Source organism: Peromyscus maniculatus, chromosome 22 (genome assembly GCF_049852395.1).
Source record: "Peromyscus maniculatus bairdii isolate BWxNUB_F1_BW_parent chromosome 22, HU_Pman_BW_mat_3.1, whole genome shotgun sequence".
NCBI classification, from domain to species: Eukaryota; Metazoa; Chordata; class Mammalia; order Rodentia; family Cricetidae; genus Peromyscus; species Peromyscus maniculatus.
Window position 1 is genome coordinate 48850752 of NC_134873.1, and position 69522 is coordinate 48920273.

At 45.1% G+C, this 69522-nt stretch overlaps 3 protein-coding genes and 2 pseudogenes across 16 annotated transcripts in view; 2 read left to right on the forward strand and 3 right to left on the reverse strand.

Moving 5' to 3' along the window:
* Window positions 1-9551: 9551 nt before the first annotated feature.
* On the reverse strand, window positions 9552-16075 carry Srsf7 (serine and arginine rich splicing factor 7). 8 transcript variants are annotated; one of them, XM_006988349.4, is made up of 8 exons: window positions 15937-16075; window positions 14446-14626; window positions 13919-14095; window positions 12972-13046; window positions 12629-12730; window positions 11290-11343; window positions 10749-10784; window positions 9552-9846 (listed from the first exon to the last, which is right to left on the reverse strand). In XM_006988349.4, exons 1-8 carry the CDS (start codon window positions 15962-15964, stop codon window positions 9792-9794), a joined length of 708 nt encoding a protein of 235 aa, XP_006988411.1. In that variant the 5' UTR covers window positions 15965-16075; the 3' UTR covers window positions 9552-9791. The 8 variants fall into 8 exon arrangements, with proteins under 8 accessions (XP_006988411.1, XP_006988410.1, XP_042123271.1 ...); XM_006988348.4 differs by having other exon boundaries at window positions 12620-12730; XM_042267337.2 differs by lacking the exon at window positions 15937-16075 and adding an exon at window positions 15374-15761.
* Window positions 16076-16471: 396 nt separating this feature from the next.
* On the forward strand, window positions 16472-24268 carry LOC102902931 (tetratricopeptide repeat protein 39B pseudogene; annotated as a pseudogene). 2 transcript variants are annotated; one of them, XR_013046948.1, is made up of 2 exons: window positions 16472-16612; window positions 22115-24268. The product of XR_013046948.1 is annotated as a tetratricopeptide repeat protein 39B pseudogene, transcript variant X1 (transcript). The 2 variants fall into 2 exon arrangements; XR_013046949.1 differs by lacking the exon at window positions 16472-16612 and adding an exon at window positions 17037-17250.
* Window positions 16473-36353, forward strand: Gemin6 (gem nuclear organelle associated protein 6). Of its 4 annotated transcripts, XR_013046950.1 has the most exons (4): window positions 30370-30480; window positions 31383-31529; window positions 34222-34667; window positions 36213-36353. XR_013046950.1 is itself a non-coding variant. In XM_042267339.2 (3 exons), exons 2-3 carry the CDS (start codon window positions 31402-31404, stop codon window positions 34595-34597), a joined length of 504 nt encoding a protein of 167 aa, XP_042123273.1. In that variant the 5' UTR covers window positions 16473-16612; window positions 31383-31401; the 3' UTR covers window positions 34598-34937. The 4 variants fall into 4 exon arrangements, 3 of the variants coding, with proteins under 3 accessions (XP_042123273.1, XP_042123272.1, XP_006988414.1); XM_042267339.2 differs by lacking the exons at window positions 30370-30480; window positions 36213-36353 and adding an exon at window positions 16473-16612 and having other exon boundaries at window positions 34222-34937; XM_042267338.2 differs by lacking the exon at window positions 36213-36353 and having other exon boundaries at window positions 34222-34937.
* Window positions 36354-47486: 11133 nt separating this feature from the next.
* Window positions 47487-48210, reverse strand: LOC102903235 (large ribosomal subunit protein uL6 pseudogene; annotated as a pseudogene).
* Window positions 48211-48734: 524 nt separating this feature from the next.
* The window catches only part of Dhx57 (DExH-box helicase 57), a 51984-nt gene continuing 31196 nt past the window's right edge, over window positions 48735-69522 (reverse strand). For both annotated transcript variants that reach the window (XM_006988358.3, XM_016006813.3), the window contains exons 14-24: window positions 65604-65700; window positions 64749-64922; window positions 63853-64053; window positions 61307-61583; window positions 59702-59797; window positions 59533-59616; window positions 58184-58318; window positions 57212-57286; window positions 56186-56320; window positions 51670-51870; window positions 48735-49400 (exon numbers count right to left, since the gene is read on the reverse strand). In XM_006988358.3, the coding sequence (XP_006988420.1) occupies window positions 49257-49400; window positions 51670-51870; window positions 56186-56320; window positions 57212-57286; window positions 58184-58318; window positions 59533-59616; window positions 59702-59797; window positions 61307-61583; window positions 63853-64053; window positions 64749-64922; window positions 65604-65700 (1619 nt within the window). In that variant the 3' untranslated portion in view covers window positions 48735-49256. The remainder of the gene's footprint in view (window positions 49401-51669; window positions 51871-56185; window positions 56321-57211; window positions 57287-58183; window positions 58319-59532; window positions 59617-59701; window positions 59798-61306; window positions 61584-63852; window positions 64054-64748; window positions 64923-65603; window positions 65701-69522) is intronic.

A 69522-nucleotide genomic window follows, 5' to 3' on the forward strand; every position in this document is an offset into this window, starting at 1 on the left:
AGAGGATACCTAACGTCGGCCCCTGAGCTTCTCTGTGCAGCCAGGCGAATGTTAGTTCCCAGTTAGGAAACAGAGGCCCAAAGCAGTGGTTTTCAATCCAGTTGTGTTATTAGGAGCACCAAGAGGCTTTTGCACTTCTAACATGACTAATCCATTTGTTTTTAAGGTAGAATCTTTTGTTGTTGTTGTTTTTCAACACGGGGTTTCTCTGTGTAGTTTTGCACCTTTCCTGGAACTCACTGTGTAGCCCAGGCTGGCCTGGAACTCACAGAGATCCGCCTGGCTCTGCCTCCCGAGTAAGGTAGAATCTTTTTAAGGTCCCTAAATGATCCTATTACAAACAGGGATGAGAGCAATTACCCTACCGGTTTTCCCTAAGTGTCTCACTATGATCTCCAATATTGTAGATACCAAGTCCGCAAATGTGTTTATTCCCTAATTCACAGCACTTTCTTCATTAGTAAGCCACAGAGAATAGTCTTCAAGACCAGAAGCAGTATCTTGGTGTCTTAGTCAGGGTTACTATTGCTGCGATGAAACACCATGACCAAAAGCAACTCCAAGAGGAAAGAGTTTATTTGGCTCAGGCTTCATCATCACTGCTCATCACAGAAGTCAGGACAGGGACTCCAGCAGGGCAGGATCCTGGGTCCGGAGCTGGCGTAGAGGCCATGGAGGAGTGCCGCTTACAGCTTGCTCTCCATAGTTAGTTCGTGGTTTTTTTCTTTCTTTCTGACCCAAGTTTCCCCTCCCCTCTCTTCCCATTCCTTCCCCCCAGCTTGTACAATCCTTCCTCCCTCTCCTCAACACAACTCCATGGGCTCAGCCCAGTGCTTGGTTGTGGATCTCTGCATCTGTTTCCATCAGTTACTGGACGAAGGTTCTTTGATAACTAGGGGACCCAAGCAAGAGCTTGGCTACACTTGCCATGACAGGCTCCACTAAAAACCAGCTAAAAGGTAGGCCTGAGCTTTGGTTTACTGGCAGGCAGCACCTGGATCCAGGAAAAACCATAAACTGACACCACCCCGGGAGGAATAGCATCTAAGGGAAGTACCTGACATTCCAAACATTAAGTAAGATCGCCAGATGTCCCAGTCCAACATACACCTAATCCCCTTTTGCCAAGACACCCCTAGACAAATGTCAGCCCATCTAGGGTCCTGAACCCTAGAAATCCCCTCATCCCCAACCTCCACTATGATAAAAACCCTACCCCGCACTCTCTGTTCTCACCCCTTCGTTGGACAGTCTGAGACCAAGCTCGAGCTTGAAATAAAGGCTCTTTGCTTTTACATACGGATTTGGATCTGGTCTCTGTGGTGGTCTTTTGGGAGTCCTGAGATCTGAGTATAACAATGACAATTGGGATAGTTAGTTACCAGTCTGAGTACAGGAGATGGCCAGTTCACAGCCTGCTTTCTTATAGAACCCGGAACCACCGGCCCTGGGATGGCACCACCCACAATGGACGGGGCCCTCCCACATCAGTCACTCACTAAGAAAATGGCCTACAGGCTTGCCTGCAGCCAGATCTTGAGGTATTTTCTCAGTGGAGGCTCCCTTCTCTCTTATGACCCTAGCTTGTGTCAAATTGACATAAAAATGACGAGGACATAGGAAAACTGGCCGTGGCAACTCCACCAATAAACAGTCCTCTACATTTTCACAGGTATTTGTTTTAAAAATCTGGAAAGTTACAGAGAAATGTCTAAACTGAGGGTTGACAATTACTTTATTAAATCATAATGAGTAAACATTTGAGGCTTTAATGATCCAGCTCTGCAGACACGATAATGACCTCGTGTAAATGTATAATTTTTTTTTAAAGTCACAGACAGTTGGTAAATGAAGCAGTGAGTATATTCCAATAAGTCTTTAAGGATTTTACAATTTGAATTTCACTTAATTTGTCACAGATTTGGGACTTCTGAGTGTTCAACCACTTCAAACTGTTAAACTTTCTACAAAATGGAACCAGGTCAAAATTGGCTCCTTTTTTTTTCACAATTTACTGGATGTGTGGATGCGAATGCCGTGGTGCACTTGGGGAGATGAGGAGACAAGTGGAGGGGATTGGTTCTCTCCTCCCAGCACTTGGATTCTGGGGGACTGAACTGCGGTCGCCCAGTGTAGCGGCGAGTACCTTACTGTGGAGCCTTCTCGGCGGCTGGGAAAACTGCTCACCCGCACCAATCCTATTAGCTACTTTCCTCAGCACACCAAACAGCCGACAGAGCAACTCAAAGGCGGAAGGCCTGACTCTGGTTTAGTGTGAGGGTACAGTCCTTCACACGGGGGAAGGACATGGCGACTGGTCACATTCTGCCTAAAGACAGGACACAGATTAATGCTCGGGCTTCATTTACTTTTCCTTTGTATTCAGCCTGGGCCCCAACCCATAGAATGGTTGCCCAGTCAATGTGAGTCTTCTCAACTCAAACCCGTTCTAGAAAGTCCCTCAGATATGCCAGGTCTGTCACCCATAGCGTCCTGGGATCAAACTCGGGTTGTCAATCCTTCGTGCAAGCCATCTCTACACAAGGAGCCATATTGCTGGCCTCATAGGCCATGATTGGCCACTGGTGATCAATACAATCTTCTGCTCCTCCTCCCTCCCTGGACTGTGGGAGAATGCAAGCAAGTCCTAACTCTGTAATTATTTATTTGTCTTGTGGGTGACCAACATCCATCCTGAAGCTTATCCAGGGGTCTCCAGCCATAAGTCAATTTATCATGCATTAAAAGGATACAGAACAAAGCCGGGCGGTGGTGGCACACGCCTTTAATCCCAGCACTCGGGAGGCAGAGCCAGGCTGATCTCTGTGAGTTCGAGGCCAGCCTGGTCTCCAAAGCGAATCCCAGGAAAGGCGCAAAGCTACACAGAGAAACCCTGTCTTGAAAAACCAAAAAAAAAAAAAAAAAAAAAAGGATACAGAACAAAAACATCATTTCAGAGATTTTAAGGAGTTTGGAAAGGTTTTAGATTTAGATTTGTGCCGAGATGTGGAAGGAAACTGTTTCAGAATGACAGTGATCCAAATCAAACTATAAACATTAGAGTAGACGTATCTTAGTTAATGGTGCTCTGGGACTATGCTGACGTCCTCCCCACACAGGATGAGCCAACTGACCATTTACCTTTCTCTCAGCTGTATTATTCCTGAAGACTGATTGATTGATACAGGGTCTCACTGTGTAGCCCTGGCTGGCCTGGAATTTTCTATGTAGATCAAGCTGGCCTTGAACTCAGAGACCTACCTGCTTTTGCCTCCCAAGTGCTAGGATGTGCAGATTTTATTTTTTTAATGTCTTGAAACCTTACTGTTGTCTAGAATGGATTTCTTTTCTTTCTTTCTTTTTTTTTTTTAATATTTATTATGTACAGTGTTCTCTCTGCATGTCTGCCTGCATGCCTGAAGAGGGCACCAGATCTCTCCAGCCCCCTAGGACAGATTTCTTAAAAGATAGGTTATTGGGGCAGGAGAGATGGCTCAGAGGTTAAGAGCACTGGCTGCCCTTCCAGAGGTCCTGAGTTCAATTCTCAGCACCCACATGGTGGCTCACAACCATCTGTAATGATAAGATCTGGTGCCTCTTTGTGGCCTGCAGGCACATGTGCAGACAGAACACTGCATACGTAATAAATACATAATAAATCTTTTTTTTTTTAAAGATACCTTGTTAACAGAGTCCTTGAATAGTACTTGACCCAGACACTTTTAAACCTTAGTTATTGTGAAGCACAACCAAGGGCCTCCTGCGGGATATGAGGCAGCTGACAGTCATGACACGGAGCTCTTAGGCTGGCCACTTAACCAGGCTCTCGCCTGGCTCACCAGCTCTGTAGACTTCCTGCACATACCTTTTGCATGACAATTTCCCAGACCCTTTCTGAGCAGTGCTTTCAAGACCAGAATTCAGGGCTGGTCCAGACGAGAATCTTTTGTGTGGGGGTGTTTTGTCTGCGTGTATGTATGTGTCCTATGTGCACGTGGTGCCCACAGAGACCATCAGATCCCCTGAGACTGGAGTTACAGATGGTTATGAGGTACTGTGTGAGTGCTGGGAGTCAATCCTGGGCCCTCCGAAGAGCACTGTTCTCAATTGCTGAGCCATCTCTCCCAGCACCCCGGAGGAGAAGCATCTTGTGCTAGAGTTACAAAATAGAGACAAAGTCAGTCTCATAGGCACCTAAAACAAAACAAATGCTTTTAATTGATACAGTGATTAAGTTTCAATTTCATATGCTTAGCTTCTAAATATTAATTAGAATCCAAGTAATTAAATTTATGCATTTAACCATTAACATTTTCACTCAGGTATCTAAGTGTTAATCAGTATATACACAATGAAATAAAATATAAGCAGTGAACACTGGGGAGGCAGAGGCAGGCAGATCTCTGAGTTCCAGGCCAGCCTGGTCTACAGAGTGAGTTCCAGGACAGCCAGGGCTACACAGAGAAACCCTGTCTTGAAAAACAACAACAACAAAATATAACACATATATGTATATGTACACACACACACACACACACACACACACACACACACACACACACCAAAATGCTGCCTGTTGTCACAATGTGTCTTGTGGTGACTTACATGCAAATAAACTGATAATACTTAACATAAGAGTCCCACTGACAAAGTTCAATTATATTGAAACTAAGCTAATTAAAGCACTTTGTTAAATGTATGAAAATGTCCTAAGCCTATTATTTTGTATAACTAAAATGTGATAATTTAAAAGAAAAAAAAAACTACATTGTGATACCAGTTTAAGACAAAATTTGTAAAAAATCTTAAGTTTGAAAGCCCACCAGAGTCAATATGGAGACTCAGGCATGCCTACACATTGCCAACAGGAAATAACATCCACCAAAAATAACAATGTACACATATCCTTTGACCCAGAAACTGGAGATTATTTTGGATATACATGCTCATCCAAGCAAAGCTGGGTAACTACATTCACTTAAACATATAACAATAGTAATTAGAAATAATAATTGAAAATTCATCAGTAGGGAACCAGATTCCCATTACGACTCTCCTCAAAAAACCTCTAGGAATGCCAGGTGTGGTGCACAAACCTTTAATCCCAGCACAGGAGGCAGAGGCAGGCGGATCTCTGAATTTGAGGCCAGCCTAGACTACACAGTGAGTTTCAGGACAGGGCTGTGTAGGGAGACAAACAAACAAACAACATAAAAACCAATTCCATTTAAAAAAAAAAATTGGCCACCACAGCCAGGCTTGGTGGTACACACCTTTAATCCCAGCAGAGGCAGGTGGATCAATCTAAATTTAAGGCCAGCCTGGTCTACTAACAAATTCCAGGCCAGTGAGGGTTACATTGTGAGACTTGTTTCAATCACAAACAAAAAAGGGGTGCTGGAGAGATGGCTTACTGGTTAAGAGCACAGTTTACTCTTACTGCGGACACCCACATTGTGGCTTACAAACATCTGCAACTCCAGTTCACCAATGCCGTCTTCTGACCTCGCTATGGGCATTAGGCACACATGGTACATACATACATACATGCAGACAAACATTCATACACATTAGAAAAAAAAAAGGCTAAAGCCCCTTAATATATCTTTCACCAAAGAAAATGTTGAAGCCACAAGATGCTCCACAGCACATGCTGGTCAGAGAAATGAAAGCTCTAACCAGCTACCACGACACATACTGGCCGAAATCCAGAACCCTGACAAAGAATGAGCAGCAACAGCAGCAACTATGACCGTTTACTGCTGGGGATGTCTCTTGAAAGGCTGGCAGTTTCTTCTAACATATTGAGCGCTGTAGTTAAGATCTAGGAAGGGAGCATGTCTACTTGTCTTCTCTTGACTGAAAATTGTCTTCCTCTACTGGGGAAAGGCATCCTCTGACAGAGCACGCAGCTTTGAAAGAGACATACAGGGTGAGGAGGAAGAGGTCATCCATTCAGCCAGATGAGATCAGCCATATTAACGCTGGAGTTCAACTGGGTGACATTTCACCTTCACATCCCAAAGTAAACACAATCATGCTCCTTGCTATTTACCCAAGGGGGTTAAATGTCTACACAAAGACACCACTTTCATGGTGGAGTAGCTTTATTCTCAATTACCTAAACTAGGAAGTAACAAGACCTCCTCCAGCAGGCACATGGGACTGGTGGAATATCCAACTCAGCACTAAGAAGGAATGAGCTATCAAGCCACAAAAAAAATAGGGAGGTTAGCCGGGTGGTGGCGCACACCTTTTATTATTCCAGGGAGGCAGCATCAGGCAGGTCTCTGTGAGTTCGAGGCCAGCCTGGTCTACAGATCGAGATCCAGGACAGGCACCAAAACAACACAGAGAAACCCTGTCTCGAAAAAACCAAACAATGGGGACATTAAAGGTAAAAATGCCTGATACTAGGTTACAAGGAGAAAAAATATTGCTAGGATTTGGTGCATCTGCAGTCCCAGCTACTCAAGTCGTAAGCAGCAAGCAGCTGGGTCAGTGGAGCCCAGTTTGCAACTTAACAGAGGGTTCAAAACCACAGAATTAACATGTTCCTTATCTCCTACCAGAATAAAGTACTAATTTCTGAACCCAGAGAGATGGGAGTAATAGCAGTTTTGTAGTGGAGACCAATTTCCTTCAATAATTTCATTACAGTAAACTGACCAAGTATAAAAACCTCCCATTTGCTGAGTTAAGGTAAATGCTGAGTTAAGGTTCAACCTGCCTACTGCTGCTTCTTTCCTCCATTTTAGAATTAAAAGCTCTTGCCAGGCCTGGTGGCCCCAAATCTTTAAACCCAGCACGCAGGAGGCAGAGCCAGGCTGATCTGAGTTCGAGGCCAGCCTGGTCTAGAGAGTAAGATCAAGGATAGGTACCAAAACTACATGGAGAAACCCTGTCTCGAGAAGAAAAAAATAAAATAAAAATTCCAGGACAGCCAAGGCTGTTACAGGGAAACTGTTTCCAAAAACCAATAAATAAAAAAATTGAAAGCTTTGAAGCCAACCAAGAATGGCTTGTAATCCCAGCACTCAGTGTGTTCAAAGTCAGCCTGTTACAAAAGAGTTGAGAACAGTTGAGATTATAAGACTGTCTCAAAAAAGTAAAATGGGGAAAAGCAGTGAGTGAGAGTTCCAGGTCCGCCTGGGCTACACCGTGAGACTGATGGGTATGGTGGCACACACCTTTAATTCTGGTACTCAGGCAGGTGGGTCTAAATCAGCCTGGGTTACACAATGAAGACTATCTCAAGCCCTCTCAACCCAATACAGACTAGAGTGAGATCCTACCCTCAAAACAGTTCTAGTCATTAGCCAGCCATTTTATCTTTGGATTTTCCCATCTTCACCCTCCTAATACTCCACAGCCAAGTCTGATATTTAACTTAATCAACTGTGCCAACTGCCAATTTGATACTTTTTGGGCCTTCTCAACTCGAAAAATCAAAGGGGCTCATTGTTGCTCAGAGGACTCAGGTTGGGTTCCCAGCATTATCAGGTGGCTCACAATCACCTGTTAGGTTTCAAGGAATCCAGTAAGATTGTCTTCTCCAAGCATCTATACTCTATCTTAAAAAATTAATCTTTAAGGAAAAGAAAAACTTAGTCACTTGATAGTCTGTTCAAAGCCTGATGGGGGAGCTCTGTGCATCCCTTATTCTATATCCAACGATAAGGTCTCAGGCTGAACCAGGTAGTAGTGACACACCCTTAACCCTAGCAGTCAGGAGACAGAGGCCAGCCTGGTAGGCAGACTTCCAGACAGTCAGAGCTACACAGAAAAAAAACCTGTCTTGGTGTTGGTGGTGTGGTGTGTATGCGGGGGAGGGGAGTTTCAGGTAGTCCAGGTTAGACTCCATCTCAAGATCAGCCTCAGCCTCCAGAACGCCAATACACATGTATCCTATGACGACCTTGGGGCTCCTGATCTTGGCTCCATTATTCCCCAAAGGCTAAAATTATAGTCACCACAAATTTTCAAAACAGGGCCTGAGCTACTAAACTATGGTCAGTGCTAACCTGAAAAGTCAATGAAGTAGGATCAGCACTTTTCTTGTCTGTCTAGTAGTGGTGGTTACAACCTAAAAATTAAATAAAATTAACTGCACTGAGCAGCAGATTGGAACAAGATTGGCCTACATAACCAATGCTCTTGTAAAGGCGGCAGAACTGTTTCCTGGCATAGACTTTTATCCCATCCCATGCCATCCCATCCCTGCAGGCTATCATACCTAGAATGCTACTCGTTTATCTTAAAAGCTACAGGGTTGATTGGAACTTTTGGCTCAGATACCATTCGTCCAAAAACCGAGTATCAGGATTATTTGTTCAATCTCTGCAGATTTATTGAACAAACTTAATTTTCATCGAATACAGAATTAAAGCTAACCCAGTGCAACAGATAAGTCTGCCCGTTACACATATAGCTTCATACCAACCATGTATTCAACCAACCAAATTCTAACAAAGAACCCAAAGGACTTCCAACACACTAGTGACCACTCAACCAAATCAATTTGAGGAAGACCAGCATTCAAGTCGCAACACCATCAGACAACTTTGTTGAAAAAGCCTAAAATGGACAAGTACAGAATCCTGTGCTACTTGTTCTTACACCAAGGCTAAGAAATACAGTAAAAAGTTTGTTCAAAAACTCAAAACGACTGTTCTGTTACTGCCCTTGGGTTTAGTATACTTCAAAGTTTTGAGTAAGAATCTACTGGCTATACCATTCTAAGGTCTACCAGAAACTATTAACAAAACAAAACAAAAAAAGAACAAAAGCTACATGAAATGCTGCTAAATATGTAAGGTTTACAAAACTGCTTCGTCTCATTAACATTTTTTTTTCTTAACATCTCTTTATACCAGCTTGGCAAAATAGAACAATGTTTGTTGTCAGGAACTGCAAAATCTAGCTCAGGTATTACCAGGTTTTTGCACAGGATAAGGCAATCCATTCAAAGGAACAGAGAGTATTGGGGCTTAATAATTTTGCAAAGCTGGTTTACAGGGTTTTGTTCCAAATTCAGACAATTCTTCAAACATGCATTTTTGGTATTAAATTGGCTGTTTGAAAGAGAAAAAAAAAAGTACATTGAGCAGAAATCACCTCAACTTAATAGTCTGAAAACACACAGCTACTAAAATCTCAGCCTCTAGAGATCAGTTTCTTTCTACTTGACATTTACGATAAATTCCTGTCATGCACCCATTTATAGGCTAAATCAGTGGTCCCTCTATAGCTTGACATTTTGAGATTGTTAGTTTGACTTCTAGTTAACACCAATTCTCAGTAAGGGATCTGCCATGATGCATTCACGCTATTAACAGGACTCAAAATCATTTAACCCAAAGGTATAAGGGTAAAATGGAATTTTCAAAGTCCTTTAAGATCTTGGCCAGTGTCATGTACAGAACAGTTAATGATGTTTCATACTTAACCATCATTAAACTTTGAGTATAAGCCAATACACATAATAACAATTGTCTTGATACCTGATGTTACCAAATTGTAAAGTATTAATATTGAACACAAATCAAAAATCTAGTTAGAAACATTTTATTTAAATGTGCCAAATAAAAACCCACATTTTCAGACCATAAGATGTTAATACATTCAACAAAAACAATATTTAACTGCTGTGAATTATACAGAGCAATAACCCAGATCCATTTGGATTAGATGGTTGATGATCCTTCCCAGGTTACATTTTACAGACATAACAAATCCCTTATAATAATGTAAACAAAATAACTTTTCCCTAAAGGGTGAACTTGAGAACTTCAGTCCATTCTTTCAGGACTTGCACTTCTTCGTGGACTTCCTGATGGGGAACGACTAAAAAGAAAATGAAGTTTGGAACCAATTAGTGTAACGAAGCTTCCTCTTGTGTACAAGTCAGCGATTCAGTATGTCAATACACTTATAGGGATCAAATTCCTATGGCCAAAGCCCTAACACAAATTGATACATTTCCTTTTACCTTGCTTGGTATAATTCTTAAAGATCCTTATTTTAATTTCCTGTGTGGGTTCTGTGCACACAAATGTAAGTGCCTGGAGAGGCCAGAGGTATGAGATCTCCACCTGACATGGGTGTCAGGAATTGTGTCTAGAGGTGTTCTGGAAACAACAGTAGGTGCTCTCAACCACTGGGCCATCTCTCCAGTCCCAGTATTAGGCTTTTAACAACAGTCAACAGAGCCAGGTGGATCTCTGTGAGTTCGAGGCCAGCCTGGTCTACAGAGCGAGATCCAGGACAGGCACCAAGAACACCACAGAGAAACCCTGTCTCAAAAAAACCAAAAGAACCAGTCAAAACTGCAAAGTTATATTAAATAGGACAACTATTTGAAGTTTAAGGGGTGGGTCATTAAGGGATATCAGACAGGAATGATTTAGTTGCAAGATTTCAATTTGCAACTATTTAGGATTTGTTTTTCATTATGTGGACACTTCCTTTTTAGCTATTATACACACAGGAGAAAAAAAAAACACGTTTCTTAAGCATAACAATTCTTACAACTAAGGACAAAAGACTAAACACCTTAAATTTCTCCAATATTTATGGTTATTTCCAACTAAAGTTAACTAATGCAAGATAAAAAGCCATTACTGAAAGTGTTAATAATACCCAGTCTATACAGCACCAATTCTTCAAAGAGTTCAAAGACCACTAAGTTAAGTTCTCCCAAGAGGCCACAATTTTGATAAGATTTGGCAACAAAACATTTTGCTTACCTTCTCTTAGGAGATGGAGATCTGGATTTTGATCGGCTGTCAAAACATGAAAAATTCTAGTAAGAAAAGGCACTAATGAATCTTTTCTCTATAGTCCTACTACAAAACAAACCCTAAAATTATCTTAACATTAAAATGTCATATTGCAGCTAAAATTTCAGTGTCTATGACATTTCCTTTAAAAAGGAAATCTTAAAATGGTCTACATTTTCACAAAATGAGTGAACTGCTGTATTATTACAGTTCTTTTTACATTAAGATACAAAGTACATTCCTCAGACTGCTATGCACCTACAATTTTTAAGGCCTCTTAACCTCCAAAGTCATGTGAAATCACATAATATTAACTTCTCCATGAATTCAGCCAAATAATAGGCCATGTATAAATGAAGTTCTCATTTGGGTTACAATAAGGTAGTTATTTCTACCTAACATTCAGGCTTTGGGCTAACACCCAATTTTTAATAATTTACAACACTTTGAACTCTTTGGATATTGGTGCTATATAATTAAGAGCACTAAATCAGATTGTTTACCCTACCTGCTTCTTGGTCGTGAAATAGACCTAGATCTTGATCTGGATCTTGAACGGGATCTTAATAAAAAGAAAAGAGAACACAATTATACAAGCATTCTTCTAGAAGGGAGCACCTTTCCAGGCAGTATAGACAGGGATAGGGGAGCTAAGACAACTGCCGCATGACTTGACACCTTACACCCACCCTATGCAGTACAAAAGATCAAACGGACATTTCAAATACAAAGAGAACCACTATTCAAACACCTGCTTCTGTCATACACAATCGGGCACTACACCTGTGCAATAGTCCCATTTTCATACACTAATAACCAAAATTACATACACAGGGTTCCATCTGAGAAAATTGCTGACTTTTTATTGTTACCACCGTTGAAGGTCCTGAATTTGTCAAACCAAGTTAGGTTGACTATATTTTTTAAAAACCTTGAGATCATATAATTAAACTGCAATGATTTTCTGAAATTGGTAACTCAATTATTGTACCTAAAGGTTTTGATATTCAACAGCAGTAAAGGCCAGTGACTTTTATATACAACTGCCTCTGCATCTGTAGTACAAATTCCTTATTTATGAAATGTATCCAAATGTAAGGTTTTCTGTTATCCAGCTGGTGTGGCGGCATACAATTTTAATCACAGCACTCAAGAGGCAGCAGACAGATCCAGCCTCAAATGTACTCATTCCAAAAATGTTTTAAATTTTACACTTCATTTACTGACTGTATGTTTGTGTACGTGAATGCCATTAACCTTCCAGAATTCAGAAAGCAACTTGTGGGAACTGTTTCTCTCCTCCCCCAATGCAGGGGTGGGTGGGGTGGGGTGTGGGGATGTTGTTCTAGGTTCAAGATGGCAACCTCTATAGCCTACCATTTTCCTTTTTTTAAAAAAATAGTATATTATTTATTTAACTATGTGCATTGGCATCAGAGCCCCTGGAACTGGAGTTACAGACAGATGTGAGCTGCCATGTTGGTGCTGGGAATTGAACCCAGGTCCTCTGGAAGAGCGACCAGTGCTCTTAACTGTTCCAGCCCTGCCAAATATTATCTTTTAGCCAGTTAGCATCAGGCCTACCCAAATTATTCATTGGAACTACTTATTTACTTTTTTATTCTGTTCTGAGGTGGGGTGTGAACCTCATTATGCTCCCCTTCTGTCTTCAAATCCCCAGTGCTAGGACTACAATAGTGCATTACCACATTTAGTAAATAAAATAACCTTTACATCTCAAACATTCCGAAGTATCTCGTTTAATTAAGATACTTCACTGTGTCATTAAGACATGACAAGCCACCATGACAAGTAAGCAGGAAAAATGTGTTACATACTGGAAATACCTCGATCCTTTTATGGAACCAGACCTAGATCTTCTGAGTGAAGCTGATCTTGATCTACGAAGAGACACAGACCTTGATCTTCGAGGAGATGCTGATCTTGACCTAAAAATTAAAAGAAATTCTAAGCCCATCTCTTCCTTTTGTTTTACTTGCTAAAACTTGAATTTTAGCTGTGTGGTGTTGGCACATAATTGTAATCCCAGTAATTGAGAGGCAAAGGCGGGTGGATCTCTGTAAGTTCGAGGCCAGCCTGGTCTACAGAACAGTTCCAAGACAGAGCTCTTAAGAGAAACCCTGTCTCAAAAACCCAAAACAAACCCTTGAATTTTACAAGATTTCTCACCTCCTTCCCCGGCTCCTGCTGCGTGAGCGTGAGTATCGCCTTCCCCTGGATCGGGAATGTGATCTAGATCTTGACCTATTTTTCAAGTTAGAAAATTACAAAATATTAGACCATAACTCGGTTTTAGTGTTTGTTTACCTCTGCTGAAATCAAATCTCAAACTATTTAAAATTTAGTATCTCATTTGGAAAAGCTCTGGGCCTATAATTTTTTTTTTTTACTACCTAAAAAAAGATTTGTTAAAAGCTGAATTACAACTTAGAATTACAAAATATAAAGCACCATAATGTGTATTTAAAATAAACCTTGCAAGTTTGCAGGTCGACCCTCTTTGGCCCATGGTCTAGTAGTAGGTCTAGTAGATCTAGACGATCTAGAAGTATCTATAGCCGATCGCTGCATCTAGATGTTTTCTTCAATCTAACGACGATCAAACTGACAGCCAAAAGAGCCAGGTGAGGCTTGATTGACGCAAGAAGATTTTTCTAGTTGGGAATGTGGTCAATCTGGTGTTCCTCTTTCTAAAGCGGAGGGGGCCCCAATTGTAAGCCAAATTTACTGTTACGGCGATCACCGACTCAAATTTTCTGCCCTTTAAAGAATAAGGTGAAGCTAGGTGTAGATGACTCGAGGGGATCTGGCCTCTTATGCTGATCACCTCAAGGTCTAGGAGGATCTTAATTGTCGGATTTGCAAGGCGCCTCAGCATGATATCATAAGGCTCGTGACATTCTGAATCAAGGCGACTGACTCAAACGAAGAAACCTGAAAGGTTTTGACCAGGTTGATTATTAATATATTAACATTTTTAATTAAACAAAAAAATTGTAAAATACACCTGTACAATTAACATTCAAGTTTATAGAAAAACACTAGTTTCTGCCTTGCTAATAAAAAAATTACTTTGATTAACTAGAATACCAACCATTCCTTTATTAATTAAATACCTGCTTCTCCTTCGCCGGCTATAGCGATGACAGTCATAAGCATAATGTCCCTTTTCACCACACTCATAGCATCTATCATTAGGATCAAAGGGACGTCGGGCAGGTGGCCTATCAAAACGAGATCTCCGAGGCATGCCTGTCGATAATTCAACCCTCACTCGAGAACCACAAATCACCCTACAAAAGAATGAGAAAACACTAAAGTTAAAACATTCATCTGATTCTTCTAAATTCAAAAGAACCGTCAACAAACTACACTTTCCTCCTTACAAGCTTTGTCTTTGTTTGCAAAGCTCTTCCAATTGCACTTTTGGTCTTGAATCTTAAAATTATCAGGCACCTGTAATGCCAGCACTAGAGGCTGGCTCCAACCACTACCTGAGCTTTATGGTGAGCTCCAGGCCAGCACAGGTTGGAGAGACAGCCAAAATACAAAGCCCCCTCCACCGAGAAATCTAAGATTAGCACCAGGATTATGATCTAGCCCACAGGAATATTTTAATGAAGTTCTAGAACAACCCACTTACTTCCCATCCAATCCTCGAACTGCATCTTCTGCATCTCTAGGATCTTCAAATTCCACAAAGGCAAATCCTGGAGGATTTCTGGCGATCCACACAGTTCTTAAGGGCCCATAGTAACTGAATGCCCTTTCTAACTCTCCTTTGCCAGCACCAGTTCCCAGGTTACCGACATATACCTTGGTTTCTGTTTAAAAAATGCAAACAGAACAAACGTTGTTCCAAGTGTATCTTACGTTTGATTCATTTCCTTACAACAGACTATCCTTAAAGCTGTGCAAGGTACAATGTTTTTGTTTCGGGGGTGTTCAAGGAGACCGAGCCAGGAAGCGATCTACTACGGAGCCACACTCCCAAATATTTATCTCTCCGTCGCTCAAGTGACTTGCAGGCCTCCAGCCTCCCTGAGGCAGTTGGGACTTTTTAAAAAGGCATGCGCCACCAAGCCCTGGCTCCTTTTATTTGGAGCTCCCCACCAACGGTTCAATGGTAGCCTTAATAACCCCGTGAAATGATGAAAGCCCGACTCGTGACCGAGTTCTGGCGTTCTTCAAGGGTGGAAACCTTGGTGGAAACGCTGCAAAAAGGAGCGTGGTGGGGAAGAGGCGTGGGGTGGGCCCCGCCTCCCACCCCCCACCCCTCGGTCCCGGCACAGCCCCGGGGCGAGCTCGAGCGCGCGGGCTCCCGTGGCCCGGCCCGGGGAGAAGGGGGGGGGGGAGGGAGAGGTCTCCCCCTTAGCAGGGCCGGCCCCGGGGTCCCTTGTCCTACCCCAGCAGGCGCAGGCTCACCCCAACCCCCAGAGCCCAGAAGCCACGCTTGGAAAGGCTTAAAAAAAAAAAAAAAAAAGGCGGAAAAAGAAGAAAAAAAAAAAAGCAGCCATCGCCGGTCGCAACAACCATCTTTCCCCCCCTCCCGCTCCATTCCTCCACTCAACCCGTTGCTGGGGCGACGCCGCGCCGCCCGCCCGCCCGTTTCGCCCTGGCCTCCAAATCCTCCAAGCCGGGCTCTCGACGCCCAGCTGCTGCTTCTCCCCCCACTCCCCGGCTCCAGTGGCGGGAAAAGCGCTGAGGAAATGCGCCACCACGCTCGTCCAATGTGCTCAAAATGGCAGCCGCGGCCGCCGAGGGCGGGGGGTGAGGGGGGAAGGAGGCGGCGGCGGCGGCGGCGGGCGGGCAAGCGAGCGGGCGGCCGTGCCGAGAAGGGCAGCCCCGCAGCGGCCAACGCGTCCCACCAGCTGCCCGCCTGGGGCCCCCGCCGCTGGGGCCCGCACGGCCCCCCAGCGCCCGAGGCCTCCGGCGCACACACATGGCCGCTTCCCGCTCTCCGCTCTCCTCCACCCCGCCCCCGCGGCCTCCGGCTCCGGCCGGCGTGCGCCCGAGCCGCCATTACGCACGCGGGATGTAACCGTCTCCAACCGCCGCCGCCGCTGCGGCCCACAGCCCCGTCCTAACCTCCGGAGACCGGGGGGCTTAGGGGGTCCCCCCCCCAGCCGCTCACCTCCTCCATACCGCCCGTAACGTGACATGATGGCCGGCCCCGCGTCCTCGGCTCACACACGCAGACCCACACACACACACGCGCACACGCAGAGCCCCGAGTAGCGCGGAAGCGGCCGCACGACCTTCCCCGGCGACACTCCCGGCGGCACTAACGAGGAAGAGGCCGGAGCCGCGCTTATATAGGCGGCGGGCGGGGGATTCTTTTTTTTTTTTTCCCCTGGCGCATGCGTCGTGCCAACGTTCTGCGCGGCACAAAGGAGCTGGGCGGACACAGCCCGGAGGCGGAGCGGAGCAGAGCGGAGCGGGGAGGGGAGGGGGCGGACGGGACTGAGAGGCCGAACTCGAGTCGCACGGGCGGAGGGATACGTTTCCATGGGAACGGCAAGATCTCGCCCGTAAACCTTGTGGCCTGCGGGGTGGCGTCCTGCTCCCCTCCCCTCCCCTTCCCCCTTTTTTTTTCCTGAACCCTTCCGGCTCCTCCTTCCCTTCTCCCAACCCTTCTGCCTCTCCCGTTTTAATCTAGGAACCCACAGCGCAAGTAACCGTAGTAGACAGGTGCATTAGACCGTTCTGCGGGAAGGCTCACATTTAACCGCTGATGTCGCTGTCGCCACCTTTCGGTGCGGGGTACCTGGCCTAGGCTTCCACTAAGTGATCTCTGAGGCTCATCAGAGGTAATTAGACTGACCAGAGTGAAAACGCCCCTTACTCCCACGCCATTCTGCTAATGGTCCATTGCATCACAGGTCTCCAAAGGGGTGACTCTCCCCCCGCACCCCCCCCCCCGGGACTCTAGTTAATACCTCTCCTGTTTGCACCGACTGACAGTCCCTTAACCAGTCAGTCACTAATCTGTCACCAAGTTTGTCCTGAATCCTTGGGAGTTTTGCCCAAACAAAGGGATAGAGTTGGGGGTGGGGGGTGGGAAGGGATTCTGGCAATGTTAAAATTATGGCAAAACTGAAAGCTGGCAAGCATGCTGAGCCGCGACCATTCTTAAATTTCTTGCATCTGAGGCACAAAGTGTTTATTTTTCCCTTCTAGTGCTTTGGAGTTTTTAAAGTTGTCTTTGAGTTTTTTTTATTTAAAACCTTGCAGCTCATCCACTCAATATACATCAAAAAAAGTGGAACTCTTATCTCTATATTGCTTAAATCTGCCTTTGATTTTACACAATGTGTTTGCCAGAGGCCAGCTCTAAAAATTGAGTTAAGTTCTTTTTATCAAGCACCACAAAATACAGACATTCCGTCATAAATACTTGGAATACTCTAGGGTTGGAAACTTGACACATAAAAGAGGAAATCCTTAGGTATGTGTATTTCTCTCTTTCCCGTCCTCATTCGGTGTGTATAGGATGCAAGTGCAGAGTACAGAGGAAAACCTACTTGGTCAAAAAGCACGAGACTCTTAAATGCTACCAATTTCTATATGTGTTGATTTTCAAATATTTCAAATCCTAGTGTCTCAACAAAGTGTCTGGTGAGGAAACAAACTCTATACAGTATGTTCTGCCTCTGCTTGCTTGCCACAGGGTCTCCTGCAGTCCAGGCTGGCCTCAGACTCACTATGTATGCAACCCAGAGCTTTTATACATGCCAGAGAAACACTCCTCTAACCTGAACTACATCCCTGGCCCTGTTTTTTTGGTTTTATCTGCTTCTCTTCTGAAAAGCATTAAACAATAACTATGAAGATTTTTATACTCTCCAAAGGAAAGCAATTCTATGAAGCCTTATTAATTTCACTTTTTTGTTTTTTCTAGAGGAGGTTTCTCTGAGTAGCCCTGGCTGTCCTGGAACTGGATCTTCGGACTGGGCTAGCCTGGAACTCAGAGATCCCTCCCCCCGCTCGCCTTTGCCTCCCGTGTGCTGGTATTAAATGTGTTTGCCACTGTTCTGGCCTCCAGCTTCAGTATACTTAAGTCGACAAATATTCTATCTAACATTTACTAATATAAGTTATGGAGTGCCAGGATTAAAGGCATGCCCGGCAGGAGTAATTTTTTAATATGTTGTGGTTGTTAAATCTTGACAATGTTACCACTTTAAAGTTGAATGTTCTGTCTGACACACATCTGTAATCTCAGGGTTAAGGAGGCTGAGACAGGAAAATCAGAGGCCAGTTAAGATTTGCATAGGAAGACCCTGTCTTTGAATTAAAAAAACAAAAACAAAAACAGAGTGTGTGTGTGTAATATTCAAAACCTCTTTACGTCAAAATTTCAAAGTGTATCTTCATATACTAAATTTAACATTTCCAGAAAAAAAGTAAATAGTCGGTTTTGGTAGTGGGGTTTGTTTATTGAAACAGGATCTTTCTGTAAGATCTTCATCTTCTAGAGTGCTGAGGAAAAAGTTCACTTTTTTTTTTTTTTTTTTTTTACAGTAGGAAGATTGTACCTAGTGCCTAAGGGAGACTGGAGACCAGGGGAAAGTCCACTTTGAAATCTTGCTTCCTTCACTGTTTTAGTTTCAGTTTTAAATTATTGTTACCATCAGGTCAGAAGAGGAAAATCGTAAAACGAGAAAAGACAAGCAATTTAAGTCTTTTGTACAGCTATGTCTCTTTTTAACATAACAAATAATCTAGCAGGGCGATCGTGGCGCACGCCTTTGATCCCAGCACTCAGGCTGCAAAGACTGGCAGGATCTCTGAGGACAGCCAAGGCTACACAGAGAAACCCTGTCTCAAAAAAACAAAAAGAAATAATCTATAAGAATTGTCTTTTAGTGTGTATTAATTGTATTTATGTCTGATTTACATACACTTTTTTGTTGTTTTGTTTTTCGAGATGGGGTTTCTCTGTGTACTTTTGGTGCCTGTCCTGGATCTCGCTCTGTAGACCAGGCTGGCCTTGAACTCACAGATCCACCTGGCTCTGCCTCCCGAGTGCTGCGATTAAAGGCGTGCACCACCACTGCCTGGCTTACATAGCATTTACATATGCACTGCAGGTTACTCCAAATATCCATGCTCAGCTACATCCTCTTATTCTTTATCTATATGTCACGATCGTCTGATCCTCCAGAATGCTTTTAGAAATTCTGGGAAGAAAAAGTTTATAGAATGTATGATTCTTTTGTATTATAAAAAATGAACTTCTCATTAGCTGCATACTACATACACTTGGAACAGTATGAAGGTAGAGAGAGCAGTCAGGAGTGCTGAGTGATTTGGCCACCTTCCAAGATCCAGGGCGTGGTAGCTCATGCCTGTAATTCCAGCCCTGGGCCGGCTGAGTTAGGAGAATGCTGGGTTTGAGGATAGCCTTGGCTAACATAGAAGACTAGGGGTGGGGTGAGGCAGTGGGAGTATGATAATAAAACTAAAAAGAGAACTAATGCAAAACGTGGTTAGGAGTTTTAAACAATTCAGGAACTGTCATGTTTTCCGAGGAACACCTTGTTGTATTAAAAAATGTAAAAGTTCGAAATCTTGATGCCCTTAACAAATCAATCATGTTCTTCCTTCTCTGAAGAAAGCATACTGATTGTGGGACTGGATCAGATAGATGTCTTAACTACAGAGCTAGATTTTTTTTTTTTTGAGCTGAGGATCGAACCCAGGGCCTTGTACTTGCTAGGCAAGTGCTCTACCACTGAGCTAAATCCCCAACCCTAGATTTTTATTACTTACTTATTTATTTATTTTGAGGCAGAATTTCTCTGTGTAACAGCTCTGGCTGTCCTGAAGCTCGCTCTAAAGACCAGGCTGGCCTCATAGAGATCTGCCCGCCTCTGCCTCCTGAGTGCTAGGAACACAGGTGTGTGTCACCACCGCCCAGCTCTGAGCTAGATTATTTTAGGGTTTAGGATTCAATAGTTTATTCTTCACCATTTAGGAAGGAGAGAACCGTGTAGCTAGAGATAGTCCAAGAGTGAACGTGTGTAGTTTAAAATAGGACAATTCTTGGAGCCTTTCAAGTGAAACTCCTTAGCACTATTTTACATAATAACTTAATGTTTACAGAATTGCTTAGGATACTGTGAATTCCTTAAAACTGTTTTACATAATAACTTAATGTTTACAGAATTGCTTGGGATGCTGTGAACAATGTAAATTTCAGTTTCTCCATGAGAAATACTGATCCACAGACATAGGATTCACTTATGGAACCTTCATTTGTAACTGGCTGTTGGCTGTACTTAGAGAAACACTGCTTAAGGCCATTGACTTTTCTTTGATCCTGATCTAGTCTCTAAAAATGATTGGATTCTACCATAAATAGCCAAGTGTGGCAGCATGTGCCTATATCCCAGCATATGGTAGGTAAAGGCACAAACAGAGAGAATAAATGAGTGTATCTTAAAATTTTAAATGTATTTTAGCTAAAAAAAAAAAAAAAGAAATAATTTTTCTAAGGGAAACGCCAGCACTCGGGAGGCAGAGGCAGGCAGATCTCTATGAGTTTAGGGCCAGCCTGGTCTCCTTTTAAAATTCAAGGCCAGCCAGGGATACATAATGATAGTGAAACCTTGTTGGGGGGAGGGTAGGGAATAGTGGGTCTGGTATGATGGCACATAGCTCTAATCCCAGAACCTGGGAGATAGAGGCAGGAGGGTCAGAAATTCACTATATAATTAATTCACATTAACAAACACTTACTAATGCCTACTCGGAGTGTGCTAGAATAGAGATATAAAGTTGAATAAAACAGATCATGCCTTGAAGTTCCCAGGTCGGAGATAAAAGCAGATACATGAATAATTAAAAAATAACACAGTTGGAGAAGTATTGGTCCCCAAACAATGCTGTGAGTGGTTATGCTAATAGAATGGGTAAGGTTTCAAAAGAAGCAAAATGTGAGCTGCGGAGAATGAGATTCTATGGCATATAATTTGAAAGTAGTTTTGTTAAGGTCAGAATGGTGGCATCTTTGTCCTTAGGCTGAATCTGGCTTTCACCTTGGTGCCTCTGGGTAACCTTGATGGAGCCGCCATCCTAAGTTCCATTTTTTGCTTTTGCAACCTTGGGGATGGAACGCAGGGCCTTGTGCATGTTAGGTAAGAACTCCACCACTGCACGGCGTTTTCAGCACTCCCTACCTGCTGCTATTGCCACCCAAGATTATTCTTTCTCAGTGCACCGAATGGCTTTCCCATGAATAGCAATGTTTTCCAGGGATGTGTGTGTGTGTGTGACTAACTTGGCTTTTCAAAGATTAGTATTATATCTGCTAATCCCTTGAAACAGAAGTTGTAAAAACAAACATTTCTCTAAAATAACACCTCTGAGTCCATTCTCCTCAACAGTCTTTAAAATGTAACATTTTCCCGTTTTCCCTCCTTATTAAAAGCTGCATTTCTTGGCTGGGCATGGGGGCCCATTCCTTTAATCCCAGCACTTGGGAGGCAGAGACAGGTGGATTTCTGTGAGTGCAGGCCAGCCTGGTCTACTGAGTAAGTGCTAGGACAGCCAGGGCTAAAGTAGAGAGATCCTGTCTCAACACCCTTCACAAACAAAAAACAATTTAAAAAAACAACCCCAAAAAACAAAAAACTAGTGCCCGTGAAGTGACAATATACACACAGTACTAAGAATGGTATGGAGGAGTTTTCATTACCATAATCTGTGTCCTATGGACTGGACAATACACAACTTCCCTAGTCCGAACTAGACAAATACATAGATAAGATTTCTAACCAGATTCTTGTCTCCTATTGAGGGCTTTTGGAGATATCACAGTAGAGTTCTTCCCCCAAATACACAGAAGCATGAGCTTATGGAATTTGTGCAGTGGCTAACTGGGAACAGAAGAACTCTGCTGCTTACCAAGGGTTTACTTTGTTGTGTTTGGTTGGTTTTGATTTTTGTTTTGTTTTGTTTTTTGAGACAGGGTTTTTCTGTGTAGCTTTGCGCCTTTCCTGGAACTCACTCTGTAGACCAGGCTGGCCTCGAACTCACAGAGATCCACCTGCCTCTGCCTCCTGAGTCCTGGGATTAAAGGTATGAGCTACCACTGCCTGGCTGGTTTTGATTTTTAGAGACAGGGCTTCTCTGTAAAGTATTGACTGTTTAGTGTTTAGTTTCCTTTAGTACATTCTAGATGAACTTTTCAGAAATGCATCTTCTGGGTACATAAAACGATGCTCTCCCTTGTCTGATGTAGATCATAGAGAATACCCTAATGCTGCATCTCACAGCTAGTCTTGCATTTGCCTCCATTTTAACAGCAACACTTGAAACTGAGCTTTGTGGGAAAGAAGAGCCCCTGGTCAGGAGTGCAGCAGCTACTCTGATTGCAAGTCCACTTCAGATACCCCTGCCTCTAATCCAGAAAGCAGCTATGGCCCGCTTCCTAAGAAACGAGGACAATGAGGAGAACATGCTAAGTATGTCCCTTAGTCTAAGCGAAGGGGAGAGAGAGAGGATGGCCAGAGTTACTAAGGCCCTCAGTCTAAGAGAAAACGAAGCAGAGGACAAGTTTGAGGATGCCCATGAGATTATCCCCGTGGCAACAACGATGACTCTCCTATCGTCCTTGGAAGAATGTACAACTGGATTGTATTTGTTTCTAAATAACAGATTCTCCGATGCAATCAATCTTGTTCACCCATGGTCAAAAAACAGCCCGTACCACGCCCTGATATACAGCATGCTCATGATTGTCAAGGCCATCCTGACTTTTGAGCCACAGGATATTCAGATCGGAATGAACGCGGCAAAGGAAGCTTTGAAAACCTGCAACAATTTCCGGAAAAGACCCAGGATAATGACTTTATCGCGCTTAGTGAGTAGGCAGGGAATAAAGTCTGTCAAAGAAGAAGAATTACACGCAGAAGTCTGTTATGCTGAGTGTCTGATCTTGAAGTCTGCCATAACATTCATACAGGATGACAGTTTGCTGAGTTTCCTTAAAAGCGGCATCAACTTTGGGTCAAGCTATCAAATATACAAAGACTGCCAACAGGTCTTAGAACTTATGCCTGATAACCAAAGTAAGACGCACAGACACCTGGATGGAGGGGTCAAGTTTGGCCTTGGCGTATTCAACCTGATGTTCTCCCTTGTGCCGCCAAGGTCGCTGAAACTTCTCAATATTGTCGGCTACTCTGGAGACAGAGAAGTAGGCCTGGCTTTGCTCCATGACAGTGCGTCCGAACCTCATATCAACAACATCCTAAGTGTTTTCACCCTTCTCTTCTATTACAACTACGTGCGTGTAGTTTTCGGTGTCGAGAAGGTGTCCACTTCTGCCACGGAGAATCTCTTCCTGATCTACCTGGCGAAATTCCCCAACTGTGTCGTCCTTAAATTTTTCCGTGCCCGTTTTAGCATGCTAAATGGAAATTTTGAAACTGCACAGTTGAAATTACAAGAGTGCATTATCACGCAGAGTGAGTGGAAGCAGGTTCATCACCTCTGCTACTGGGAGCTCATGTGGTGCCATATTTTTCTGCAGAACTGGAAGCAGGCCTACAGCTATGCCAGTCTACTGTTTCAGCACAGCAGGTGGTCGAAGGCAATATACGCCTACAGCAAAGCCATAATACTGGCCTTGCTTCCTCCCAATTCTGTGCACTCAGAAAACGAGACCATGAATTCGGTCTTCCTACACGTGGATAGCCTGAGGATCAAAATTTTAGGCTCCTCTGTGCCAATAGAAAAATTTATTGCTGAGAAAAGTCAGCGCTATGGCACGACGACAGGCTGGTTTACAGCACAGCCCCTTCTGGAATTCATTTATGCGTGGAGTGGCTTCCGAGTCATGAGCAAGAAAATCGAGCTTATTTCCAGTTGGCTATCAATAATCGACAAAGGAAAAGACCTTTTGAACGAAAATCCAAATGAGGAGTACGGCATAGACGACATGAGCTTGTTAAATCTGCTGAAAGGTCTCTGCCTGAAACATCTGGGCAAACATTTGAAGGCTGAGCACTACTTTATTCGTGTCATCAAGAAGGAGAAACTGTTAAAATATGACCGCTACCTGGTGCCATATAGTTACTATGAACTGGGGATGCTGCATTATCTGAAGGGAGATTATGCCAACGCAACAAGAAACCTAGACTACATAAAGAACTACAAAGACTACTCCATGGAAGCCCGGCTACAGTTTCGGGCTCATATTGCCCTCGAACAAATAGCTAAGTTAGAAAAGTGATTGTGAGCTGGTGTGCTTCTGTGCAGTGTGAGTGGAATATTAAGAGTGGAATATCCACACTCGGTCAAGTCGTCAGTGGGTAGGAAAGTGATTCCCTTGTGAAAACCAAAATCCAGGAGGCAGCTGCTAAGAATCTGACCAGTAAATAAGAAAGGAATAGGCCATTTCTTTGCCCTCTCTCCTTCTCCTTCTCCTCCATAAAATGCAATGCTTAGACTGAAAACCGGAGTGTTGCACATTCTTGAAAAAGAAAAGGCAAAGGCTGTACATGGCAAAAGTATTTATGAGTTTATTACATTAACAGTTTTAAAACCTCCATAGGCTTAGTCTCCCACTAGATAATGATTATGTCCTGCCCATAACACAGGGAATGCTTTATTGGTAAAGAAATGACCTCAGTATCTTCCTGTTTCAAAAATACCAGCACACTGAGGAGTATAAACTCGGACAGGTTGTCCCTTACAAATAATCACTTTCATTGGCTTTTACATCAAAGATGATTTTCCCTTGTGTGATAAGGGATATCACTTTTACATGAGGAATAATGAAGTTCTAATGTGAATTTATAATTTGCCAGAGGATAGAGAAGAAAGAAGTCTCCATCCACACATAAACCCTATGGTGATAATTGGAGGAGATCAAGAGGATGATGTCCACTGGGTTAAAAAAAAAAAAAGAAGGAAGGAAGGAAGGAAGGAAGGAAGGAAGGAAGGAAGGAAGGAAGGAAGGAAGGAAGGAAGGAAGGGCTGGAGAGATGGCTCAGTGGTTAAGAGCACTGGCTGCTCTTCCAGAGGTCCTGAGTTCAATTCCCAGCAACCACATGGTGGCTCACAAACCATCTGTAATGAGATCTGGTGCCCTCTTCTGGCATTCAGGCATACATGCAGGTAGAACGCTGTATATATAATAAATAAATAAATCTTAAAAAAAAAAAAGAAAAAAGAGGACTGGGGACATGGCTTAGCAAATCAAGTGTTTGGTTCCCCAGAACCCAGGTCAGTTCTTCTGGATGGCAGCCCACCTGGAGGAGATGGGGTCCCAGGAACGAGCAGGCTGGCTAGTTAGGTGAGCCAGTGTCTGGGAGCTCCAGGCTCAGCTGAGAGACTCTGCCTCAATCAGGAGAAAAGTAATCAAAGACTGTTACTACCCAACTCAGGCCACCACACGCATAGGCACAGACACACACTCCCACACGCGTGTTCACACACACGTGAACAAGCGAACACAGGCACACCACACACACACCAATTACAAATGAATGAACATTTTTAAGGGAAGAAAAGGGGAGGCTGTCGGAGGTACAATTAGCGACTGACTAACCCTTGTTGTCCCTGTCCCTAAGGTGTCGTTCCTATTTTAAGACCAGGCAGCTTTTCCACATCATTAATCCACTTGATAGGCCAGTCTGAGAGCAAGTGGTAGTTATAGATTTGGGACTCAGTATTGCTTTACCTGCCTTAGGGATAAAAACTAGTCCCCAATTTCCAGACCGTTAAGTTGGGCTGAATCCATCCTCCATCCTTATAGTTATTCCTTGAAACAGATGTTGGGAAAGAGCCAGGCAAGGTGGTCCAGGCTTATAACCCTTGTAAGAACAGACTGAGGCAGGAGGATTCAAGTTCTAAACAAGCCTAGGCTACATAGAGAGACCCCAGGTAAATAAAACAAAGCAAAAATGAAGTTGATACTGGGAATGTTGTTTGGTCGTAAAAGTCTTGCCTAACACATGCAAGGCCCTGAGTGATCTAAAATAAATATGTATTTTTTTAGTTTCCTAAGTTTTCATGGCTTAAAACACATTATCTTTTTTTTTTTTTTTTTTTTGGTTTTTCGAGACAGGATCTCTCTGTGTAGCTTTGTGCCTTTCCTGGAACTTACTTGGTAGTCCAGGCTGGCCTCGAACTCACAGAGATCCGCCTGGCTCTGCCTCCCGAGTGCTGGGATTAAAGGCGTGCGCCACCACTGCCCGGCAAAAAACACATTATCTTAATGCTTACTGGGCATTGTGTCCAAACCACAATGAGGTATCAAGTTACTTCAGATTTAGAAATGCTTGGTTTTTTTTTTTTTTTAAGATTTATTTCATTTTTAATTAGTTTATGAGGTGGAGGGTGGAGAGAGGAGTTACAGACAGTTGTGAGCTGCCTAATGTGGGTGTCGGGAACCCAACTCCAGTCCTTCTGGAAAAGGAGTACACACTTTTTTTTTCCTTTGAGACAAGGTTTCTCTGTGTAGCCTTGGCTGTCCTGGAACTCCCTCTGTAGAGCGTCTGGTCTCAAACTCAAAGATTCCCTTGCCTCTGCCTCCTAAGTGCTGGCTGGGATTAAAGGCGTGTGCCACCGCCTTGCTCTTCGCGCTGATTTAATTATATTCCATAGTCAAAAGTAAACAATTATCTGCAACCCTACTTATTCATGCATTAAAAAGAAACGGAGTTGGGGCGATGGCTCAGGAGTTAAGAGCACTGGCTGCTCTTCCAGAGGACCCAGGTTCAATTCCCAGCACCCACATAGCACCTCAGCTGTCTGTAACTCCTATTCCGGGGGATCCGACACCTTCACACAGACATACCTGCAGGCAAAACACTAATGTACATAAAATAAAAATAAATAATTAAAAAAAAAAGACACAAACATACAATACCCACTTCTCAAGGGACTGAGGCTGGAAGGTTGCTAAGACAAAAAAAAGAAAGAAAAAACCCTCAGTTTTTAATGCATGTTAATGGATGCTTGTAATCCCACTATTTGGGAAATGGAAGCTGGAGGATTAAGAGTTCCAGGCCAGCTTCAGCTGCACAGCAAGTTAAAGGCCAGACTAAATGAGACCCCACCTAAAAAATAATTCTAGTTCTTAGCAGAAAACATAGCAATAACACTATAGCACTATTTCATTTTTTAAAAATATATTTTATGTGCATTGGTGTTTTCCCTGCATGTATGTCTGTGTGAGGGTGTCAGATTCCCTGGAGCTGGAGCTCTAGACAGGTTGTAAGCTGTCATGTGGATGCTAGGAATTGAACCCCGGGTCTTCTTGAGGAGCAGCCAGTGCTCTTAACCGCTGAGCCATCTCTCCAGCACCTATAGCAGTATTTCCTGTGTGTGTTTACGGTGTGGGGACATGTATGTGGGTGTGCAGTGTGGGGACACACATGAAGAGGCCAGGGGTCAATACGAGACCCTGTGTGTTATATGCAAGTATGCACACACACTGGCCAGGCACATATATCAGACAGAGGTTGACATTAAAATGTCTTCCTCAATCACTTCTTTATATCATCATCATCATCATCATCACCTGAGATAGCTCTGGCTGTCTGGGAACTCAGTAACGAAGACCAGACTGGCTTCGAACTCACAGAGATCCACCTGCCTCTGCCTCTCAAGTGCTAGGATTAAAGACGTGCCATTTCACCCAGCTTCCACCTTTTTTTGAGACAGAACTCACAGACCTAGGAACTTGCTGCTGCTCTGGCTAAACCCGCTGGCTAGCAGGCCTGGAATCTGCCAGTCAAGGCCCCCAAGCCCTGAGGATACAGAAGCACACTGCCATGCCAGGCTTTTATGTGGGTGCAGAGGATCCAGAATTGGGGCCTCATGCTTTCACAGCAAGGACTTCACACACTGAACCACCTCACGAACCCTCTGCCTTGGTTTTCTTTGCTTTGGCTTTTGGGACAGGATCTCACTATGCAGACCAGGCTGGCCTCTACTTCCCGACTGCTGAGATTAAAGGTGTGCACCACCACGCTCACCCTAAAACACTGTGTGTGTGTGTGTGTGTGTGTGTGTGTGTGTGTGTGTGTGTGTGTGTGTGTGTGTGAAAGTGCATGGAAGTCACAGAATTTGTAGGAGTTAGCTCTTTGCCTCCACAAATGTCCCAGACATCAAACAGGTCGTCAGGGATAGTGTGGCAAGTCCCTTTGACCACTGAGCAATGTCACTGAGCAGCAGGGGCTCATCTGGCTTGTGGAGAGCATTTTACTAACAGCTGTCATCTCCATCCATTGTATCTTTTCTTTTCTTCTTTTTTTTTTCTTTTTTTTTTTTTTTTCCAAGACAGGGTTTCTCTGTGTACTTTTGGTACCTGTCCTGGATATCTCGCTCTGTAGACCAGGCTGGCCTTGAACTCACACAGATCCGCCTCCCTCTGCTTCCCGAGTGCTGGGATTAAAGGCATGCGCCACCGCCGCCCGGCCATTGTATCCTCTCTAAAAGTAAACATTTTATGTGTTTGGGTGTTTTGCTTGTATGCATGTCTGAGCACCACACATGTGCCTGGTGCCCCTGGTGGCTAGAAGTGTCAGCTCTTGGGAGTTACACACAATTGTGAGCCACCATGTAGGTGCTCGGGATTGAACTCAAGACCTCAGGAAGAGCAGCCAGTGCTCTTAACCTCTGAGCCATCTCTCCAGCCCCACCCACCTCCTTTGTGACAGGATCTCACTGGTCCAGAATTTGACAATTAGACTAGTGAGCCCCAGGTATCCTTCTGTTTCCGCTTTCCAGCCCTGGGATTACAAATGAACACTACTATGTTGTGCTTATTTTTATGCAAAGGCTTTATCAATGTAGTCATTCCCAGCCCCTCATCAACGTATTCTTGATGACTCAGCATCAAGAAGGGCTCTACCAGGCCGGAAGCATGGCAAACATGGCACCCAACAGGTTTTACCTTTTACCCTTCTCCCCCTAATACAAACCATTAGGTTACAGCCCTAAAGCTAGCCTCCAAGGTCCATACCCTTATTTGGCCACTAACTCATTCCTGAGACAAAGCATCAAGGTCCAGCAACCAAAATTCATTATTTGGCTAGTATGTCCAATCAGAACTTAGCAGCTCACCCTAGCAGACTCCCCCTTTTCGCCTTAAAAACCCACTCCTGCAAAACAAAACAAAAAAAACAAACAAAAACACCTGCTTGCTGGGTGCTTTTTGCTGCTACTGCTGCCTTTGCAGCCTCTCCTGCCCCCCTGCACCTCCGGGGTAATAAATCTCTTGTGTTGAGAATTTGATGTCTGGGTATGTCCTGTATCGATTGTCCTGTGGGGGGGGGGGTTGGGGTCCTCCCCTACAGAGACACTTCTATTGGCTGGTACTAACAGAAGGAACAGAAAAGCTAGAATACTTTATAGTTGCTACACAATACTTGTAACTGAATTTTTGTTTTGTTTATTGAGACAGGGTTTCTCTGTGCAGTTTTGGTGCCTGTCGTGGATCTTGCTCTGTAGATCTGGCTGCCCTCGAACTCACAGAGATCCACCTGGCTCTGTCTCCCTAGTGCTGGGATAAAAGGTGTGCACCACCATCACCTGGCAATTTTTTTTTTTTTTTTTTTTTTTAGGCCAATTGGTCTTGAATTCTCAAAGATCCGCCTACCTCTGCTTCCCAAATGCTAGGACTAAAGGCCTGTGCAACATGTGTGACCCAAATGTAACTTCAGTTTCTGATAGTTTGGAAAGGGTAGGGGAGTGACTTGTCTCAAAAGAACAAAACAGGTCTCAAAAGAACATACAGATCAAACCTTTTATTTAGCAGTAAAGAATGGAGCTTAAAATGCAAGTGAACAGTTGTCACGAACCAGTTTTATTCTGCATTTTTAAAGGTCAAACAGTTCCTCTCACACTCTAATAACTTGGAATTTATATTAGCTCTCTGTAGATTTACTGAGGGTGTTAATGGCAAAGTCTAACTTAATCCATGAAAGCTACATTAATATAAGCAGTCATTCAATCAGTGAAGGTTTTGAGAAGGATTATTTGATATGGAATTCCAAATAGTAGTAAACAGCTGATTCATTTTTAATGTTTCTGCTCCTTGGCTTGGTAGTCTAGCTCAATTTTTTTAAATCACCTTTTTTTTTTTTTTTAAGTGTCGGCAGGACCCCAGCATTTACTATCTTGCACCACTTTTCACTATCATAGTGTCGAAAAAAGATTCTGCAGTAGTCAGAGCCCAGTTGACTACGTGCCCAGAAATGTAAGCAGAAGCAAGGGCTGTATCCCTTTCCACCAAAGAGGTTTATAATGAGTGACGGCATTCAGCTCAGTCCAACGATGAGCTTCCGAGCTTCCGCACCAACCTCGAAACTCACTGCGAGCACGTCCCAAAGGCGCCCGCATTTTAACTGCCCCCAACGAGAATCCGCGCCGTTCACTTCAGCCTCTAGACCTTGATGATTTACCCAGAGGGCTTTGGGTTGCATCCGTGGCTAAAGCGCATTTTCGTACCCACTTGCATTGAGGACGTGGTACTAACTTGAGCTGTTCACCGTGGCAGCGCGAACCCAGATTTCCTAGCACGCGAACTGCGGCCCCGCTGACTCCGCCCCGTAGCGAGGACGCAGGCAAAGGACTACAGAACGGAGGATTCTGGGGGGAGGAAGTGACGCCAGGCGCAAAGCATGCTGGGCGCGGGCGGGCCGACTCAAGGCAGGTCGGTGGCGTGGGAGCCGAGTGGGGATGGAGCGATGCGTTCCTGGGGCGGTTTCCTCGGTTGTCGCGAATAAGCAGCTGGCCCCAAACCCCGCGGAGACTCTGGTCTACAGAGCGTAGGTGGGAATCGGAGAACTCCGCATCAGTTATGCCTACAAGGGGTTTGGGGCGACATCTTCTATCTAAGGAAAGCTGAGGGTTTGAGTATCATCCGTGGACCAGGGTTCAAAGCCAGGTTGGAGTCGTATCCGGAATTGGTACAAGAGCGTGGGATGGACATGCTAGAGGAGTTCCAGAATTGCTCTGGAGGCCATTCGCTATTACCGGAGCTCAGGCTGAATTTTAAGTAACTTTTCTTTTTCCGGATATGGTAAAAAACATTCTCGAGAATTCTCCACAGTATCAGTTTCTTATACTGAAAATGGGCATTTTGGGCCGGGCGGTGGTGGCGCACGCTTTTAATCCCAGCACTCGGGAGGCAGAGGCAGGCGGATCTCTGTGAGTTCGAGGCCAGCCTGGACTACAGAGTGAGTTCCAGGACAGGCTCCAAAGCTACACAGAGAAACCCTGTCTCGAAAAACAAAACAAAGAGCTTTTTGTTTGTTGTTCCCTTTGAGGCTGGAGACGTACACTATGCTAACCAGGCTGGTCTCAAACTGGTGGTCTCAGTGTTAGTAGTAGGCCGGACTGTAGGTATGAGCTACCAAGACCACAGAGAAACCCTGTCTCAAAATACTAAAAAAAAAAAAAAAAGAAAGAAAGAAAGAAAAGAAAGAAAAAGCAACTTGCCAAGAATTTGAGGCAAATTACAGATGTCGCTGCCTTCAGAATGGAGATTAGGGGTTAAGACATGGCTTGTCTGGAATATGCATAGTGATTAACCCAAACTGGTAATGGTTTCAGTTCTAGCCAGCTGGTAACCATGAGTGAATGGACGAAGAAAAGCCCCTTAGAATGGGAAGACTACGTCTATAAAGAAGTCAGAGTGATAGCCAGTGAGAAGAAGGAGTATAAAGGATGGCTTTTAACCACAGACCCAGTCTCTGCCAAGTGAGTATGCATCTTACTTTCTGGAAGTGACAACGCCGTACGTACTGCCTGGATATCCCAGATGAGAAGGCCGGTCCGTGGAAGGCTGGTTATTCACACCTAACAACTGCTTTTGAGCCTAAGTGCTGTTTTAACTGTGGGTTACGACAGCAAATTGGACACAGTTACAGGAACAGAACATAGAAATTCTCTCCTCCCCTTCCCCCTTTCACAGGGTCTCACGTAGCCCAGGCTGGCCCTGAGCATGCCTCGTAGCTGAAGATGACCTTTGACTTCATCGGCTGCTACTTCCTGAGTGCTAGGATTAAAGGTGTGAACCAATCTTTTTTAGAGGCTCACATCACTCAGGCTGGCCTCAAATTCATTGTGTAGCTGAGGATAAACATGAACTCCTGATTCTCCTCTCTCCGCCTCCCAAGTGCTGAGATAAGTGTGAGCCACCGTATCCAGCTGTTAAGAACTTGTCTCAAGAAGAAAAAAAGGGCTGAGGATACATAGAGGGTGGTGTGGGGGGGATGCCCACACCGTTCGCTGGCAAATTCTGTACTTTTTTGAAGTACCAAATATTTATTTGTTTATTTTTGAGACAAGGTCCCCCCCCCTTTTTTTTTCAAGACAGGGTTTCTCTGTGTAGCTCTGGAACTTGCTCTGTGACCAGGCTGGCCTTGAACTCACAGAGATCTGCCTGCCTCTGCCTCCTGATTAAAGGCATGAACTATCACACCAGGCTGAAGCTAATGTGATCTTGATATCAGAAGTAGAGGACAGGTTTAAAAAAAAAGAAAACTATTAATTCCATTTAGGAATTCAAACACCAGAATCTTCACTAAAATACATAGTCTACCATATGTTATGCTGTAACAAAAGAATTTTACTTCTGCAGCCAGGTGCAGTGGTGGACAACTTTAATCCCGGCACTCCCAGGCAGAGCCAAGCAGATCTCTGATTTTAGACCAGCCTGGTCTACATAATGAATTCCAGGACAGCCAGGGCTACAAAGAGAACTTGTTAAAACAAAAACAAAAACAAAAAAACCCTTCACTTCTGTACTACTCTCCTAAAAGCCTAGTAATTCCTTTTTTTTTTCCCCCTTCGGTTTTTCGAGACAGGGTTTCTCTGTGTAGTTTTGGTGCCTGTTCTGGATCTCGCTCTGTAGACCAGGCTGGCCTAGAACTCCCGAGTGCTGGGATTAAAGGCATGTGCCACCGCTGCCCGGCAAGCCTAGTAATTCGTAGTGTAATTATGAGAAAGCTTCACACAACCAAGAATTGAGACATTGTATAAAACACTTCACAATACTTTTCAGACCTCTCAAGACCATAGGAAGCATGTAAAGACCGGAAAACAGATCAGAAGAGAATAAGGAAACATGAGAACTAAATGTAACATAGGATCTCAAATTGGAAATGTAACCTAAGATCTTGGACTAGATCCTGGAACAGAAAAAGGCCCCCAGTGGAAAACTCAGTACTAAACAACACCTGTGGTTAATGTAAATTCTTATTTTTGACAGAGGTACCATCAATGTGTACGATGTTAGCTTGGGGAAGCTTAGTGAAGAGAGTATGGATACTCTGTAATGTCTTTATTACCTCCATTAGTCACAAAAAAATGCATGTTTAAGACAAATGGCCCAATTCCTAAAATTTAAGTGATATGGCAGGAATGGTGGCCAAGCCTTTAATCCCAGCACTCGGGAGGCAGAGGCAGGACCATCTCTGTCCTTTGGGACTATCCTGATCTACGTAGCAAATTCCGAGCCAGGCAGAGCTACAGAGTGAGACCCTGTCTCAAAAGAAGAAAAGAAAGAAAACTGAAAAGGTAGGGTCTCAGCAAGTTTGTGATTCTCCTGCCTCAGCCTTAAGAATAGCTGGGGTAGGGCCGGGCGGTGGTGGCGCACGCCTTTAATCCCAGCACTCGGGAGGCAGAGGCAGGCGGATCTCTGTGAGTTCGAGGCCAGCCTGGGCTACCAAGTGAGTTCCAGGAAAGGCGCAAAGCTACACAGAGAAACCCTGTCTTGAAAAACCAAAAAAAAAAAAAAAAAAAAAAAAAAAAAAAAAAAAAAAAAGAATAGCTGGGGTTATAGGCCTTTGCCACTAAGGTCTGTCCTGGGAGTTTCCTGAGCTTCAGAGTTATTGTCATAAATTTGTTCATAGTATGTTGAGCAGGGCTGCCTTATTCCTAGTATTGTGTCCTTCTGTCTGTCTTACTCTAGTGGGGTGTGGGTGTGGGTGTGTTCTGCTAGGGATTGAACCTAGGATCTCATACATGACAGACATGTGTTCTACCACTTAGTTCGGATCCACTTTCAGCTTTTGGGTTTGATGATCTTCTGACTTTGGTTTTATTTTTGTTTTGTTTTTTCAAGACAGGGTTTCTCTGTGTAGTTTTGGAGCCTGTCCTGGAACTCACTCTGTAGACCAGGCTGGCCTTGAACTCACAGAGATAAGCCTGGCTCTCAGGAAGTTTAGTTTTTTTCGAAAGAACCAAAAAAAGAAAGAAAAAACAAACCGTTTAGATGTTTAGGATCTCAGTGAGGGCTGAGGAGTAAGTAAAAGCATTTGGTGGCGAGATGGTTAATGGTCCTGGGGGTCAGGTGACCTGTTTGGGTTGAGGATGCCCTCGTTCCATTGCTTCTTCACAGTTCTGGAGGTTTTCCTTTTTCAAATCTGAACTTACTTTTTCTTTAAAGCATTGTCCTTGTGAACTTCCTTGAAGATGGCAGCTTGTCTGTGACTGGGATTATGGGACACTCTGTGCAGACGGTGGAAACGGTGAGTGAAGCAGACCCCAGGGTAAGGGAGCAGCTGGCACATCTGTTCACATCTGCAGATTGTAAAGGGTACAGCCCCGAGGATCTGGAAAAGAGAAAGAACAGCCTAAAGAAGTGGCTGGAGAAGAACCACATCCCGGTCACCGAACAGGGAGATGCACAAAGGACTCTCTGTGTGGCTGGGGTCCTGACGATTGACCCACCATATGCTCCTGAAAACTGCAGCAGCTCCAATGAGATCATTCTGTCCCGCATTCAGGATCTTATTCAAGGCCATCTTTCAGCTTCCCAGTGAGAGGCCGGGCACTGTGAACGCACTGATCCAAATGACTTGACTGTTCGGTTTTGTGTTAAATGCTTCGAATGTAAGTTGATTGTATTATAGGAGTTCAAAAGCACACGTGGGATGCATGTGTGTGTGCATATGTTAAGTTTTTGTGCTGACTTTCCTGGGAAGGGAAGGGTACATGGGTAGCGTCCCATGCTCTGAAATTAACACAGGAAGTAATACTTGTAAGGAGCTTGTCTGTGATGAGGGTAAGCCGTTCTTTTTGTGAAGCAAGGATACATTTTGAATGGGTGTAGCAGTGTGAAATGATTTATAAATTTCAATATAAGATATTACGGTAAAATCAGTCTTGGGTTCCTTGGACTAACCAAATCTCTGTGTTCTTAAAATGTTGGTCTTTGAGATTGATAACAATAGCAATAACTCTTTGAATTAGAGTAAGCCGTGGTTTGGCTGTGGCTTGTGCCTCCCTACAGTTCTTGTGATAGGAATTTTTAACTTTATGAGATGAGACATGGGGCTGGAGAGATGGCACAGCAGTTAGGAGTACTAGCTGTTCTTCCAAAGGACCTGGGTTCAGTTCCCAGCACTCACATGGCAGCTCACAACTGTCTGTAACTCCAGTTCCAGAGCATTTGACATTGTCACACAGACATACATGCAGGCAAACACTGCACCTAACATAAAAGGGAATAAACTGTTAAAAAAAAAAAAAGAGAGAGAGAGAGAGAAAGGGAAATCTTTAGGTCATTAAAGGTACGCCCTAAAGAAGGATTGTGGGACCTGGCTTCAGACTTGGGTGATATAAGCTCTCCTGTATGGTGGCTTAGTGCATCTGAGAAATAGAAAATAGAAAGCTCTTAAGTTAACATGGTTCATTGCTAACCAAAATGGAGCTGATGCCGTCTGACTGTCCTGGGCTCCCACCTTTGAGCTAAATTTCTCTTCATAAATACCCTGTTGCAGGCATTTAGTTCATTTTAGTGACCCAAGGCTGACTAGTAGAGTACTTTTTTTACGGTTGAAAGTTTTGGCTGTTGGTAAAACCCTTTTTTTGGGAGGGGGGACACAGGGTCTCACTATGTAGCTTTGGTTATCCTGGAACTTACTATGTAGTCCAGGCTGGCCTCAATCTCACAAAGATCCACCTGCCTCTGCCCCCTGAGTGCTGGGATTAAGTGTGGGCCACCACACCTGGCTTTTCCTCACAGCTTAATTCACTGACCGAGACTCTTTAGAAATTTACTAGAGGAAAGGGAATAGGAAATAACCAGCTCAATCATGGAAATGAGTCTGACCAGGGGACGCCCTTGGAAAGGGAGAAGCTATATAGGAAATGAACCACAGCATCACTCGGGCTTGGCCTTGGCTCAGGGACGGATTCTGGTGCATTAGTGTTGGTAGATAGATGGGCTGTCAAACTAGTCTGTTGGGGACATGCTGTTTCTTGGCAACTGAATCCTTAGTTTAAACAATCTGCCTCCAAATAAAAGTGCTGGAGAGGGCAAATGATCCTCTCTGCCTTGGAAACTGCCGCTCCCAGTGCCTCAGCTGAGATGTTCCAGAGAGGTTCGCTCACCTTCTAACCTTGTTCGATCACCTGCTTCTAACCTTTCTTCAGGGCCGTCGGTTGGAGTTCCAGGACCTGCAGAGGCAGTCTCCCAAAGCTGGCTCGGTTTCCTGCCAGGTCTGGAGGGCAGCCAAGGCTGTCTTTGAACATGATATCAACAATACTTTAAAAAAAACAAAAGACTTGGGCTGGAGAGATGGCTCAGTGGTTAAGAGCACATACTGCTCTTCCAGAGGATCTGGGTTTGATTCCTAACACCCACATGAGTTGGCTCACAACCAACTCTTAACTCCAGTTCCAGGGATATCTAACACTGGCCTGTGTGGGCACCTGCACTCACAGGCACACGCTTACCCACATACACATCATTTAAAGTAAGAAAAATAAATTATTAAGGCTTTGGGGGCATTCATTCAGCTTTTACAACTTTATTATTTTTTTAATTTAAATTTTTTGTTGTTGTTGTTGTTTTGAGACAGGGTCTCACTATGTAGTTCTGGCTGTCCTGGAACTCACTATATAGACCAGGCTGTCCTTGAATTCACAGAGATGAGCTTGCCTCTGTCTCCCAAGTGCTGAGATTAAAGGCCTGGCTTGGCTTTTTAAAAAATTGTCTTAGAAGCATAATTTTTAGTAATTCCTTCCTATACAGTTTGTCTGATTTCCTAAATATTCCCACTGTTTCCTAGAGACATTTTGGCTGAAATAGATTTTTCACAAAATTAAATTTTTTTTTTTTTTTTTTTGGTTTTCGAGACAGGGTTTCTCTGTGTAGCTTTGCGCCTTTCCTGGAGCTCACTTGGTAGCCCAGGCTGGCCTTGAACTCACAGAGATCCGCCTGGCTCTGCCTCCCGCGTGCTGGGATTAAAGGCGTGCGCCACCACCGCCCGGCTTCAAAATTAAATTTTTTTAATTATTGGAACTGATCAGGTGTCTCAGCAGGTAAGGACACATGCCACCAAGCCTGATGACTTGAGTTCCACAGGGTTGAAGCAGAGAATTGACTCCTGTAAGCACCCTACTCTCCCAAAATAAATCTAAAAATAAAATTGTTGAAAAATTAGAAGCCTTCACGGTCAACTGTTAATTTCTAGAGTATTGATCGAAATGTGTGATGCTTTGAAACAGATTGTGGGATGCTAGTATGGGCTAAGGATTACTATCTAATTCCTGCCAAGAACTTGGGGAGAAATCAGCATATTGGGGGGCTAAGTGATACATACTTAATTATTCCTACTTCCAAATATAGTTGATTTTTATAAAATATTATTAAGAGATTTTGTTTGCTTGTTTGTTTTATGAAAAATCTCCCAGCTCAGTGAGTAATATGCCTGTTGCAGAAGCATTAAGAGCTGATGTCGAGACTCCAGCATTCCTGTCTGATGTGGAGACACGAACCTGGAACCCCAGTCCTGGGTGCTGAGTCAGGCAGAACCTAGGGCTTGCTGGTAGCCAGTCTAGCTGAAATGCCAAGTTCCAGGTTTAGTGGGAGGTTCTGTCTTGAACATTAATGAAGATGGGGGCTGGAGAGAGAGCTCAGCAGTTAAGAGCACTTGCTGTTCTTGCAGAGAACCCACGTCAGTGGCTTCCAACTGCTGGTAACTCTCAGAAGAAGGGTTCTGATGACCTTCTCTGGCCTCCATGGGCACCTGCACAGTGTGGTGCACATACAGATAGTCAGGTACATACATAAATGTTTAAAAAATCTAAGATGAGAAGTGATTGAGGAAGACATCGTCGATCAACCTCTGAGCTCAGTCCACCTCCCTCATGCACACAAACATGTCGGATGAGAAACCATTTCCTGGTGGTTTCATCTCCCTGCTTTATCTATTTCTTTGTTCCTTTTTCTTTTCTCCCACTCTCTCTCTTTTTTTTTGAGAGAAGGTCTCATATAGCCTAGGCTAGTCTCAAACTGTGAATGTAGCTGTGGGTGGCCTGGAATGCCTGATCCTCCAGACAGCCTCTCAAGGGCTGGGATCACAGGTGTGTATTAGTCTGCCTGACAAAAAGTTAGTTTTTAAGAATCTGTTGTGATGGCCCAGCTGGTAAAGGCACGTGTTGCCAAACCTGAGTTTCATCCCTGGTGGAAAGAGAGGACCAACTCCTGAAAGTTGTCCTTTGACCTCCACATGTGTGTGTGCATGCACACACACACACACACACACACACACACAAAGAATATTTATAGAAAGAGGAAGGATTAAACTTTGCAAGTTTGTGGAAACATTTATGGAGGATTCCAGTAAAGCGCCCAGTTTTACATTCCGTCAGCATTGTATGAGCCTCTAATGTTTCCACATCCTTCCCAGATTTGTTGTTTTTTGTTTTTCAAGACCAGATTTCTCTGTGTAGCCCTGGCTGCCCTGGAATTCACTCTGTAGACCAGGCTGGCTTTGAACTCAGATCTGCCTGCCTCTGCCTCCTGAGTGCTGCCATTAAAGGTGTGTCCCTGGTCATCCAGCGGTTGTTAATGTATGTCCACAGGTGGAGGGCAGAGGACTACAGTACTTTGTAGTTGTCTGTGTACAAGTCATATGCTGCTTCCCCCCCACCTCCCCCTTTTTTTTGAGCTAGGGCTTTGGTCTTTCTAGGTTTCCCAGGCTGGCTTCAAACTTGCAGCAATCCTCCTGCCTCAGCCTCTCAAGTATACCATCACTCCATTAAACAGGCATACCTTATTTCTGATGGACAGAGGCTTGGGAATCCAACCCAAAGCCTCTTGCATGCCAGACAAGCACCCTGCCACTGAGCTCCATCCCTAGACCCGAGAGTGGAAAAACAGAATTAGGAAACCTGGTGCCTTTAGTTCCTTTCCTTTTAGTTTCAATAAATAGGTGTCCAGATTCTTCAGCTGCCTTAGAGGCTCTTACGTGGCTAAGTTATGTTCCAGATGGAGTGCATTCGAGGGAGCCTCATATCTGCTCTGTGTCCTTGTTCATCTGTGTTCAGAATTTCTAGCGTGTTGACTGATCTACAGCACCTGATTAAATACGCTGCTGTAAGTGAAATTCCAAACAGATGTGGGAGGCATTTCTGCAGCCCCACCGTGGAGGTCAGGATAGCCCTGCAGTGTACTCCGGTTATAAACTGGCTTTTCTGTTGACTAACGAGATTGCATGCTTCAATTAATCTAGTCTCAGCTCTGCTCACTGTAGGAAAAGGTGGCGTAAAGATTACGTAGAAATAACGGGGGCAGCTGCAGTGTAAGCACAGAGCTGTGCGGGTGACTGTCAGAAAAGAGGGCACAGAAACATCTCTGATTACCACTTGCTTTGTCCCAGATCTGTAATCAGCTCGTTTCCTTATTATATGTGATAGTCCCTTAGTGCTCATCATGTAGCATGGCCCCCGAATGGTTATGCCATCTGTCTGCCAGAGAGCACACCACACCTTGGCAGTCTTACGGATAAACAACCCTGAAATCAATGGATTTTTCCAGCAGATTTTGAGAGGGAAGAGTTAATGTGCCCAGACATTAAGGTTCCTGTTAGGTTTTTACATATTAGCCAAAGTCTGCTAGATTGGACTTTGTGCAATTAGCATGAAGATAAGGTAAGGGTGTGTGTGTGTGTGTGTATTAGAACCGTCATAATGTAGGCCTAAGTATGATAACGTGCCAGTTGTTAGTATCAGCAGTCAGTATCACATACAAATCATATCTTCACATTTTTAAAATAAGTGATTTTTTAAAAAAAGTTCAGAACTGGTAGATCATGGTTTTTAATCCCTTTCCCTCTGTACATAGCTTTTTCCTATGTGTACATATCATTTTCTTGGCCTTTACACTTCAAGTTCCAGAACTGCAATATAAGGTCTTACTCATATAGCATGTTTATTTTATTTATTTATGTGAGTGTGCACATGCGTGCGTGCGTGCATGCATGCATGCGTGCCCACATGCCCACGAGTGGGCCGCAGCACACATGTGGAGGTCAGAGGACAACTTGAGGAGGTGTGTTCCCCCTCTCTCGGGTGGGTCTGGGGATCCAGCTCAGGTCAGGTTTAGCAGCAAGTTCCCTTACCCGCTGAGTCAGCTTGCCTGCCCACCAGTACATGTTTATTAGAGTTGCTTTCGCAGAGATTGCATGTTTACTGTTCTAAAACGTTTACATCTTTAGAGATGGCTATTAGTACAATTTGTATTTGAAAAATAAGTTATTATACTTCATATATGGTTCCTTTTCTCATTTTATTTAAATAGAGTTCTCTTTCCCTTGGCAATACTGGCATTTTGGACTGGATAATTTTTTTTTTTTCTCTCTCTCTCTCTCTCTCTCTCTCTCTCTCTCTCTCTCTCTCTCTCTCTCTCTCTCTCTCTCTCTCTCTCTCTCTCGACAGTTTCTCTGTGTAACAGGCCTGGCTGTCCTGGAACTCGTTTTGTAGACCAGGCTGGCCTCGAACCCCCAGAGATCCACCTGCATCTGCCTCCCACCACCACTCCCAGCTTCAGTTCTCTGTTTTTACCATGTGGGTTCTGAGAATTGAACTCAGGTCTGCAGACTTGGCAGTAAGTGCCCTTAACAGCTGAATCATCTCACTAGCTTTCAAAATGTAGTTTTTGGTATGCTCAAAACTTATCTCAGTTGGACGGTGGTGGCGCACGCACACGCCTTTAATCCGCACTCGGGAGGCAGAGCCAGGAGGATCTTTGTGAGTTTGAGGCCAGCCTGGTCTACAGAGTGAGATCTAGGACAGGCTCCAAAGCTACAGAGAGAAACCTTGTCTTGAAAAAAAAAATAAAAAAATAAAAAAAAACCCCAACTTGATCGTAGCTGGGCGGTGGTAGCACATGCTTTTTTTTTTTTTTTTTTTTTTCTTTTCTTTTCTTCAGAGCTGAGGACCAAACCCAGGGCCTTGTGCCTGCTAGGCAAGCGCTCTACCACTGAGCTAAATCCCCAGCCCCATGGCACATGCCTTTTTTGTTTGTTTGTTTGTTTTTCAAGACAGGGTTTCTCTGTGTAGCTTTGCACCTTTCCTGGAACTCGCTTTGGAGACCAGGCTGGCCTCGAACTCACAGAGATCCGCCTTCCTCTGCCTCCAGAGTGCTGGGATTAAAGGCATGCACCACCACCGCCCGGCTGGCACATGCCTTTAATCCTATTTTAAACCTAGCACTTGGGAGGCAGAGGCAGGTAGATCTCAGTTTGAGGCCAGCCTGGTCTACAGAGTGAGTTCTGGAACAGCCAGGGTTATACAGAGAAACCCTGTCTGGCAGGGGTGGTGGGGTGGGCATGGGGTGGCTAGTAATCTTTACAAAAATGATGTTCCATTTTGGAAGGTGACATGGTCACAGCCTCCCTCTTACATTCCCCAACCACTAAAATAACTCAGCCTTTTGTGGAGATCAAATACGCCACAGAGATTATTTAGTGCCGAGCCGTGGTGGTGCACGCCTTTAATCCCAGCACTCGGGAAGCAGAGGCAGGAGGATCTCTGTGAGTTCGAGGCCAGCCTGGGCTACAGAGTGAGATCCAGGAAAGGCGCAAAGCTACACAGAGAAACCCTGTCTCGAAAAACAACAAAAAAGAACAAAACAGAAACAAACCTCATGGTTTGCTGTATTCGTAATGAAAAGGCTCGTTATTTTATAGATTTATATCATATTTAACCATATTACCTTGGCTGTATGTGGGTGTCACTTTTACCCCTTCCTTATCCCTCATTGTAGCTGTAAGATTGAACAGGTGGGCTGGGCTCCCCTCCCGTGCCCTCCCCTCTTTTCAAACGTTCTACTTCCTGTTGACAAAGTATTGGAATATACAAGCCTGTGGGGGGGGGGGGCGTGGTGTGAATAAGAATGGCCCCATAATCTCATATTTTGGATGCTTAGTTATCAGGGAGTACTCGGGAGGAACTGGGAGATGCCCTTGTTGGAAGAGGTGTGGCGCCCGTGGTTGGGTTTTGAGGTTCAGTGTTCCAGGCCCAGTGGCTCTCTCTTCCGGCTGCCTGCAGATCCAGATGTAGAACTCCAGCACCGTGTCCACCTGTATGCCGCCTCAGGCTTCCTGCCACGACAGTGATGGACTAAGCCTCGGAAACCAAGCAGCCCACCAATTAAATGCTTTTTTTTTTTTTTTTTTTTTTTTTTTTGAGACAGTTTCTCTGTGTAGTCCTGGCTGGCTGTCCTGGAACTTGCTTTGTAGACCAGGCTGGCCTCGAACTCACAGAGATCTACCTGCCTCTGCTTCCCAAGTAAAGGGATTAAAGGCGTGCACCACCACTGCCCGGCTACAGTTTGACATTTGTGATCCCCAAAGAGGGCCTGGAGAGACGGCTCAGTCGGTAAACGGCTTGCCACACAGCTTGGGGACTCAAGTTCGAACGCCCAGCTCCCCTGTAAAACCTGCCACCTCAGTGCTGGGTGGAGCAGAGATCGGTAGATCCCTAGAGATTGATGGCCAGCCAATCCAGATACATTAGTGCCTTCGGGGTTCAGTGAGAGACCCTGTCTTCAAAACCAGGGTAGAGGAGCTGGAGAGATGGCGTAGCGGTTAAGGGCACTGGCTGTTTTCACAGAGGACCTGGGTTCAAGTCCCAGCACCCACATGGCAGCTCACAGCTGTCTGTGACTCCAGTTCCAGGGGATCTGATACCTTTATGCGCGTAAAATAAAGTTAAATAAAACTTTATTTAAATAAAGTTATATATATAAATAGGGTAGAAAGCAATAGAGAATCTTGATGTTGACCTCCGCCCCTCACATCCCTCCTCTGCCATCAAGTCCCATACCTGTCTGGGCCACACAGTGAGACCCTGTCTGAAAAACAGAATAGCAAGAGCTAGGGATACAGCTCAGTGGTAGAATACTTGCCTAGGACGTACAAGGATCTGGATTCAGATTCCCAGCCCTGCAAAAAAAAAAAAAAAAAAAAAAAAAAACCCACCAACTTCCCCACCCCAAATGGGGGAGGAGACCAAAAGCAGTGGAAGAAGCCTCCCACCCTGGAACAGTCTGAAACTGTTACTGTGACAGGAAAGCTCTTATCTGTTTCCATCTGGGGCACTCTGTCCTCTGAGCGTTCAAATATGCACTGACAGAGACTCATGATCCAGATGCCAGTATGTGAGTGCTTGAGGTTTTATCCCAAGCACGGGGGTGGAGGAGGTTGAGTGAGATCTAACTCCTGAAAACAATAGCTACTTTTGTATTTTATTAACTGGCTAAATTTCTTAAGCACTTTCTCCCTTGAATGTGGAGAGAAATAAGCCCTGGGGATTTATGATTAATTTCAGCATACTTTAAGAGGGAAAAGCAGCGTCTGCCCATGGGTGTGGGGTGAGGGGGTGGGTGGAGGGTGGGGTAGGGGTGTGTGTGTTCAAGTAACAGGGGTATGAGCAGAGCCATTATTCATGGGACAACTGGGTCCACCCACAAGACCCCTCCAGAGTGCGCTCCCCTTGCAATCAGAGGTATCACAGCAGAGTCCACACAGGTCCAGTCTGAGGAGCATTTGAAGTTCATACCCCTGATCCCAGTGCGGCACACTGTGTGTGTGTGTGTGTGTGTGTGTGTGTGTGTGTGTGTGTGTGTGTTTGCGTGCGTGCCAGGAATAGACCTTAGTGTCTTCCTTAATTCCTCTTCACCTTAAAAACATTTTTGTAATTACACTTACTTAGTGTCTGTGCCCCACAGCTTGCATGTGGGAGTTGGAAAGGTTCTTTCCCATGAGTCCTGGAGCTCAAACTCAGGTCCTCAGCCATGGTAATAAGCTCCTTTACCCACTTACCATCTTGCTAGCCTCCACCTTATTTCCTGAGACACACTAAACCTGGAGCTCACCAGTTTGGCTAAGCTGGCTTGCGAGCAGGCTCCAGCAAGTCCACCTGTCTCCACCAGCAAGCCTTCACCACCCAGCACTGGGATAGGCACACACGACCATGCCACTGTGCCTGCTTTCTTACCTGGTGCTGGGGATCGGAAACCCAGGGCCTCATGCAGCAAGCTCTTACCCACAGCCCTCTCCAGCCTCTGAACACTGGAGTTTTGTGTTTTAATTTTACAAAGTCCTTTTTCAAAATCTTATTTTATGACATTTGGGAACATGTTTAAACTGAGCTGACATTTACTATAATGACTCAGATTTACATGCTGTACTTACATGTATTATTCAAATTAAACTACTCAGATATATAAAGAGAGGAAAAAGATTAAAATGTGTTACTTGCCAGGGAGCAAGTTATAAAGAGCTAAGGAACTCAAAGCAAATGTGTTAAATTTCTGCAGTGTGAGATTTGTTGTCTCCCTTCTGATACTTCTCTTCAATAAAAGAACCACCTAACATTTACACAATGGAGTATTACTCACCGGTAGAAAACAATGACATCATGAAATCTGCAGGCAAATGGATGGAACTAGAAAAAAATCATCCTGAGTGAGGTAACCCAGACCCAGAAAGCCAAACACGGTATGGACTCACTCACAAGTGGATATTAGATGTAAAGCAAAGGATAACCAGACTACAATCCACAGCCTTAGAGAAGCTGGGTAACAAGGAGGACCCTAAGAGGGACACATGGATCCCCCCTGGGAAGGGGAAATAGAAGAGATCCCTGGGTAAGGGGGGGGGGATATGGATAGAGGGAATAGGGGATTATGGAGAAACCTGGTGCTGGGAAAATTCCCAGGAATCCACAAGGATGACCCCAGCTTAGGCTACCATCAATAGTGGAGAGGGTACCTGAGCTGGCCTTCTCCTGTAATGAGGTTGGTGGCTGCCTAATTGTCATCATAGAACTTACATCCAGTAACTGATGGGAGCTGATGCAGAGATCCACAGCCAAGCACTGGGCCGAGCTCTGGGAGTCCAGGTAAAGAGAGGGAGGATGGATTATATGAGCAAGGGGGGTCAAGATCATGATGGGGAAACCCACAGAGACAGCTGACCCTAGCTTGTGGGAGCTCAGGGACTCTAGACCGACAGCTGGGGAGCCTGCATGGGACTGGCCTAGGCCCTCTGCATGTGGGTGACAGTTGTGTGGCTTGGCCAGTTTGTGGCCCCTAGCAGTGGGACCAGGGTCTGTCCCTGTTTGGAACCTATTCCCTATGGTGGGATGCCTCGCTCAGCCTTGACGCAGGGGGAGGAGCTGGGTCCTGTCTCAACTTGATATGCCATGCTTTGTTGACTCCCATGGGACGCCTTACCCTCTCTGAGGAGTGGATGGGGGGGTGTTAAAAAGGAGGTGGGGGGAGGGAACAGGAGGAGAGGAGGGAGGGGAAACTGGTTGGTATATAAAATAAATAAATAACTTTAATAAAAAAGAAAAAAAACCACCTAATTAACCTGTATTTATATGGCATTTATGTATGGAAGGGGGAAGTGGGGCTGGAGAGATGGCTCAGCGGTTAAGAGCACTGGCTGCTCTTCTAGAGGTCCTGAGTTCAAGTCCCAGCAACCACATGGTGGCTCACAACTGTCTGTAATGAGATCTGGCGCCCTCTTCTGGCCTGCAGGCTACACTGTCTACATAATAAATAATTTTTTTTTTTAAAGGGAGAAGTGTTGTGCTATGCTATGACTCTATCTATCAGAACGGTAAGCTGTTCTTGATTACTAAGACCATCTCAGACCAAATACAAAACATGCAGACTGATTATGGAATAAAATAAATACTCTATTTCTCTAGCTAGATTGCAGGAAAACAAAGGAACCATTTACCAATCTCCCCATAAATTTACTTAGGTGTTGGCCATCTAGCTTAGAAATCCAATTTTACCTCACAATACAATACTACATTCTGATTTTTAATTGCAAAGTATTCATTTCATAATTCCATTGTAAATTTTTATTTTTGTTGTTTTGTTTCAAGATGGAGTTTCTCTGTGTATCCCTGGCCGTCCTAGAACTTGCTCTGTAGACCAGGCTGGCCTCAAACTCCACCTGCCTCTACCTCCTGAGCACTGGGATTGAAGGCGTGTGCCACCACCGCCCGGCTATTTTTTTTTTTTTTAAAGCTATATTTATTTATGTGTGTATGAGCACATGTGCACCTGTGGAGGTCAGAAGACAACCTGTAGGGGTCAGTTCCAACCTTCCCCATGTGGGTCTTGGGAACTGAACTCATATGGTCAGGCTTGGCCCACTGAGCTTTCTTGCCAGCCTGGGGTGGGGCTTTTCTTCTCTTTAAAAAACAAGGCATTTATTGATTTTGGTGTTTTGTGTGCCTGTGTGTCTGTGTACCATCTGCATACGGTGCCCTCAGAGGCCAGAGAGAGCATCCGTTCCCCTGGAACTGCTATACAGGTGCTAGGAGCCAAGCCTGGGTCCTCTGGAAGAGCAGCCAGTGCTTTAACCATGGAGCCAGAAGCTGCTCCAGCCCAGGGGTTTTTCTTTTTTTTTTGGGGGGGGGGAGGGGAGTGGTTTTCGAGACAGGGTTTCTCTGTGTAGTCCTGGCTGTCCTGGAATTTGCTCTGTAGACCAGGCTGGCCCTGAACTCAAGCAATCCTCCTACCTCCCAAACTCTGGGGTCAAAGGGGTGCGCTACCACTGCCTGCTGGGTTCTTTTTCTTTCTTTCTTTCTTTCTTTCTTTCTTTCTTTCTTTCTTTCTTTCTTTCTTTCTTTCTTTCTTTCTTTCTTTCTTTCTTTCTTTCTTTCTTTCTTTCTTTCTTTCTTTCTTTTCTTTCCTCCCTCCCTCCCTTCCTTTCCTTTCTTCCTTCCTCTTCCCCTCTCTCTCTCTCTCTCTCTCTCTCTCTCTCTCTCTCTCTCTCTCTCTCTCTTTTTCGAGACAGGGTTTCTCTGTGTAGCTTTGCGCCTTTCCTGGAACTCACTTGGTAGCCCAGGCTGGCCTCGAACTCACAAAGATCCGGCCTGCCTCTGCCTCCCGAGTGCTGGGATTAAAGGCGTGCGCCACCACCGCCCGGCAAAAATACATTTTTAAAAAAGTCATTTGGAGAAATAACAGTTCTCTAGTTCTTCTGAAGAGTTTAGCTTCATTCATTCTGTAATGAGAGCCTTGTTGCAGTAGCAAATCAGAACTTAATACTGCGGGTGCTTTGCATATGTATGTTTTTTTATGCAAGGCAAATTAGAGACTAAAAAATATTGTTTAGTTCAAGCTCTTCAAATGTATTGAAACTAAAACACACTTAGTAATTTTGGGCAGCCTAGAGTTCCTAAAAACAACTAAAATAATATGCTGTTCATGGCGGTGTCTGGTGTGTGGGAGGCTGGAGGTATAGATGGTTGTGAGCCACCTGGACATCGGTTTTGGGAATTGAACCCAGGAAGAGCAGCAAGTGCTCTTAACTGCTGAGCCATCTTCCACCCAGAGTAAAGAGTCTTTTTTTTTTTTTTTTTTAATACAAGTCTTTATTGCCCCCGAAGACCCCCCAAACTGTACTTACATTCAGGATCTTGTTTCTGGAGCTGGGTAACTCAGGTCTCACTCATCAGCCTGCTGCGCTGTTCCCTTTTCAGACACACAGATACCATCCAAAAACTTTCTCATATCCTTGTCTTTAGCTTTTGTGGCTTGCTGAATCAGAGCCACTGAATTTGAAACAAGTTCAATATCATTTCCTTCAAGGATTAATTCATCCTTCTGGGCTGGAGAGACAGAACAAGCAATACCTGTCCTCATCCGAACCCTGCAGATCTATTTTTCACCCAAGAAATTTCAGATTTCAACCAAAGACCCATTCTCCTGAATAACGACGTTGATGGGAAGTGGGCACACAGACCTCCTCTTGTAGGGGAAGCCCAGTGTAACACCCCTGATCATGTTCTGAACGTGACTGCAGATGGTGCGGACAGTGGCCACTTCCTTTCTTCTTCCCGAGGAGACTCAGCTCTCCATTGCCGTGATGGAAGTCCCTCCGGAGGGTTCCTCTGGGGTCCTTCACACTGACTGTGCCCCCCTTCGGAGTGGTGTCCACATTTTCTGGAATGTCGACAGTCTGACTGCTGAGGATGGTCTTCATTCTCACCGTAGATGGGGTAAAAAGAGCAAGTCAAGAGTCTTAAATATAGAAGTTAGGCAATGAAAACATGAGGGTCGTCCTGCTTTTAATGGGTCTTGTGGAGGAGGCCAGCTTGCATTTTAGTACCCTCGCAGAATTAACTTGCTTTTATAATTTTTCTCCCTTTTTAAAAAAATTATTTTATTTTTATGTGCATTGGTGTTTTGTCTGCATGTGTGTCTGTGTGAGGGTGTCAGATCCCTTGGAACTGGAGTTACAGTTATGAGCTGTCATGTGGGTGCTGGGAATTGAACCTGGGTCCTCTGGAAGAGCAGCCAGTGCTCTTAACCACTGAGCCATCTCTCCAGCCCTATTTTTCTCTCTGAAGACAGGATTTTACTTCTTCTTAAAAAGCTGATCTTGCCGGGCGGTGGTGGCGCACGCCTTTAATCCCAGCACTCGGGAGGCAGAGGCAGGCGGATCTCTGTGAGTTCGAGGCCAGCCTGGGCTACCAAGTGAGTTCCAGGAAAGGCGCAAAGCTACACAGAGAAACCCTGTCTCGAAAAACCAAAAAAAAAAAAAAAAAAAAAAAAAAAAAAAAAAAAAAAAAAAAGCTGATCTTTTAGGAACAAAAATAAAAACCTCTTACAAATAAGTTTACTCCACAAACAGGTCTAAAATGAAATTTTTATTTTTCTTACATGATTTCTTTCTCATTTGAGTTCTCTCAGGTAAGTCTTTATTATGATGGGAAAATCAAACGAAACATTTCTCCTCATGCCCAATTAAAAAAAAAAACAGGAGAAAAGAAGTATCAATCATGTATAGACAATGCGTAATAAAAAGTAGGAGAAGAAGAGTACATAGGTTAAGACAGAACCTTGTCTTAAACATTCACGTTTGAGTTATGAGGTGAATTTCATTCAGTTTGGTACAGTCACAAAGAGGCAAGCTGGGTTTTAGACTGTCCTACACCGACGCTCCAAATTGTGCCGGGAGTGTCCCCACGGTCTCAGAAACAGCACACGTGGAAGATGTCTCCGCTTGTGGAGCCTCGGCTGGCTCAGCGCTCAGGCTCTGTGCCCCCGCCTCCCCAGGGCCAGCCCCAGGCCAGGTCCCGTCCGAGGTAGAAGTGCTCCTGTGACTTGCAGGGGAACAAGGTGGCGAAGGGCGGGCACCCCAGGCCCAGCAGTTTCTACTGTGTGGTGACAAGCTTCACAATCATGCTGATAATCCGAGACCCCCGAGGACACGTGCTCAGGTCCATGCTCGGGTTCTTGATTTTATCCTGCAGCAGCTGGTCAAGTTCACAGCGAAGTTCCTTTACCAGTTCAGCTATCTACAACGAAAGCTGCGGTATTAGCCGTGCTGGGAGCAGAGAGGAAGGTTTTCATAGAGAAATACCCAGTTATGATTACTGTGACTTAAGATTTCTGACATTATTTCAGAACACATTATCACTCTGCCACATACTAAGGAGGCCTATTATAAACATACCTATTTGTTATTATTTTGTCTCTGTCACATCATTTATTATTTGTTTAGAGAGAAGCTCTTGCTATGTAGTCGGCTGGCCTGGGACTTTGGTGCTCTCACCCCGGCCTGTGAGTGCTGGGGCCACAGTGTGTTGCCATAGTCCAGCTTGTTGACCTTGTGTCTGTGTATCCATGTGCACGCACACGCGGGTGTGCACGTGGCAATCTGAATTCAGGTCCTCACGCTCACAGAGAAAGGGCTTTACTGGTGTGCCACCTCTCCAGCCTTGCTGGGCTTTTGAGAGAGTCTCACACTGTAGCTCAGGCTGTGGCCTCGAACTCACAAATTTTCCAGCTCCTCCTAAATGCTGGGATTCCAGGTGTGACTCTATGTTCAGGGAGAGCTTTTTTTTTTATTTTATTTTATGTGTATTGGTGTTTTGTCTGCATGTATGTCTGTGTGAAGGTGTTGGATCCCCTGGAAGTGGAGTTGTCTATAGACAGTTGTGAGCTGCCATGTGGGTGCTGGGAATTGAACCCTGGTTCTCTGGAAGAGAAGCCAGTGCTCTTAAGCACCCAGCCATCTTTCCAGTCCCAGTGGGAGCTTCTTAAAAACCATGTGTGTAATTTTTTATTTGGTGTGTTTGTGTGTGCCTGCACGTGAAGGTCAGAACAACCTGAGGAAGTCCGTTTTCTCCTCCTCCTAAGTGGGTTCTGAGGATTAACTCCAGTTGTTAGGTTCGGCTGCAAGCACCTTACGGCTAAGCCACCATTTTCTCTTTGGTTTTTACTTTTGAACAAGATCTTATATAGCTCAGGCTAGCCTCATACTTATAAAGCTGAGGTTGGTCAAGAGCTCCTGATACCTCTTATTTGGGGACTATAGGTGTTACTATGATGCAAGGGCTTTTGTTTTGTTTTAGCTAGGGTCTCACTATGTGACCTTGAACTCACTATGTATCCTAGGATGGCCACACACTCAAAATGAATCACTCACCTCGGCATACAAGTGCTGGGATTATAAACACATGCCGCCACCCCCCCCCACCCCCCCTTAGGAGGGAAGCTTTAATGGTGGCATGGAGATTCGTGTCCTCTTTGGGATGGCAGGTTGTGCAGATGTGAAGTCAGGATCTGCGGCAGCCATCTCGCTCACACGAGCAGAGGGGGCCTTTATTGTCCCTGGGCTGCTGCTGCTGCTGCACCAAACCAGCCTTGCCGGCCCCTTGCTTTAGGATAGCCACTAGTCACATGTGGTCACATGTGGTCATTTAATAAGCACATAAACTTATTAAATGCACACCTGTCTTTGAACACTTCATATGAAAAGAGAGTATAAAATAACCCAGTATTTTTTATATTGATTACATGTTGAAATTAAAACATGCTGGGTATATTAGGTTAATAAAATACATAAAGATTAATTTCACCTATTTTCTTTCACTTTTTGGGTAGTACTGGGGTATTATATATAAAGCCTTATACATGCTGACTGCATACTTTACCACTGAGGTATATTCTCAGGCTTTTTTCTTTTTTTTAAAGATAAGGTCTTACTACGTTGCCTAGGCTAGTCTTAAGTACCTGGCTCAACTGATACTCTTGCCTCAGGTTCTTCGGTGACTGGGACTATGGCTCTACATAGTTCCTTTCATTGTATTTAATTAATTAGTTTATTATTTATTGCTTTATTTTTGCGGTACTGGAGATTAAACCCAGGGCCTACCAATGAGCTATACAGCCTGACCATTTTTTTTTCATGGTAATGGAAAGATCAGGGTGATTTTTATCTGCTTATTGTGTAACATTAAGAAGGTTCCAACACCCTTTATTGATTCTGCTTTTGTTGGTTTTGTTTTGGAAGCAAGGCTTTGCTATATAATTCTAGTTGTTCCCAAACTCACAAATACTTGAGACTCTGACCTTAAACCTTTACATCAATTCTAACCCACCCCGGGTGTCCCTGCCCTGGGTGTTCCTGGCACTATTATTAGGGTCCTTCTCTGCTTCAGGTTGGCTCCACTCTTGCCGTCCACCAGTTCAGTTGTTCTTGGTCCTGAAAGAATGGCTTCATTTCACATCACCAAGGCTCTTCCTGACCTAAGCCTTTACACAGATTAGCTATTCCTTTACCTGATGGGAAGCAGCTACAAACCGGATCCAGCCATCATCCAGGGAGACGACGAACGCTCCCCGCTGAAGCTGCACGTTCACCTGGCCTCCCCCGAACAGGACCAGGGGGTACACAGACACCATGCTGCAGTCTCGGATGAACACCCGGCTGGTTTTGATTTTCTCGTGGTACAACAGGTAGGGGCTGTCGAAGTGTCTGGCCTGTAACAGAAAGCCTCAGGTGACGATGATTCCCACCAGTCCTGTGGGTCTCAGTGCTGCCAATAAGGACTCCTGATTACTTTTCCTCTGGGCTTCATGTTTTTATGTGTGACTACCTACCAGACTATCCATTTAGACATCGAATGAGCACCTAACACTTTGCAAACACCTCACTGTTAGGGCAGGGATGCAGCTCGGTGATGGGGCATTTGCCTAGCATTCACAAGGCCTTGGGTTCAATCCCTAGTACCCCAGAAAACAAAGAAACAACTTCTCTTGGGGTCCAGAAGATGTTTTCAAAAATAAATTTTTAAACCATTTTTATTTATTTGTCTGTGTGGACACGTGTGTGCATGCATGTACCACAGCACACATGTAAAGGTCAGACAACTTGCAGGACTCAGTTCTCTTCTCCTGTCGGGGACCCAGGGACAGAGAACTCAGGCTGTCAGGTTTGGCATCAAACACCTTTACCTGTTGGTCTATCTCACCAGCCCCCAAATTTTTAACTGAACCCTAAAGTAAAATTGTATGTATTTATGGGGCCTTTTGTGATGTTATGATAGGTGTATACATGATATAATGTTTAAATTTTTTTAGATTTATTCATTTTATTTTTATGTGTGAGTGTTTTGCCTGAATGTATGTGTGTCTAGGGAGGTCAGAAGAGGGCATCTGGTCCCTTGGAACTAGAGCTATGAACAGTTGTGAACCATCATGTGGGTGTTGGGAACTGAACCTGTGTCCTCTGCAAACTAACACCTAAAAGAATCCTTGATTCTTTCTCTCCACAGCTCCTCACCTCCACTTGCCCCTGTGTGTAAGGGTCAGTTCTCCCCAGTTGCATCTGGATCACTGTCAAGTCCTGCCAGCTGTGTGTTTAAAGTACAGAGGAGCCACGACCTCACGGTGAACCATGACCTTCACTGGACCACTGCAGGGCTTCTTTCTTCCTCACACTGCTGCTAATTCTTTCCACATCTTTATAGCCTCTTTCCACAGCAGCCTCAGTGATCGTTCAGTTATGGCCAGAACACTCCACTAGTTCGCCAAAGGATGCAGATCTAGATTCCCTGCCATGGCCTACAGGGTGTGACACGACCCACCCTGCCCATCTGTCCCTGCACACCTCGTGTCCCTGCCACCTTGACCAGACATCCCACTGAACTCTAGGATCTGGTGCCTTCCTGCAGATCCTGCAGCATCCCAAACCTACTCTGACCTCCGGGTCTCGGGCACTTATTTCCTGGACTGGAACGTTCTCTCTTTAGAGATCTGTAGGGCTCGCTTTTCATTCACGACCTGACTGTTTTCGACTCCGAGTTCTTCCCAGACTGCCCTGTAGAAAAGGGCCCCTCTCTGTCTTGCTTCCTGCCTTGCTGACCTTCTTCTCTAGGGCACTTGCCACTGACCAGTACTGGCTCATTTCCCACCTTCTCCCCAGCTACACCAAGCCGCTTGAGGGAGGACCCTGCTCACTTACTGTCCTTCATGGCCTCCAACGGCGCCCAGCACAGAGCTGGGACTAGCAGGTACTACATGGAGGCGTGAGTGACGGTCTGCCGTGGGGCTGACTGAAAAGAGGCTGAGGCTAGCTCAGGCGTCTGCTGTCTAAAGTCAGAGACAGGAAGAGCGGGTGACCCCCTGGCCCTCTGGCTCCTCTGAGTTCGAGGAGAACCTTCTCATGGTTTACTTTCCTCAATAGCAGCATGAGGCTGACCTCACTCCACCTCCTCCTTTTGTTGTGTTTTGTGTTGAGACAGGGTCTCACTGTGCAGCTCTGGTTGTCCTGGATCTCACTCTGTAGCCCAGGCTGGCCTTGAACTCACAGAGATCCACCTGCCTCTGCCTCCCGAGTGCTGGGATTAAGGCGTGCGCCACTATGCCTGGCTCTCTCTTCCTCTGTTCTTTCCTCTTTTCCTCCATCTCTCCTGAAAGCTTCGTTGGGCATCTACTTTCAGCCATACAACACGCTAGACTCTGGAAATGTAAAGAGGCATCAATTCCTATCTCCAGGGGCTTTACAATTCCAGGACAGAGTAATGGCGTAAGAAATGTGCACAAATTCATGCTCAATGGCAGTGGAACAGCGGAGGGAGAGGAATTTAGAGGGAAAGAGACACTAAGGAGGGGCTGGAGGGATGGCTCAGGGGTTAAGAGCACTGGCTGTTTTTCCAAAGGTCCTGAGTTCGGTACCCAGCAACCACGCGGTGGCTCACAACCATCTGTAATGAGATCTGGTGCCCTCTTCTGGCGGTAGGCATACTGTAGACGTAATAAATAAACAAATCCCTTTTTAAGGACACACTAAGGAAAGTCTGTTCACTTTAAGAAGTGCAGAAGGCTGAACACAGGGCCTTGCCATACCAGGCAGGCGCTCTATCACTGAGCTACACCCCCAGCCAGGAAATGATTCTTAGTGGAGCTGTCAGGGTAAGCAGGGGCTTCCTGGGGCATGAGACTGTCACTCTGGGGACAGGAGCAGCATGTCTTCTTACAGGACACCAGGCAGTTGGTGTGGGAGGAACACTGTTTCACTGTATGCACTGCTGCAGCATACAGGATGGCAGAGGAAGTTGAAAGGGTATATAGGGGCTGGTTTGGTCGGCCACGGAAGAGTCACGAGCGGAAGAGTCACGAGCGGAAGAGTCACGAGCCGTGGTTACCAGAGTTAGCACGGGCTTTATTAGAGAGAAGGGGGATAGACAGAAGAAGTCAGGCCTGGCAGAGAGGAGACAGAAAGTGAGGGGTGCAGAGAGAGGCGCAGAGAGAGAGAGAGCGTGGGGGTGCATGTCTGGCTTTTAGGCTGGGACGCAGTCGCCCACTGATGATGTAATAAGGCGCCAGAGGAGATCCCAGCTACGAATATACAGAATCCTTACAGAAGTGGGGTTTTTTTTATAAAGATTTATTTATTATGTCTGCCTGCAGGCCAAGAAGAGGGCGCCAGATCTCATTACAGATGGTTGTGAGCTACCATGAGGTTGCTGGGAATTGATCTCAGGACCTCTGGAAGAGCAGTTAGTGCTTTTAACCACTGAGCCATCTCTCCAGCCCAGAAGTGGGTTTTGAGGGGCCAGGGACCAGATGTGAAGGGTCAAGTGCGAGTCTACAGTAGACTCATTGTATGAATATTTAAGAAAAGATAGAAATATTCCAAAGAGTAATGAGGAAGGCTGGAGAGAGTTCCAGAGACTATTACAGCACTCTGGGCATGAGGCAGAGTTTGGGATTGGCACTGAGGAAGTGGCAGTGGGGGTGAGAAGAGGCAGATGTGGCACTGCCTGGACTTGGTGACCAACTGAATCAGTATGAAGGAAAGCGCAGAAGTCTTCACGACACCAGGTTCTGATTCAGATGGTGGCATTTACCAGGACAGGTACGCACAGAGAGAATGGTGGACAGGGAGATGATGGGTTTGATCTTCGGTGACTTACGTTAGCTGCTGTTTTCTAGAAGCAAAGCTCAGAAAATGCTGAGCTCTGGATAGACTTAGGGTCAGTGTACAGGGGACAGCTGAGATCATGATGGCATGCCCTGGGAGGGTCAAGGAGCAGATATACTCTATTCTGAGAAAAGTAGAGGAAGGCACACCCCTGCCTCAGAGCAGAGGAAGGGGACCTGGTAAAGGATGAGGACCTGGTAAAGGATGGTGACCGGGACAGGAGGGACTGGTAAAGGAGACGGTGACCGGGACAGGAGGACTGGTAAAGGAGACGGTGACCAGGACAGGAGGACTGGTAAAGGAGACGGTGACCAGGACAGGGGGGACTGGTAAAGGAGACAGTGACCAGGACAGGGGGGACTGGTAAAGGAGACGGTGACCGGGACAGGACTGGTAAAGGAGACGGTGACCGGGACAGGAGGGGTATTTCAGGAGCAAAGGGAGCACTGTTTCAAGAGGACGGAAGTTAGCAATGTCACATGGGAAGCAAGTGCGCTAGACTGACACCCAGACCACTGCGGCACGCATGGGCTGAGCCCATGGAGAGAGCTGTAGTCTCCCAGCAGCACCTGAAGGAAGGATGGAGCTAACGGGCTGAAAAAACACGCTGAGGATGTAATTAGCTCATGACTTCTTAAACCAATTCATGTGAGAGCAGGAACGAGCACTTTTTGTATACAGTAGACGGTTCTCAACATGGACCGCCTTTCCAAAAACAATTTGTCAGTCTATTTATACAGCTCCAACCTTCTCTAAATCCACGTGCTGCTGGGGACACTACAAGTCACGGAATAGGGCTCGTGTGCTTTGGAACCCGCGTTTCTCATCCGAGGGTGTGCGTAGGAAAGATTCTAGACACCGCATTCTGACCTGATAGTTCACCGAGGAAGGGTGAATGTGCACATAGCCGTCATTCTTCGTAACGAACTTCAATTCGGCTGACTTCGGCTGCAGTCTAACCACTCCAGAACTGGTCTTCTGGAACTTTCCTTCTGGGGTCTTGACCTGTACAACAAGTATTTATAAAAGTAGATAGGCTTATTTTCTTTCTTTCTTTTTTTTTTAAAGATTTATTTATTTATTATGTATACAGTGTTCTGTCTGCATGTATCCCTGCAGGACAGAAGAGGGCGCCAGATCCCATTACAGATGGTTGTGAGCCACCATGTGGTTGCTGGGAATTGAACTCAGGACCTCTGGAAGAGCAGTCAGTGTTCTTAACCTCTGAGCCATCTCTCCAGCCCCAGATAGGCTTATTTTCACTGCAGGTCTTGTCCTTTGGCACAAACAAGTTTTGTCTGAATAGTTTTTATTTCTTTTTCTGTTTCATTTTTTTTTTTCAAGGCAGGGTCTCACAGTACAGCCCAGGTTAGCCTGGAACTTACTATGTAGCCTTGGTTGGCCTCCAACTGTGATCCTCCTGTCTCATCTCTCCAGTGCTGGTGTGTGTGTGTGTGTGTGTGTGTGTGTGTGTGTGTGTGTGTGTGTGTGTGTGTGTGTGTATGTAGGCACGCACACCAATGTGGAGGTCAGAGAACAGCTTGCATGAGCTGGTTTTCTCCTCCCACATGTAGGCCCCTGGGATTAACTCGGGCAGCAGACTCCAAGGGCAGCGCCTTTCCCCACTGATCCTGAGCCATCTCTGGCCCAGGGCTGTTGCATAGCTTGCTTTTTTTTTTCTTTCTCTGAGACAAGGTTTCTTTGACTGTCCTAAACTTGGGCACTTTTTGTGTGTGCATGGTAGGTTCGCTTACATCCTCAACTGGGAATGAATGAATTGGGAAACCCTGTGGTCTGTGCGTATCTCTTGAAGATGACTAATGAGCATATTTTAAATTTATCCTTTTATACTCATAAAACAAGACATAGGAAGGGTCAGGAAGAGTGTTCTGTTACCTGCACTACATTTGGATACAGAGCAGCACACAGCACTGCTGATATCAGCTTGGGGTTTTCGGCATTGGTGTTTGCCTAGGAGAAAAACACAGCGTTATCCACACGAGATGTTTGAGCAGGTAATGTGTCTGCCGCCATAGTTCTTTCTTTTTGCTTTGTGACCAAGGGTCTCACTATGTAGCCCTGGCTGGCCTGAAACTCACTATATAGACCAGGCTGGCCCTGAACTCACAGAGATCTATTTGCACCACCATGGCTAGCCATCATATTTCATTTGATGTCTATCTTAAGACAAAAAAGTATCTTCCTATCAATTATAAAATTTCTTTCTAAGCAGAAAATAAGTCTCCCAGACCACAGCCATACAGAACGTATCTTAAAGAGCCCACGATGATTCTAGATGCATGCAGAGCAGTTATGAAGCCTGGGTTCTTGCTGTGATGTGGTTAGGGGCCCTCCATAGAGCCAAGGTGAAACCGGCACCAAGCCCCGAGGCTCCCGGCACAATCTAAGTGATCTTCCCGTACAGGTTTAAACAGACAAACGCAGGCACTGTTGACAGCATCACGGAGAGGAAGGGTCTGGTATGTGCGACAGTCAGACTCTTGCAAATACTAATTGCTTTTAGAACAAAGGACCTTAAGTTCATCTGGAAGAAGTTCTCTTTCTGTAATTACACCCAAGACGTTGTTGGAAAAGGCTGGCCTGCTCTGAGGAAGCCTTACCAGACTCCACCGTTAACTACAGAATCATCCAGAGAAGTGTGAAATTTAAAGACAAAACAATGTTGACAGCCAACAGGAAGACTCCCGATCTCATTCATATTAGCTGACACAGTTGTGGGCAGGGGAAAACCAAGAAGAGTGCCACTAGCCCCTGCCCACTGGGCTGAAGTGAAGAGCGGCCATATTTCAGTCACACGCTAGTGGAACTGAAGGGGAACAAGAAAGACAACGTGCACTCATTCTTTACCTCTTCTCCTGTGGCATCCAGGACACCATCTCCTCCTTGGGCCCTTTTTTCAATGTCCCTTGCCCTGAGTCCCTCTTTCACAAACCCGATGTCGGACAACAGTTCAGTGAACTGCCGTTTGAGGCTGGCCATTTCCTGAGGGGAGGGACAGACTTTTCAAAGACGCGTCAAGGGTGACTGGTTCAAAACGCGTCACATCAGGGGTGCGCAATGAGTGCAGACAGACATCTAACAAGACAGGGTTAATCTTTCTGTCAGTTCTAAGAGGTGGCTTCCACTTACTACAAACCGGCAGACAGAGTGAGACCATCCCAGGAAATCCAAAGCCTTGGAAAACCCCGATGATCATTTCCTGAACACCATATTACACTTTACACATCTTAACTGGGGTGTGGTAGGTCTGATCTGCACATTCTTGGGATGGTCCAAACAAAGGTAATTTATTTTGCTTGTGGTACCGTTGGCCGCTTTAGTTTTGGGTCCTTCTGTTTGCATTTCTCCCCAGGTCCCGTCAGTTCCTTACCTTACCTAGAATGGGTACCGTTTCTCTCAGTGGGACTCATGCAACACCTCCCCTCCTTTTCTACTCTGGGTCTCACTGGGTCCCGGTGATGCCGGGGACGGGGACGTTAGTGAGCGCTTTAGATTTAGACTCTACAAAGTGTAACGTCTTGGTCTCTACAGGCTGAGGACCAATGCCGTGGCTTCAGGTTTGCGGTCTCTTTACTTGGAAGGCAGAGAGAGGCAAGAGGGCTGCTGGAGTCCAGGTGTTCGGGGTCAGCCTCAGCCACACCGGAAGAGCCCATCCATCGCCTTACAAGTGGGACCAATATACAGGGCAGGGGGTTTGCCTAGCATGCTGGGGCCAGTCCGAACCAAACAGGTGAGGTCTCTACTCTGGCACAACTTATCTGACAGAGGGAGTGGAGTAGACGCAGCGAGCCAAAGTACCCAGAACACTGACTTTATGTCCCATTGGTCCCCTGCTTCTGCAGCCTCCAGATCTTTAATAAAACAAAGCTTGTAGAGATCTACTCCATCACTGCTTTATCCCTTCTACGCTCACCACTGACAAATAGCATGTCCTGGTGGACACAGGAAAAAATGAACCAAGAGAGTCTTACTCAGTATTAGTTCTTGGGTATTGCCCAAGGAGTTAGGAGGTTAGGGATGGTCACAGACCCCACTGAGAGTGTGGTTAATCTCTTGAGAACAATGTACGTACACACACACACACACGCACACGCACACGCACACGCACACGCACACGCACGCACGCACGCACCCCTCTGCGGAACTGTGAGCCACCACAGTGGACACGAATGAGGGAGGGCATAGAGGCAGCTCACCTGCAGAGTTCTTCCTGACAGGAAATTCTGTCTGCAGTAATTATAACTGGCTCTCGCGCTTTCTTTTGTACTCAGCTGCCAACCCTAAATGGTGGAGAAAATCAAGCTGAACTTCCTCTGATGTCGGTGCCCACTGTGGCCACAAACCCAAGCTCTGAGGCTCCCTTACCTTATATGCACAGAGAAGGGCCAGGTAGTCACTGTTCGCAAATGCAAATTCCAGCTTTTTCTGATTGGCCTCTTCTTTTTTATCCCAGGGAGACACCTGAATGAGGGACATGGATTTGCAGGACAGGTTTATCTGAGGTTTCAAATGGCACTTTCCTACTGCTGAAACCCACTACCTGGGAAAGCATCAGCACGGTACAAAGTGTACTACTCCACGTAGAGGCTTATTCAAGGCAAGCAGGATAGTGAAGCTAGCGAATGGCCTTTTTGTTCTGTGAGTTCAAAATGAGCCCAAGATAAGCAATTCTTTTAGTACCAAATGGCAAAAGACAGTCATCAAAGACCTACTCATTTTATTTATTTATTTTTATTTGTTTGGCTGTTTCTTTCTTTTTGTAATGATTTATTTTTATTTTATGTGCATTGGAGTTTTGCCTACATGTGTCTGTGTGAGGGTGTCAAAGTCCTTAGAATTGGAGTTACAGACAGCTGTGAGCTGTCATGTGAGTGCTGGGAATTGAACCCGGGTCTTCTGGAAGAGCAGCCAGTGCTCTTAACCCCTGAGCCATCTCTCCAGCCTCCCTCCCCCTGCCCCCCCCCCTTTTAAGATTTATTTATTTATTATGTATACAGTGTTCTGCCTGCATGTATGCCTGCAGGCCAGAAGAGGGCACCAGATCTCATTACAGATGGTTGTGAGCCACCATGTGGTTGTTGGAAATTGAACTCTGGACTTCTAGAAGAGTAGTCAGTGCTCTTAACCTGTGAGCCATCTCTCCAGCCCCCCTGTTTTTTGTTTTTAAGACAGTTTCACTGAAGCTCTGGCTGGCCTGGAACTTGCTGTGTAGACTAAACTGGCTTCAAATCTGCGGTGGTCATCCTGCCTCTGCCTCCAGAATACACAGCTTCATACCCAACCTATTTTTTCTTTTAGATTTCTGAGACAGGGATTCTATTCGTAGCCTAGACTGGCTTGGAACTCACCATATTGCTCAGGCTGGCCTTGAAAACTGGTCCTAGGGGTTGGGGATTTAGCTCAGTGGTAGAGCACTTGCCTAGCAAGGCCCTGGGTTCGGTCCTCAGCTCCGGAGAAAAGAAAGAGAAGAAACCTGGTCCTAGTGGGATGGTTATACAAGACCCAAAAGTCACAGTGGGATGGTTGGTTATACATCTCCCCGTCTTGGTGCTGGAGATGGGGCTCAGGGCCTCACACATGCCAGCAAGCATTACACTTGAAGTCTTAAAGGCTGTTGACTGAAATACTTGTAAATGGGTGGACTGTATGTGCACATTAGATTTCAAAAGTTACTTTTTAAAGTTGATAAATGTGTTCATTAACTTTTGAAATTATATAGGAGTATCCTGCTGGCTTACTGTCTTTGATTTTTCTATAATAAGCAATAGCAAACAAAAAATACATTATTTTAATAGCTATACCTCTAATTCCCAAGGGTTTTTTTGGGGGGTGGATATAAACTTTCTAGGGAAAAATTTCACACCACACATATAAGCAAATCTTTAGAGGGCTCACATACCTCTGACACCTAAAGATTCCTTCCAGACAGACCTGTGACATAAACTCCAATTTAGACAAACGTTCACTTACGAAAGGGGACTTAAAGGCCAAGCTGGCAGCGATGGTGAGGGCAGGGTCCAGACAGCGGAAGATGGCCCCAAACAGCATCAGTTTGCCGATCCTCACGTCCACGGGCAGCGAGGCCAAGTGATAGCCCAGCGGGGTCAGCTTTTCATCTGAAGTCAAGGCTCCCAAGTCTCGCAACCGCACTTTGGAGGCACGAAGAGAATCGGTATGTGGCGGTTCAATGAACCGAGAGAACACAGATTGGAGATTATGAGAGTTAAACATTTCTAAAATTTTAATTCTGAAAAAGAAGAGAAAAATCATAATTTGTAAACTTGATATCTGATAGAATGAAGCAGAGGGATAACTTCTGTTTCTTGAGTGAGAAGATAAATGATTTTTAAAAAAGGATTGGTTGCTTTAATCATTTCTTATTATGTGTAGGTGTGTTCGTGTGGGTATGTGCACATGAATGCTGGTGCCATCAGAGCCCAGAGGTGTAAGATCCCCTAGAGTGGCTGCTGGGAACTGAACTAGGGTTTTCTGGAAGAGCAGCAAGCGGTCTTAATGACTAGGTCATCTCTCTCTCCAACACCTGAGAAGTGCTTTTTAAGCCACTCAGAACTTCTTGGTTTAGAGACAAGTAGAGGCAGCCTCGCCAGTCCCAGGACGGCACGCGGGGTCACCACACCCAGCATCATTGCTGCTTTAAAAATATACTGAAAAACTCTTGTCCCCCAGTTTTCTTAGTGATGAACTACAGAAACGCCCCAAGTTCTAAACTCACCCATATTCAAAAGTTTGTTTTTTTTTTTTTAAATTTTTATTTGCACTGGTGTTTTGCCTGCATGTATGTCTGTGTGAGGACGTCAGATCTTGGAATTACAGACAGGTGTGAGCTGCCACATGGGTGCTAGGACCTGAACCCAGGTCCTCTGGAAGAGCAGTCAGTGCTCTTAACCCCTGGGCCATCTCTCCAACCCCTCAAAAATCCTTTTTATAAACTTTCAAAACTGCCTTTTTTCTTAACAGCGGGTTCAAATCATGAAAGAGAATTCAAAAGGTAAAGAAGTGTTAGCTAGGCCATGGAAATCTTTCCCACTACGATGGGAATGTAAACAGGCCCAGCGGGAGAACTCCTCAAGAGACTCAAATTACAACTACCACCGGACCCAGAAATTGTACACACTCATCCCGTTATTTTGAGACAGGGTCTCTCTGTGCAGCTCTGGCTGTCCTGGAACTCGCTCCGTAGACCAGGCTGGCCTCGAACTCACAGAGATCCTCCTGCCTCTGCCTCCCGAGTGCTGGGATTAAAGGTGTGCACCACCGTGCTCGGCCTTATAATTTAGATACTACAGCTCAGATGCTGCAGATGCTTTTCATTAGTGTACATATTTGGTACTCAGCCTTTTCCCATGAGACATTTCACTAAAGTGATGCAGGGATAAATGTACTGGAATTTCAAGTAGGGGGAGGAATGGTGAACTGTGCTGGCATATAGATCTCCCCATCTTTTCACTGCTGAGTATTTCAATAGAATCTTTTCTGCTACACGAGCTACACTTCCCTTCTCTCATCCTTCACAGTCAATCAACTTCCAAAGCTCTCTCCAGTCCCTTCACCCCGTTCCGTCTGCACTACCACTACCTTAGTGCAGAAGGTCAGATACCCCCCCACTCCCCAGACTGCTTTTCCTCACTGTACACCTGATGAGGCTGGCTTCGAAGCCAGCTCCTCCTGCCTGACTCTCTCAAGTGCTGGGATTATAGGTGTGTGCCAGTCTACCTGGCTTCTTCCCCCATTTTTAACTTTAAGACTAACTATGGACCGTGGTCCTGTATCCTATAGTATACCTCCTATGTGGAGGAAGAGCTATAGGGCTGGATTACAGCTCAGTGGCAGAGTACTTGACTAGCATGCACAACACCCTGGGTTCAATCCCAGCACAAACAGTATAGAGAATTTTCATTTCTTATATACCACCAAGCAATTTTTCATGAACATTGAATCAAAACTTCTTATTTATTTATTTATTTTTTTTTCCAGATAGGGTTTCTTTGTGTAGCTCTGGCTGTCCTGGATCTTGCTCTGTAGACCAGGCTGGCCTCAAATTCAGAGATTCCCTTGTCTCTGCCTCCCAAGTGCTGGGATTAAAGGTGTGCACATTGAATCTCTTCAAATCCTATTTTATGACATTTGTTATTAGTTAATACTGGTGTTGTAGGCTTTGTTTACTTTTCTCTAACTGATAATGAGGCTGTAGATTTTCCCCTGGAATGATGTGATATTAATGTGTCCCCTGGCAAGTCAAGTTACTTTCCTAACTCACAAGTGTATTTTTGAGCGTTATTGTGGGGCCATGCTTTGCAAATGTGAGACTCTCTATGTGCAGGAAGTTAAAAGGAGAGGAAAGGGCCACTTGTGACATGCTTCCTTTGCAATGAACGAGCTCATCCACTCTATTCTTAGCAAAACGTCTTCTACTAGGAAAGAGAGAACGTGAAACTGAAATGGCACGAGAAACGTTTGGACTGGCTGGGAGCAGAGCATGCAGGTCAAGAGGTCACCTTAGGCACAGTTGTTCCAGTGGCACTCTCTGTATTTCCGGTAGCTGCTGCTTTAAAAGCAGGTGGCTGTAGTGGTGGCTTGTGAACAAGTGGAAGCAGACTCCAGATGCGACACGGCCGGCCCGACCTTTTCTCTGCAGAGCGTTGGCCTGAGACACAAACGTGTCCTCTAGACTTTCCATCCCTTTGCTGGCATCATATCTGCCAAGGAAAAGGGAATATACGATTGAGTTATTTTGTGTGTGTGGATGTAGCGGGAGAGGAACCCTGGCTGTAATTCTCCAGGCACTGTTTTCTCTCTCACCAAGTAGGGTGGCCCGGGCGGCCAGTGAGTTCCAGGGATCTGTCTGTTTCCTTCCCCAGAGCTGCCACCACATCTAGCCTTTTCTCTTTTCCTTTCCTTTCCTTTCCCTCTCTTTTTCTCCCCGCTCCCCTTCCTAAGTGTGGTTCTGGGGATGGAATATAGTTTCTACAAGTACTTTACTGTGTTACTTTGGAGAATGCTGTCAAGACTACTGGGTGTGGACCAATAGTCCTCCTTATTACTGAAGACAACCATCTACCTGCTACAGAGGTACACAGTGCTCTGTGTATTCTAGGTCTGTGGTGTAACGAGTGCTGATTTCAGAGCTATCACATACCACCACACACGTTTCTTTAATCATTTCCTTCTCATCTGAGCACATTAAAAAAAAAATCACATGGGAAAATGAATCTATTACTTCTGAGGTAAAGCTTTAAATTTTGCATCCTTGTTGGCCTTGAACATTCATGCTGCTGGCCACTGAAGACATACGGTACTCCTTTAAAGAGTACCTTAGCATTAACCCTTAACGGCTCTGCTATCCTCAATGAGGTGTTTGTGGTGCCTCTGTTACGTCCCCAGAAGAGAGTACCTCTTTTCCTTCATCTTCCCAGAGTCGATGACATAAACGACATCATCGATGGTTATGGACGACTCAGCAATGTTGGTGGAGATGATAATCTTGGTAACGCCCACTGGGGGTTTTACAAACACTGCCTGCTGCTCTTCACTGGACAAGGATGAGTGCAGTGGATGGATAACGCATCTACGAAGAAGGAAAACCACAGTAAGGGGCTGGTACGAAGCATTTAAATTGAACCGGAGTGGGCGAACTTCTACTGAGATTAATGAAGTGACTTCAGGTGTCAGCAACTTCTCTGCAGACCTCAAGGCTCGGCTCTTCTCACTGGGAGGCTCCTTCCCGTCTTATAAAAATCTGGTGCCAACTTGGGAAAAGCTGGGGGTTATTTCAGCAGTAAACCACCAAGAGGAATAAATGATTGGTATAAGTAACCAGCCTAAGTCCAGAGGGAGAAGGAGCAAGGCTGACCCAAGTCAGGCTATTCATTGCTAAATTTCTAGGGAGCGTTTGTTAGCTGGCTTTGCCCTTGTATGTGGAGGCACACCCTGGGGTTGTGAAGAATTACTTTCCCTCAAGATGACAGCATTTCTTTGTTCCTATCAATGCTGGCTTTCTCCACCTTCCCCTCCTCTTCAGGAATCTAGCAACTGAAATTACAGGCAAATTTGCTGAGTCACTATGATAAGTGAAGAGAAATGTCTGTCCTGGATGGAACGGCGTGACATTTCCTGGAGCGCCGAGTCTGCCCATTTCCAGCTGGCACAAACCAACACACGTTTGAGAGGCGAGGACCCTAGGGACCCCTGTGCGCTTGTGTTTGTGGATGGCCGCGGTGGGAGACTGGCTAGACATCCAGCAGCTTACCGATGACTGCGTCTGTTGTTGAAAAGACAGTTGGACTGCAGCTGCTCATAGAGCATCTTGATTTCTGCCAGCCCCGGCAGGAACACAAGTACAGCACCTGGTTAGGAAACAGCAGAGACTCCGGTAAGCGGATGGGAAACAGCACAGGTCACAGACTGGTTTTAAACCAATAACCTGGACAATTTCCACTATCAGTTTTTCTTTGTAACGCCTCAGTATTTAAACCAATATGAAATCACATTTCTGTATAAACTCTGATTTAATAAGGACGGAGTAGTACTCTTTTCCATTGGAAAACTGAGGTATAGAAAAGCATGCCTTAGGTTAGAAGACGCACTAGCCAAGCCCTGTGTTCGTGCAAATATGTGTGTGTGTGTGTGTGTGTGTGTGTGTGTGTGTGTGTGTGTGTGTGTGTGTACTATCTGAGGACTAAACCAACACCTTGCATGTATCCTCATAAGCTCTTCAACGCACTTCCTTGGTACCCTGCCGCCAACATTCTATTTCTACGGTATGAAGATCCTTTTGTTAATGAAATCCAGATATTTTACTGGATATGATAAAAGAAACTCTGATCTGGTTATCTAAATTCAGACACATTTGAAAGAGACAGTATATTAATAAGCCATGTCTTATTAACCATTGATGGCCTTTAAACTTGCCCATTAAGGAAAATAAGCAATAACAGATGACAGTGTATTTCTGTCCCAACAGCACCCACTCCTCAATAGTTACTTTATTTTGTCATTTTTTTTTGAGACAGAGTCCCACTTGGTAGTTCAAGTGGTCTTGGAACCCACTCTGTAGTTCAGGCTGGTCTCGAACCCATGTTGATTCTCCAGTCTCAGTCTCCCAAGTGCTGGGTCCAGGCATGACCCTCCATGCCTGGCTTTCTCTTGGGCTTCACGCATGGAAGCAGCTGGTAACCTCCTCACTAAAGCCTCCCTCCATCTCACATATGGAAGCAGGATGCCTAGGTCAGCTGTACAGCGTGGATGTGAAACAGAGCCTCCAGAACGCATCACCTACAGCCATGCTTGCTGTCCCCATGAACAAGGAAGGATCTAAATCATCACAAAAACAGAGGAGGGCCAAACAGAGGTCCTGCAGGGATGTTTTGTCACACACATTACCTCATGTGGCCTTCACAGCCACCCTTAAGTAAGAAGGGCATCAGTACGAAACACTACTCAGTCCTTTGGCTAGGCCGGAGTTGATAAGCTGAGTGCCTCATTACAAAGGTTCGGTCTCTGGCCCCAGATCCATGCTTTTTCCATTACACATCCCATGCTTCTCTATACTAAAAGGACACAAGATTTAGAGTGGTGAAATACTCTATGTAGAGACAGGAAACTTGTCTATATGTTTACCTACTTCATTATGATCTAGTCTTCCCCCATGGCTTGGCCACCTGTCAGGGAGAACTCTGATATTCACAGATACATCACTGATTCTTTGTTGTTATTTTTTGAGACAGGCTCTCACTATGTTTTGGAACTGCTTTGTTGCTCTGTAGACTAGGCTGGTCTTGGACTCACAGAGCTCTGCCTCCCAAGGGCTGGGATTAAAAGCGTGTGTCACCACGCCTGGTGAATTTTGGTAATTTTCTAAAATTTCTTCTTGGCTGGCATGTTTGTTCGCAGTAAATCTTTTCCTTTGGAATGAAACCAGACCACCAGTCCATTAGTAATGCATTAGCAACACCTGACCACTTGCCGAGAGACAAGAAATAAGGAACTTAATAATTTACGTGGCTTTCAAATCTCCTCAGACAGCATCACACGATGATCAAGTCTAAACTGAGCGCACTCATCATGGCTTCTCTTAAGTAGCTGTAACATGCATATAAAGTCTTCTATTGATCTTTACTGAATTTTATTACTCCACTCAATCAGCACCCAATCCTTCAACAAAAATTTGTTTTAGCTAGGCATGGTGGTACACACCTTTAATCCCAGCATTTGGAAGGCAGAGATAGGTAGCTCTCGGTGAGTTCAAGGCCAGCCTGGTCTACATAATTAGTTCCAGGCCAATGAGGGCTACATAGTGAGACCCCGTCTTAAATTCTTTTTCTATATTTAAATGTTCCAAGCACTTTCCAGGAGAAATACAGGGTGAACAAGAAACCCTTGTCCCCTCGACACTCTCAAGACAGGATTTAGCCTGGCTGTGGAGCTCTGGCTGTCCTGGAACTTACTCTGTAGACCCGGCTGGCCTCAGACTGAAAGATCTTCCTGCCTCTGCCTTCCTCGTGCTGGAACTAAAGGTGTGTGCCACCAGGCCTGGCAAAATCCCTGCTCTTAAGTCTACATCTACTGAAGGAGACGGATCAGTAAGCAATATACTTTTAGACAGGGTCAAATACGAGTCACTTTGGATGTTAGGACAGAGTGAGAGCGAGGACAAGGTCACAGATAGGATTGCCTACGATGGGGACATGTATGCAGAAACCCAAACAACATGAAGGATTCAGTCAAGAGACCATCTGGACTATACCGAGGACAAGAGACGGAAGTGAAGACGGCTAGCATGATGAGGACTGTTGTAGAACAGTATTTTAGGGTGTGTTAATTTATGTTGCATTTGTTTAACTCTGTGAAGCCGTGTTACTGTGCCTGTCTAAAACCCCTGATGGTCTAATAAAGAGCTGAATGGCCAATAGCGAGGCAGGAGAAAGAATGGGTGGGGCTGGCAGGCAGAGAGAGTTAAGAGAAGGAGAATTGGGAGAAGAGGTACAAAGAAGTAGCCAGAGAAGGAAGAAGGAATGAGAGAGGAAGGAGGAGGACTTCAGGGGCAGCCACCCAGCTACACAGCCAACCACGGAGTAAGAGTGAAAGTAAGATTACAGAAGTAAGAAAAGGGAAAAACCTGGGCTGGAGAGATGGCTCACAGGTTAAGATCACTCACTGGCTGCTCTTCCAGAGGTGCTGAGTTCAATTCCCAGCAACCACATGGTGGCTCACAACCACCTAATGAGATCTGGTGCCCTCTTCTGGCATGCAGTCATACATGCTGTATACATAATAAATAAAAATCTTAAAAAAAAAAAAAAAAAAAAAAAAGAAAGAAAGAAAAGGAAAGGAAAGGAAAAAACCCAGAGGCAAATGGTAGAAGGGGTAATTTAAAGTTAAGAAAAGCTGGCTAGAAACAAGCCAAGCTAAGGCTGGGCATTTATAATTAAGAATAAGCCATTGGGTGGCGGTGACACATGCCTTTAATCCCAGCACTCAGGAGGCAGAGCCAGGCGGATGTTTGTGAGTTTGAGGCCAACCTGGTCTACAAAGCAAGATCCAGGACAGGCACCAAAAACTACACAGAGAAACCCTGTCTCAAAAAACCGGAAAAAAAAAAAAAAAAAAAAAAAGAATAAGCCTCTGTGTGTGATTTATTTGGGAGCTGGGTGGTAGGTACCCCCATGAGAAAAAACACCAACAAAATAGGACACTAAGTAAAGGAAAAGTATTCCTGTTTCTACCTCCCAAGTGATGGGATTTCATGAACCACCTTTCTGGTTTATGAGATACTAGAGCCTTTCTGCATGCTAGGCAAGCACTCTACCAGCTCCGCTACATACACAACCTTACTTTTATTTATATATTTTAAAAGATTTACTTTTTATTCACATATACATATAAATTATGTATTTGTGTGTAGATGTGTACATGTCAGTATAGGTGCCCTTGGAGGTCAGAGGCATTGGATTTCCTTGGAGCTGGAGTTACAGGTTATGAGCTGCCCGACATGGGTGCTGGGAATTGAACTCAGATCCTGGGAAATGAGCAACAAGTGCTGTTAACTACTGTGCTATCTGTCACCCTCTATTTTTTGTTTTTGTTTTTTGGAGACGGACTTTCTCTGTGTAGCCCTGGCTTTCCTGGAACTTTCTCTGTAGACTGGGCTGGCCTTGAACTAGAGTCGG

Excerpts from the sequence above, each read along its gene's own strand:
- Srsf7 (XM_042267336.2), bottom strand. The coding sequence starts at position 15,746 with ATGTGTGTGCGCCGGAGGCCTCGGGCGCTGGGGGGCCGTGCGGGCCCC. Across the intron at positions 10,785-11,289 it reads ATTTCACGACCAAGAAGCAG|CCGATCAAAATCCAGATCTC; the intron begins GTAGGGTAAACA and ends ATGTTTTGACAG. Across the intron at positions 9,847-10,748 it reads TCTCCATCTCCTAAGAGAAG|TCGTTCCCCATCAGGAAGTC; the intron begins GTAAGCAAAATG and ends TTTTCTTTTTAG.
- Gemin6 (XM_042267338.2), top strand. The coding sequence starts at position 30,449 with ATGCTGGGCGCGGGCGGGCCGACTCAAGGCAG. Across the intron at positions 30,481-31,382 it reads GGCGGGCCGACTCAAGGCAG|TTCTAGCCAGCTGGTAACCA; the intron begins GTCGGTGGCGTG and ends TAATGGTTTCAG. Across the intron at positions 31,530-34,221 it reads ACAGACCCAGTCTCTGCCAA|CATTGTCCTTGTGAACTTCC; the intron begins GTGAGTATGCAT and ends TTTTCTTTAAAG.